The following is a 63,365-nucleotide window of genomic DNA, read 5'->3' as shown; positions in this document are numbered from 1 at the left end:
CACCATAAACCTAAATATTTTCTAATACTGAACAAAACATTTTCATTTGATTCTAATATAGTCAGAAATAATTTCAAATACATTCATCATTGACTAAATTAATTCTAAAACAGGATAATAGAATTTTCAGTCAAAGCATGTTATTAAAAACTAAGAAAAATTAAATGTTAGTGATTTAAAACATTTTATGTTATATTCAGTTTTTGCACCATGTCAGATGTTAGTTCTGGAAAACTTCTCATCCTGGTTCCGTGAACCGACCAAAGTTCCTTTTCTCACAGTAATTCAGGTGATGCTGTCCTCCACCTTCCTGCATGTGTTCATTTATGACCTGCTGTCTTTAATGATACGACCCCAGGGGTCTGAGCAGAAGCTCTCCTGCATCTATCTATCTATCTATCTATCTATCTATCTATCTATCTATCTATCTATCTATCTATCTATCTATCTATCTATCTATCTATCTATCTTAATTGCCCTGTAGGCAGCAATTTCTTCACATATATGTACATTTATTATTATTGATACTTTAATTAAAGATGAATTGTTCACGTTTATGCCATTGGGGACGGTTCCACCTTTTGTAGCTGATTAAATAAGTGCTTCAGTCAGCAAAATGAGAACTCAACATGCACACACACTCACACCTAGGGGCAATTTGGAGAGGCCAGTTAACCTGACAGTCATGTTTCTGGACTGTGGGAGGAAACCAGAGTACCTGGAGAAAACCCACCATGTACAGGGAGAACATGGAGACTCCATGCAGAAAGACCGGGAATCGAACCCAGAACCTTCTTGCTGCAAGGCAACAGCTCTACCAACTGCGCCACTGTGCAGCCTCTTGCATAACTACTTTGACCTAATTTGAACTAATATTTAGTTAAATGGCTCCTCAGTGTTAGCAACTCTGAGCGTCAATGGCTCCAAACTAAATATTTAGCTTGCTAAACATAAAGTTAGCTCAGTGTGTCTCAACCTTTTTCGGCCCAGCGCCCCCCCAGCCTTTATCCAGGCCCCTCACTGCCCCCCAGCCTTTATCCAGGCCCCTCACTGCCCCCCAGCCTTTATCCAGGCACCTCACTGCCCCCCAGCCTTTATCCAGGTCCCTCACTGCCTCCCACCAAAGAATTTGTAGGCTACTTTGCACTGACAATTATTTTATTATTAATGTTACTATCACTATTGTAGAATCGGCGCACCGATGATTTTCGCATCCACCTGAATAATGTGTAGTTGCGCTCCTGCTGCCATGGACAGAGGATCATCCCAGACATGGTGGGTTGTTCGGTCGGCTACTGTTGAGAAAGATGGACAACAAAAGGAGAAATTATGAATCACATCAGAATATGGAAATTATTAGGCAGATGGCGCTTAAGTCAATATTTAAAATGCTTTTCTAAACAGCTGTGTTGGAAGATGTCAGTGATTTTGGTGAAACCTAACAACACAGCACTGACAGACAGCGGTGTTTACGTTTCCTAACTGTGGCTAAAGCTGCTGCAGGCTGGTTTACTCTCCAATCGGAGGCTGGGTCCTTTAAATACAGCTGGAGAATGATAAACTGACAATGATTAATAACGGCCAACACTTAAATGCTGTTTTAATAAAGTTAATACAGAAAGTGAACCTCTAAACGTTACAGCACTGACAGACAGCGGTGTATATATTTTCCCATCTGTGGCTAAAGCTGCTGCTAGCTGGTTTACTCTCCGATCGGAGGCTGTTTATTACAGACACAGTTAAGAGAATGGTGGGTTGACAATGACTGATGACGGCTAACACTTAAATGCTGTTGTTATTAACCTTACCTTTTATTATATCCTTAAGATAATTAGTATCCGTGAATTTTTCAGTCAGGTTTCCCGAGGCAAAATCACACCGGAAGTAAAGATACACCTCTTCGAGTTACGGCGGCCATTGTCTGACGTCACTGTGAAAAGGGTCTCCAGAAAAACTTCCGGTTCAAAAGTAAAACGAGCTGTAGTCCAATCAGCGATTTCTTAGGTCTCCCACAGGGACCTACCTTTTCCGTTTCGTTAATGTTGTTGTGTTTTCGTTAATGTTGTAGTGATTTTGTAATTTGTAATTGTGCTTTGTTAAAGTTGTAGTGCTTTGCACCTCAGGGCCACCGTAGTTTTTAGTATGTCAGAATAATTTAAAAATGTGGGCCCATTCAAGCTCAATATTTAGCTTGCTAACTAAATATTTAGCTTGCTAACTAGTTGAAGTTAAATCTCACCAACTAAATTGAGCTTAACTTTAATCTGCAGCTAAATATTAAGCTTGTTAATTATTTAGTATTTTAGTTGAAGTCAAATATTTAGCTTTCCAACAAAATATTTAGTTTGTAAGCTACATACTTAGCATGCTAACAAAGTATGCAGCTTAGAGATGTAGGAGGAAATGGAAGCTGCTGTTCACAGTTCCTACAATCTCAGCTGAACTACATCTGTTGCTATGGTTACACCATCTGAAAGTTGTCCTCCCACTCATCAGTGAAATCTTCATCCTAGTTTCTCCTTTCACATATTAGGGGAGAAGCTTTGATATCTGAAATCGGCTCCTTATGCCACACAGAGGTGTAAAGATATGTTCAATATTCATACCGACTTCATTTAACTTCCGTATCGTATTTTCTGGACTATAAGCCGCTACTTTTTTCCCTCTTTGAACCATGCATGCGGCTTGTAGCCCGGTGCAGCTTTTCTGTGAATTTTTCTTCAACCACTAGGGGGCTCTCTAGCAGGAAGTGAATCATTGGAAGTCAAAATTGGAAATCAAAGAAGAAAGCGCTGATTTTCATTTAGAACAAGCACATGCTAGCACAGTGTTTCTCAACCTGTCGGCCCAGCGCCCCCCCCAGCCTTTATCCAGGCCCCTCACCGCCCCCCACCAAAAAATTTGTAAGCTACTTTGCACTGACAATTACTTTATTATTAATGTTATCATTATTGTAGATGTTTTGAATCGGCGCACCGATTATGTTTTCCCGGACACTTCAGCGCCTTACGCTCCTTCACCTCGCGCACATAACGGGGAAAATGTAGCGAGTTTTGCCTAAACGTATCGGCATCTGGAGGGGGGGGGGGGGGGGGGGGGGGGGGGCGTTGGGGGGCGAGTGTATGTTTCTATGCTTCTTCGTGGGGGGGCGCCGATTTATGTTTTCGCATCCACATGAATAATGTGTAGTTGCGCCCCTGCCCATGACATTTCAACAATATTATTTTACCTTTTATCTGGAAATAGTTTATTCTTGCCATACAGTCCTCTGTATTAATTATTGCTCAAAAGGTCTTGCCATACCAGTTTATTCCTCCGTATTTACTTTAGTTTCTTAGTTTATTCTTGCATTTTGTTCTTCATTCATTTCCATTTAGTTTCCTTTGATTAGTTTTATCCTCTCTTGGTTTATTGCTATGTCCACTTTAGTTTCTTTCCTGTTGCTACATTTATTTTATCGTTTATTGACCATCAGTAATCTTCACTCATCACCAGCTGCTCCTCCTAATCGTCATGTGTTTCACATCATGTGTTGATTTTTCACTGTTCAGCGTCGGATTCTCTGTTTTTATGCCATAATTCACATCTAGTTCTTCGCTCCGTTTTATGTCCCGCTACTCCTGTTTCAGAGTTTTGCGCATTGTGAACGTCTTTTTTTTTTTTTTTTTACCCCTAAGGTGCAGGGCGGTCGGGAAGCGTATCAATGGGGAAAAGGCAGACTGACATAAACCTTTTAAAACAACGGAAACAATTTCTGCATTCTGATTATTGAAATTTAAAAGTGCTGTGTTGTTCTATCACCCCGTTTCATACCGGACCACTTACAGCTCCGTGTTAACGCTATAAAATGAACGCTCTCTATCGAGGTATCACCATGGAGGGATTTCTTTATTTCTTTATTTAAATGGGTTCATTTTTCAGAGGGATACAAAGTGAGGGTATCGTGATTTTAGTAATTACATGTTTATAAGAGCGATTTTCTGTTCTTCCATGGTAACGGGCAGCTTTCAAACGGAAATAAAACACTTTTTAATATAAGTTGCTGCTTTGACATGATCACAGAACTGCCAAAACATATGTAGCTACATAAATACCAGACAAAGTGAATCACAGCAGCGTCATCAGCCGGTGTAACGCTGAACTGATGCGTAGCCATGAAGCTACAAACACTGAATAGAAGAAGAGCTGCCATCGATACAGTTGCAGCCAAGCATGATTTATTGTTACACATTACAGTTTTACCAAGTTGCTCAAAGTCTAAACTGGTATTATTGTGGATTTAAGGTGTAAAGTTTACCTTCGACCAAACGCCCCCCAAAGGCATCCCAGCGCCCCCCTTTTGGAAATATGTCCGCCAGCGCCCCCTGCCGTCCTCTGAACGCCCCCTGGGGGGCGGTACCACCCACGTTGAGAACCGCTATGCTAGCAGCAGACATGTTTTCAAACTCATGATGCAGCTTTTAAGTTGAAGGCTGTTTATCTGGCACTGCAGCTCGGCGTGAACGAATCCATGGTTCGGCGTCGGAGACGCAGGGCTGAATAGCAGATTTACTAAGTGGAAAACCGAGAGCGGCGGATACCAGCGGCTGGACGTTTCCAGGTTTTTTTCATTTTTAAACTTTGTGGGTCCGGAAAATACGGCACTCCGCATCAGTGGACCTCAATTACATAAAACAGAAACGCTTCCATGAGATGCAGCTGTACAAAGAAATATTTTATTCTTCAACTAAAGCTTTGGCTTTTTAAGGCAGTTTTAATAATTTACACCATCAGCTCCGTCTGATTCATCAGCAAAAGTTTCTGCAAACATTTCAACTGAAAAATGCTTTAAATCTAACAATGTGTAAACAATAATTCCATAACAGAAAAATAAACAATCTTACGGTTTAAAGTTGTTAGTTTCAGTAACTGAAGATCAGTTTCATTGTTTTCTCCCTGAGAGAAGCTGTGAAGTTTCACATATAAATAACTAACTAAGGCACTCAGAACCACGACCCACATCAGGCCACCACACCTTTTCGCTTCCACTCAAACCAGAAACTCAGAAACTGGAGCCGGCCCAGTAAGCAGAACATCTGCAGTAAAAATGTTTGAAGTTTTAAATGATGAATTAGTTTCATTGTTCACATCTGATCGGTCTGGTCGTCAGGATTTACGCTCTTTGGCCTCTTGGCTGTAGCCGGTCCCTTCAGGTCCAGCAGGTCCTTCAGTCTCTTCTTCAGAACTTTCACCTTCGAATCGGACAGCAAGTTCTCTCCAGAGTCCAAAGGGGCGCTGCCATGCAGCGGGGCGTTGTCTTTAGGAGGGGCCCTGCCATGCGGCGAAGGGGCCCTGCCACGCGGCGAAGGGGCCCTGCCACGCGGCGAAGGGGCCCTGCCATGCGGCGGGGGGGAGCTACCACGCGGCGAAGGGGCCCTGCCACGCGGCGAAGGGGCCCTGCCACGCGGCGAAGGGGCCCTGCCACGCGGCCGGGAGGAGCTGCCACGCGGCGGCGCCATCAGCAGTGAAGAAGGAAGCTCTGATCCCAGCGTTTCCACCAGCCTCTTCTGGAAGCTCTGCTGCAGCTCCAGTAAAGCGTTGCCCTGGAAATGGCAGAGACAGGCTGAGAACGTGATCAGACCTGCAGAACCGGACGGTCCAGTCCACGGGTTCTGCTGTCAGCATGTTTATCTGCACTAAATACAACTTTTACTTTTAAGGCTTTTTCTCTTATTTGCCTGACATCTGAGACCAAAACTCATTTTGTTGAGCATCCTTAGGACACGAAGCTTCAGCTCATCATTCGTACCTGTGAGGCGTCGCTGAACAAATCCCAGAGGTCCGAGACGACCTGCGCAGGTGTTCGATACGGAGGGGAGAGATGGTGGCTCAGACGCTCCGATACGAGCATGAGGTCAGACCAGAGGTCCAACTGAAACAACAGCAGAGACGGTGAGTCTTACAGCGCCATCTGGTGCTGACTAGAGCTGGTTCTGCAGGTCGGGCTCAGATAAACCAGAACCTCTGGCTGAAAGCAGCCCAGCTGATTTCATGCAAGGTATATTTACAACACAAACTCCTTACACTTGTTCATGTTGAATAAATGTTGGGGAATTTCAATGAAAGTAAAAAAACATTAAGAAAAAATAAATACTTTGTGTTGAACCTCAAGGCTTTTATTTTAAAACGATTTAAATTTCTGAGTTCGAATCTCATCTTTTTCTGCACCGGTTCTTTAATTGTGGTTCTTCAGGACCCAGAAAATTTTTAATTGTTATTATTTCACCAACTGGAGGTCCAGTTCAAACCGACTGGCACCAGAACTGACCTGAGAGAAATGTCTGCAGCCTTCGACCTTCAGGTGCAGCAGGAGCGTCTCACATCTCTGAAACACACAGAACCGGGTTTAAACGACCAGAACATGACCCCGCCCGCCCCGCCCCGAAGTCGACAGGTTCTGACCCGCTGGTCCTGCAGGCTGAGGGAAGAACCGTATGGACTCTTGGGTCTGTCGGAGCTGTAGGGGTCCGAAGGGTCTGACAGGTCCTGGCAGAGCGAACAGACCAGCTCTGACCTGCAAGACAGAGATCAGGGAAAACCTCTGAGAGTCCATCAACAACATGGAACGCCGCCCATCTGGACCCGACCCAGTTTACATCTATCAAGAACTTTCTGGGTCAGTGGTGGGCACATTTCACCAACCCGCTAATGAGCTAGTAGCAAAGCTAATTTTTCAGTTACTGCTTTAGCATTTTTGCTAACTTTGAAAACTCTTAGCACACTTAGTTTCCCTAAATTAATTTTCTGGATAAAGTGCCAATTATTCATTATTACCACCTCCTGAAGCAGAAACCATTCATGTAGTCAGAGTCTGACCACTGATAACTTTACCTGTGACTTATATTAAATCAGTTTTTATAAATATTTTTACATTGCTCACATCATAACTGGATTATCTGAAACCTAAGGACTGGGGACTTTTCTTACTTTTATTCTTTCCTTACTTCCAAGCTGAACCAGGCTGAGATGCTTCTGTCCAACCCCAGGACATTAGCAGTATTATACTCCAATCGGCAGAAGCAGATTAATATTCTGCAGAGGAATACGGAGACCAACCCAGATTCAACTCTACAAATGACTCAAGACGACGACCAGCTCAGTTTTATACACTGACTTTAGTCAATAGAAATGAAGACTCAACTTTTAGATAAACGCTGTTTGTGGAAATGAAACAACTCTTCCTCAAATCAGCAGACGGGAGGTGCGCTCCGCACCAAGCAGCTCACACTGCAGATCCGACTGACGGGAGAAAGAACCGCTCCCTGGACGGATCAGCGTCTGAACCAAACCACCAATCAGTCCATCTAATTTTATCTGTACAGCACATTTCAGCACCAAGGCTTTTCAAAGAGCTTTACACCATTAAACACAAACAGAGTCATGTAACACAGATTCAACAATCTAAACATCGCATTAAGTCAAGTGTCGTCACTAAATTAGTAATTTATCACGTTTCAAATAAAACTAACCAGGAGGGTTTTAGTCTGGATTTAAAGGCTCTCAGTGTTTCAGCTGTTTTACAGTTTTCTGGAAGTTTGTTCCAGATTTGTGGTGTATAGAAGCTGAATGCTGCTTCTCCTCATTTGGTTCTGGATGCAGAGCAGAACCAGAACCAGAACCTGAGGGGTCTGGAAGGTTGATACAGCAGCAGCAGATCTTTAATGTATTGTGGTGCTAAACCGTTCAGTGATTTATAAACTAACATCAGTATTTTAAAGTTTATTCTCTGAGCTACAGGGAGCCAGTGGAAGAACTGGTGCTATGAGCTCCATCCTCCTGGTTCTAGTCAGAACCCGAGCAGCAGCTTCTGGATCAGCTGCAGCTGGAGGATTGATTTGTTGGACAGACCTGTGAAGACGCTGCTGCAGGAATCAATGCGACTAAAGATAAACGCCTGGATGAGTTTCTCTAGATCGCGCCGAGACATCAGCGAGAAATAAACACGCAGCTGGAACCAAAACGGCTCCACCGACCCCAAGGACAGAGCGAAGAGCCCGAGCCTCGAAACATTCCGACTCCGTGGGAATCCCACTGAAAAACAGATTTTCTGCACTCCAGCCTCTGGGTGAAAACCCACCTTCTGGGTGGATGTGCTGGTTCAGCAATGAGGCTAAACCAACGCATCCACCGCACAAAGCTCCGAAGGACAAAGTGACCACCAGGAAAACGAAAGGCATGCAGAGTAGTTATTGTTGGAGATGAGGCAGTAAATGGAATCAGTCATGTTTGCAATCCCAGGAAAACGAGAGTGGTTTCTTTTCTTGGTGACGCTGGATCTGATTTACTCTCTCCAACCACTGATCAGCCAAACATGGAGACTTTAGTTGTGCATGTTGGAGCCAACGATCTGGCAAAGCAAAAATCCGAGATTCTGAAAAAGGACTTTAATATTCTTCTGGACACTTTGGGAAAATTAAAAACAAAGTTATTTCTCAGTGGTCCAATTCCATCGCCTCAATGAGGAGATGAAAAACTTTCCAGGCTGGACATGATAAACAAATGGCTGATTAAAACCTGCTCTGCCAGCTCAGTGACCTTCATCGATAACCTCTGGATCTACTGGCAGCGCTTTCACCTCTTTGGAAGAGGAGGACGCAATCTTAACAAACACGGAATCAAGCTGCTCACTGCAAACATCTTTCATTTTATCAACAAGAACAACAATGTGACCATCGCTTCATTAGAACAGGCTCAAGGATGTCTGACTAGGATGGAGCCCTGCGCTTATCAGGAGCACAGTGTCCCAAAACAAAGTGATAAAACATCGACTGTGAACGGAGCAGCTGGTTGCCCTCCTCCTTCCTCCCTCTCTGCTCCTACACTCACTCCCTACAGTCATAAAATACCTACGAAGAAATGTCTTCTGGACCAGAGTTTCTCAGATTTACGGATGAAATGGATCAACATGTTCTACTCTGCACTTCTCTTCTTACCAAACCTGACTTGTCTGACCTGAACCTTCAAAGCCACATAAAGACGGTTACAGTGATCCCTCGCTGTAACTCGGTTCACCTTTCGCGGTCTCGCTGCTTTGTGGATTTTTTTGTGCAGTTTTTTTCACAGTGCATTGTGTTCTGCGTCCTGATTGGCTAAACAGTCTCAGAGCTCCTTCTCTACCTGTGTGCCAATAATGATACAGTATTTAAATACAAGTAATACAGTTTGGCCGTTCAGGAGATGAAAACTGAAAACTTTGAATGCCTGAGGAAAAAACTGGCCAGAATCAGCGCAAAGCCCGACCGGAGGCTTAATGAGATCCGTCGCTCTGCCGTAGATCCAGCTGTGAGTCTCGCAGGGCAGGTTGGAGGAGACGCTTTAATGACACGACTCCGGATGACATTAAGGCCCGATTGATGAACACGCACATCCGCTGACCTGAAAACAGGTTTTGTTCTTTGGTTTCAATGCATTTAAATATGCTGTGTAATAACTGTAAAAAAATAAAGGTAACTACTTCACAGATTTCACTTATCGCAGATATTTCCAGAACGCAAACCCTAAGAAAAACAAGGGATCACTGTACAAAGTCGACCTTCTATCACCTGAAGAACATCTCCAGGATTAGAGGACTGATGTCTCAGATCTAGAGAAACTCATCCAGGCGTTTATCTTTAGCCGCATTGATTCCTGCAACAGCGTCTTCACAGGTCTGACTAATAAATCAAACAGCTGCAGCTGATCCAGAAGCTGCTGCTCGGGTTCTGACTCAAACCAGGAGGATGGAGCTCATAACACCCACTTCCACTAAGAGAACAGACTTTAAAATACTGATATAATACGGTTTAGCACCACAATACATTAAAGATCTGCTGCTGCTGTATCAACCTTCCAGACCCCTCAGGTTCTGGTTCTGCTCTGCATCCAGAACCAAACAAGGAGAAGCAGCATTCAGCTTCTATGCACCACAAATCTGGAACAAACTTCCAGAAAACTGTAAAAGAGCTGAAACACTGAGTGCCTTTAAAGCAGAGGTGCCCAAAGTGGGTCCTGGAGGCATCCTGCATGTTTTAGTTACAACCTCCTCAGCAAGTCAATGTTCCTCTTAGTCCTTCTAATGAGCATCATTTGATGCAGGTGTGTAAAACCAGGAAAGAACTAAAACATGCAGGATGCCGGGCCTCCAGGACCCACTTTGGACCCCCCTGCTTTAAATCTCCACCAAAACCAGCTGGTTAAGTTGATTCTGAATCATAATCGGTTAAGAATTGAATGATGGCACTGATTCAATGTGATGTTTCAATTCTTGATTCTGTTGCATGACTTTGTGTTTTATTATGTAAATCTATTTGAAATGCCTTGTTGCTGAAATGTGCTATACAAACAACATTTGATTGATTGATAATGACACATTTAAAGCAGATGAGGGCAACATGGTATGCTGCATCACTGACACCTGGCGGGTGTCAGCATGGCTGAATTGAGTTAATTACTGTAGCATTAGCGTCTGATAATACCTTGTTGCTGTAGACGTTTAGAGTTAGCTTTCGCTAAATGCTATGTGCACATAGCTCTTTAGCATTAGTGGAACTAACATTTATGTTTAGTGCTTTAGTGCTAGCGCTATTAGCTTTGCAGTTAGTCTTGACCATTACTGATTACATTAAATATTTAAAGATTGAGGTTTTAAGTAAGTTCTCACTCGCTGTTTTCAGGGTTCAGCATTGACCGTGGGGTCACAGATGTTGCAGAAAGCTTTATTTGGACTTATATAAATAGGATTAGCTACCACAATTATGCGGATGATGCACAGCTCTACATCACGATGTCACCAGGTGACCTTTGACCCCATCCAGTCACTGAATAGATGCTTAGAACAGATCAATGTGTGGATGAGCCAAAACTTTCTCCAGCTGAACAGAAACAAAACTGAAGTTATTATCTTTGGACCTAAAGAGGAGCGAACCCGAATCAACGCACAGCTTCAGTTATTACAACTAAAAACCAGGGATCAGGCCGAAACCTGGGAGTAGTGATGACCTCTGACCTGAACCTTCAGAGCCACATTAAGACAGTCACAAAGTCGGCCTTCTATCACCTGAAGAACATCTCCAGGATTAGAGGACTGATGTCTCAGATCTAGAGAAACTCATCCATGTGTTTATCTTTAGCCGCATTGATTCCTGCAGCAGCGTCTTCACAGGTCTGACTAATAAATCAATCAAACAGCTGCAGCTGATCCAGAAGCTGCTGCTGCAGCCGATCCGGAAGCTGCTGCAGCCGATCCAGGAGCTGCTGCAGCCGATCCGGAAGCTGCTGCAGCCGATCCGGAAGCTGCTGCAGCCGATCCGGAAGCTGCTGCAGCCGATCCGGAAGCTGCTGCAGCCGATCCGGAAGCTGCTGCAGCCGATCCGGAAGCTGCTGCAGCCGATCCGGAAGCTGCTGCAGCCGATCCGGAAGCTGCTGCAGCCGATCCGGAAGCTGCTGCAGCCGATCCAGAAGCTGCTGCTGCTGTTGTTCGGTGCTGATCGGTGGATCTAGTCATTAACTTCTTTTTATTTCTCTTTCACACCGTTTATGTAAAGCCCCCCAGAAAACGTCCCAGTTAAACGAATCTATATCTAGGGGTGTGAGAGTCCTTGTTAAATGGCATTTTAACTAAAACTCTGAGGTGTGAAACGTTTAACTGAAGTCCTACAAGGTGTTTTAATGTTTTAATCTTTTTTAACCTTTTTTTTCTTTTTCTTTTAAAATTCTATCTTTGTAACTGTTTATTCAATGTCACTTGCTGTTTTTATTTTAATTATGTAAAGCACTTTGAAATGCCTTGCTGCTGAAATGTGCTATACAAATAAAATTTGATTGATTGATTGATATGATCTCCTTTTCTTCAGCCCAGATGCTACATCTGAACCAGGCTCCAGACAGAGATCCAGTAAAAAGGTAGAGTGTCTCACTTCAGGCATGGCTGCTCAGATTTGTTTCTTAAAGTACCACCAAATAGTTTCTAGGAGTATAGAACTGCAGATGACGTCACGCCAAGTCTAAATTGCACCAAAAAACTCAAGATCAGCTCCATCAGCAGATGAAGGCAAGTCCTACCAGATGTCTGGTCCAAACGGAGGGACGTGGCAGTCTCTGTGGTACCCCCGACCACAGACAGTGCAGATCTTTGATGCACTGGATGATCCGCAAGCGGCACAGGAAATGACCTCCAGGGACAGTGGAGACTCTGAGGAGTGAAGAATGGTGAAGTCTTCGGTGACGTCAGAGTCGTGGTCAGTGACGATCTCTGAGACGTCCTCGTCGCTGGACTGTGGGAAAGCAGAACAATAAGCATAAGAGGACCCGATCTGAGCAGATGCTGTTGTTCGAGTCCATTACGGTGCAGAACCAACCTGATCGTCCTCTTCCATCTCCTGCAGGTACAGCTCGTCCTGCTTGTCTCCAAGGATGAAATGGTAGCGAGGCAGGGGCCGTCCAGGTCCAGGCAGGGCCAGAGGTAGTCTCAGCAGAGACACCGTGGGCTGCCAGCAGAGCTGACCGTAGTCCAGCAGTTCAGTCCTAATGCTCAGCAAGTCTTCATCGTCGCTGTCAGACGTTTCAGAAGAAGACAGTTTGAGTCCTAGTTCAGGTACTTCAGACAAGGCAGTGGACATCCTGTCCTCTGACTCTGCCGGTGAAGCCGGTTCATCAAAGATGTCTCTTTCTGTAAACTTTAATGTTCTCGGTTTGGTCTCGAACCCTGGAGGTTTGGTCTCAACGATATTGATTTCGACGTCTGAACCTCCAACAGTAACTGGAGGAAGAAACGACCGGACCTCCTCAACGCCGGGTTGAACCTCATACACGTCAGGCAGCGACTCGTCGTCTGACAGCACCACGATGAGGTCCTGGTCAGAGGCTCCAGTCCTGGTTGGGTCAGATGATCTGCACCCTAATGGTGGATCAATTCCAGCTGAAGAACCTTGTACCAGTCTGTTTGGTTCCTTTCGTTTGCCCGTCTGCTTTGAAGCAGGATTCTGCTGCTGGTCTTTCAAAGCGGAGGACGGAAGTCCAACCTCGGAGATGAGCCCTTCTAGGAGCTGCAGGTTGTTGGATTCAGGAAGGTTCTGGATCTCTGGACTCCACCGGACAGATGGGTCATTTCCAGGAAGAGTTTGAGGATCGGCCGAAACCGAAGAGTGGGGACCAGAACCGGAGCCAGTCACAGGATTCTGGCTGGTGTTGGTCAGCAGCAGGATGGAAGATGGGAGGTTCTGGCCGAGAACCTGCTGGTTGAGACTAGGTAACGGCTGGACCAGTGGCTGAATGTTGGCGGGTGGAGCTGCTGTGGAAACCGCCTTGGAGACCAGATCGGTGGATGGGAACGGAGGAACGGAGGGCATGGAGGGTAAAGACTCCATGCCACTAGCCTGGCGGTTCAGTTTTCGGACCGGACTGCCAGGCTGGTTCTGAATTTTCTGAGGCTGCCGTTTCCCAGAGAGTGACCTCTTTATTTTAGCAGAACTGGGTACCAAAGAGCTGCTGGACTTGGAAGACTTCTTCTTCTTCATCCACTGAAACTTGACAAACAGTTTATCTGAGCTGGACACCAGCTGGGACTTGGTCAGAACGTTGATCCTGACCGCAGAATCAAAACCTCTGGACGGCTCCGGTGACGGAGGAGGCTTTGCTCCTTCAGATCGGTCTGCCACCCTCCCAGGTCCTTTGGCGGTCGAGGTTTGAAGGCGAACGTCTGAAGTCAACGAGGAAGAGGAGCAATTGGATGAACTCTGACCACAAACCGGACCTGAAGAAGGCGGAGACGGACTGGCCGGAGACGAAGAGGACGGGGACGACTGACTGAGGAGGCTCAAGAGGAACGGGTTCCTGGCTTCAATGTCCTGAGCGACTCTGGACTTAACCACCGCAGGAACAGGAAGTGAGGCAGAACAAAGAACAGGAAATGAGGCGGAAGCAGAAACAGGAAGTGAGGTTGAAGCAGGAACAGGAAGTGAGGTTAAAGCAGGAACAGGAAGTGAGGCAGAAGCAGGAACAGGAAATGAGGTAGAAGCAGGAACAGGAAGTGAGGTTAAAGCAGGAACAGGAAATGAGGTAGAAGCAGGAACAGGAAGTGAGGTTAAGGCAGGAACAGGAAGTGAGGCGGAAACAGGAACAGGAAATGAGGTTAAAGCAGAAACAGGAAATGAGGTAAAAGCAAGAACAGGAAATGAGGTCGAAGCAGAAACAGAAAGTGAGGTCGAAGCAGAAACAGGAAGCGAGGTCGAAGCAGGAACAGGAAGCGAGGTCGAAGCAGGAACAGGAAGCGAGGTCGAAGCAGGAACAGGAAGCGAGGTCAAAGCCACAGGACGAAATGAGGCAGAATCAGGAACAGGAAATGAGGCAGAATCAGGAACAGGAAATGAGGCAGAATCAGGAACAGGAAGTGAGGTTAAAGCAGGAACAGGAAGTGAGGTTAAAGCAGGAACAGGAAGTGAGGTTGAAGCCACAGGAGGAATTGCGGTAGAAGCAGAAACAGGAAATGAGGCAGAAGCAAGAACAGGAAGTGAGGCGGAAGCAGAAACAGGAAGTGAGGCAGAAGCAGAAACAGGAAGTGAGGTAGAAGCAGGAACAGGAAGTGAGGTAGAAGCAGGAACAGGAAGTGAGGTTAAAGCAGGAACAGGAAGTGAGGCGGAAGCAGGAACAGGAAATGAGGTTAAAACAGGAACAGGAAGTGAGGCGGAAGCAGGAACAGGAAATGAGGTTAAAGCAGAAACAGGAAATGAGGTAAAAGCAAGAACAGGAAATGAGGTTGAAGCAGAAACAGGAAATGAGGTTGAAGCAGGAACAGGAAGTGAGGTCGAAGCAGGAACAGGAAGTGAGGTCGAAGCAGGAACAGGAAGTGAGGTCGAAGCAGGAACAGGAAGTGAGGTCAAAGCCACAGGACGAAATGAGGCAGAATCAGGAAATGAGGCAGAATCAGGAACAGGAAATGAGGTTAAACCAGGAACAGGAAGTGAGTTTGAACCAGGAACAGGAAGTGAGTTGTGGGAAGAGGGAACCCTGCGTATCTGGGCTGAAGGTCCCCAGGAACCACAGCTTGGGTCCAGCTTACTGGTGGAGGAAGACTTGGGATGAAGAACTGTCTTATTGTTCTCTATGAAGTCTGTCATGGCGTCCACAGACGAGGAAGGGTAGGAAGAGGAAGAGGAGGGTGGAGGAGTAGAGCAGCTAATCCTGACGGGTGGAGCAGAGGAAGCAGCGGTACCAGACCGAGAGAAAGGACCGGTTCTGATGAAGGTGCTGGTAGAGCCAGCTGGAGCAGCAGCAGCATCAACAGAACTGCTGTTGTTCGTGGCAGTGCTGCAGGTGAGGGGTCGGCAGGTGGAGGTGGGCGGAGCAGGAAGCAGGGAGGAAGAGGATGGTGGAGGTTCAACCCGCCGAGTGGAGAAGGGGATCCAGGAGACGTGCACTTTACCTGGAATCAGAAACAACGGGTCACAGTCTCTAAACAAAACCGGGTCCAACCCACTGGTGAACGGTTCTCTGGGCTGCTGCAGTGCAGTTCCTGAACCCGGCAAATCAGAACCTGTGATGAAATGAAACTCGCCTTTCAGCTCGCCATCTGGATCAGAACTTCAGGTGGCTTAAGGAGTTCTGTGAAAGTTTTTACTTCATTTGGACCTCAGGATCTCAAAGTCTGGAGGAGTGGAGTGTATCAGAACCAGAACCCACGCTGTTGAAGGATCTGGGTCGCCCTGTCAGCTGGTTCTGGTCCACTGGGTTTCTGAAGCCAATAACCAACGCAGCGTCTACCAGAACATTTTACAGCTTCATGGAGAATCTGGTTTCATTTTTCAGCAGGATGTGGTACCGACCCAAAGTGCAAACAGTACCAGAAACTGGCCAATAACCCTGAGGATATTGGGCTTTATGGGTCAGCAAATGGGCCAGATCAGAACCTCTGTGCTTCGCCGCATTGATGCAGTAAATCATGCAGAAGGAGTCCAGACCAGAACAGAGACACAAACATTTCTGTCCAAAATCTTTTCATTGATCTGATTGAATATTTTTCTGTGTGAACCAGAACCAGAACCATCAGAACTACAACCGCTGAAGGCTTGAATGAATCCAGACGCCATGTTTGATTTTTATACAGGTCCTTCTACAACAATTAGCATATTGTGATAAAGTTCATTATTTTCCATAATGTAATGGTAAAAACTGTCGTATATTTTAGATTCATTGCTCACCAACTGAAATATTTCAGGTCTTTTATTGTTTTAATACTGATGATTTTGGCAAACAGCTCATGAAAAACCAAAATCACTGTCTCAAAAAATTAGCATATTTCATCTGACCAATAAAAGAAAAGTCTTTTAATACCAAAAAAGTCAAACTTCAAATAATTATGTTCAGTTATGCATCAATACTTGGTCAGGAATCATTTTGCAGCCTTCAATGCGGCATGGAGGCCATCAGCCTGTGGCTCTGCTGAGGTGTCATGGAGCCCAGGATGCTTCGATGGCCTTAAGCTCATCCAGAGTTTTGGGTCTTGGTCTCTCAACGTTCTCTTCACAATATCCCACAGATTCTCTATGGGGTTCAGGTCAGGAGAGTTGGCAGGCCAACAGTAGCACCATGGTGAGTATACCAGTGGTTTTGGCTCTGTGAGCAGGTTGTGCTGAAAAATGAAATCTTCATCTCCATAAAGCTTTTCAGCAGATGGAAGCATGAAGTGCTCCAAAACCTCCTGATAGCTGCTGCATTGACCTGCCCTTGATAAAACCCAGTGGACCAACACCAGCAGCTGACATGGCTCCCCAGACCATCACTGACTGTGGGTACTGGACACTGGACTTCTGGCCTTTTGGCATTTCCTTCTCTCCAGTCTTCCTCCAGACTCTGGCACCTTGATTTCTGAATGACATGAAAAATTAGCTTTCATCTGAAAAAAGTACTTTGGACCACTGAGCAACAGTCCAGTGCTGCTTCTCTGTAGCCCAGGTCAGGCGCTTCTGCCGCTGTTTCTGGTTCAACAGTGGCTTGACCTTTGACCTGGGGAATGCAGCACCTGCAGCCCATTTCCTGCACGGTGGCTCTGGATGTTTCTACTCCAGACTCAGTCCACTGCTTCCCCCAATGTCTGGAATAGGCCCTTTTCCACCATCTTCCTCAGGATCCGGTCACCTCGTCTCATTGTGCAGATTTTCCTGCCACCTTTTCCTTCCCACTGAGGAGCCTTGATACTCTGGGAACAGCCTATTGGTTCAGAAATGTCTGTGTCTTACCCTCTTGCTTGAGGGCGTCAGTGATGACCTTCTGGACAGCAGTCAGGTCAGCAGTCTGACCCATGATTGCGGTTTTGAGTAATGAACCAGGCTGGGAGTTTTTAAAAGCCTCAGGAATCTTTTGCAGGTGTTTAGAGTTACTTTGTTGATTCAGATGATGGTTAACGGCTCGTTCAGAGAACCTTTTCATGATATGCTAATTGTTTGGGTTTTCATGAGCTGTATGCCAACATCATCAGTATTAAAACAATAAAAGACCTGAAATATTTCAGCTGGTGTGCAATGAATCTAAAATATGACAGTTTAATTTTTATCATTACATTATGGAAAATAATTAACTTTATCACAATATGCTAATTTTTTGAGAAGGACCTGTAACCTCCCGATCAGAACATCAAACAGAACTGAATCCACTGAATCTCTGCTGCTGGTTTTAAAATATTCATCCATTTTCTTTCTGCTTCTCATCAGACTAAAACCAAAGATCCAGACGAGCCAAATGAATCAGAACTGAACCCAGCAATCAACCAGATCCGATCCGAATCTTACTAAAATTCATGATTCCCTCCACGGAGTTTCTGTCGGTGATGACCTTCACGTCGATCATCTTGGAAGGAGGACGCGAGTCCTCGTCTACCAGATCCTTCATCTGGGAGGTGATCTACCAGGACAGGAAACACGCCTGGTTACAGCGCTCATGTTTGAGTTTAATGGCTCATCTGACTTATTAATGAACTCATTAATATCATCAACATCTCAGGTATTGAAAACAAATTAACGAAGGAAAAAGGAAGACCGTTCATCTGGGAATTCCCGCAGCTAATGGTGGGAAAACTTCTGCTAATGTGCTAATTAGCATAGCTACATTTTAGCTTAGCACTTTTGCTAACATTGACAACTTTTAGCGCACTTAGCTTCCCCTAAATTAAAAAAAAATACGGAAGAGAAAACAGAACTACTATGTAAACAGACTTCAAAATAAGAGCATGAATATAAACATCTAAACATTTCACAAATTTTTAACAGTCAATAACCAAAAGTTCAACACAGACATTGACCTTTAATCAACTGGAAGTAAATTAGAGTGTCGGTATTTATTTAGGGCATTGCTTCTCATCTCCAGTCCTCTGCCCCCCCCTGCTTGTTTTAGACGTGCCTGTATTTCACAACAGCTGATCTAAATGATTGCATTACCTCTTCTGCAGGCATCAAGTGCTGCAGAAGCTTGTTAATCACCCAGATTCAATCCAGGTGTGTGGCAGTAGGGAAACACCTACTGAATTGAGAAGCTCTGATTTAGGGGAAGCTAAGTGTGCTAAACATTTTAAAAGTTAACAAAAGCACTAAGCTAAAGATCAGCTCTGCTACTGGTGAAAGGTGCTTACTAATGGTTCATAATAGATTTGAATTTTATAATATTCTATGTTGTAGTACATGTTACGTTATTGGCACATGGCAGGTATCAATATGATTGTAGTTAGCAATTTAGCATTAGCTTCCACTAAATGCAACATGTCAGTAATAGCAAAACTAATGTTTACGATTAGTACTTTAGGGTTAGCAAAGCTAACTTCACAGTTAGCGGTGCTCCGTAGCAAATATCAACATCCTGGTCTCTATTCCAACCATCAGACTACCTGATGCTGAGGGCCAGGAAAAAGCATTTCCTGTCCTTCTGTCACAAAGCTAATCAACTAACTGAGGCTTTAACTGGGCAGTTGGACCTCAGGCTTTGACTGGGCCGTTGGGTTGGTCTGCGTGGCTCGATGGGGGCAGGGAGGCGATGAGGGCAGGTCGTACCTGGGATATGCAGCCCACCAGGGTGGGCAGGTTGGTGGTGCTTCTGGCCTTTTCTGCTGCTTCAGTCAGAGGGACGTGGCTCTGCTGCAGCTGCTTCACCTTCTCCATCTTCCTGCTGATCAGGTTGCGCTCCACGTTGTAGACAACCTGCACACAGGAACAAAACCATGAGGTCCAGAATGAAGCAGCCGATTAATGGAGGTAGAACCAGTAGAACAAGTTTACCCAGTCTGGTTGGAGTTACCTGGATCTGCTTGATGATCTCCTCAAACCTTTTCTTCAGCAGCTCCATCAGCAAGTCGACGTTTTTCTGCAGCTTGGAGATTATGAAGGACTCGGAGCGGGCCAGAACCTGCAGCCTGGACACAACAGCAGGGGTTAGAGCTGGATCGGGTCAGACCGGGTCAGGACCTGGAGACCTGCTGGCTCTCCAGAAGAGGACTTTATAGAATCTATTTAATGACATTGACCCAGGCCTGCCAGCCTGCAGCGCCCCCTGGAGATGGAACATCCTAACAGCAGCAGCTGCTCTGGACAGCAGGAGACGAGGAGGCTCGTCTTCATCCTGGGGACGGTCTCCATGGTGACCCTACCTGGTCTCCATGTCCTGCAGGCTCCTCCTGGACGCCTCCATCTGCGCTCTGAATGGCTGCATGCAGGCGTCCAGCTGCTTCTTCACACTTGCCACCGCTTTGCTGACAAAGTCGAACCTGGAAAGGCCAGGGAGAGGTCAAAGGTCATGACACACACAGCTTTTTTTTTTTTTTTTTTGAAAGACTGAGCATTGAAAACAGCTCAGGCCTTTCTGATTGACTTAACAGCCGTACAGTGAAAGGCTGATCTGGGGATTATTTTTGGATCAACTCATTAACTAATGGATAGAAAAAGGAGCTCGATGGGAAGTTTTTCTTTTTCTGTTTCCAGAATTGGAACCAGATGAAGCTAAAACAGGTCTTTGTAGAATATATAAGTTTTTTTTAAATGTTTTGTAGTTTGTAGATGAATGGTTTCAGCCCTCAGAGGAGCATCATGCAGATCCTTCCTCCCAGCAGCTGATAAGCATTACTGCTCCCATCAAACCAGATATTCACTCCCTGCTGGTTCTGCATAGTTTTTATTGTCACTAATTGTAAATAATTTGTTTTAATTATCTAATCAGTTGCCCATTTCTTTGGACTGTTTAAATAACAGCTGATGAAATGTTGCCCTTACTGTACAGTATTTAGTTGCTTATTCTGTTTTTACCTATTCTGCAGATTCCCATCACTTTGCTGCTGTGAGACATTAATGGATATTTTTATGTATCGTTTGTCAGGCTGGACAATGTGGCAGAAAAAGTAGCATAATATAAGCATTCCATATCAGTCAATATTAATAATTATTGATTACATTTTCGTTTGAAATATCTGAAATCCTGAGAAACTGGTGGCCTGATTTTCCTGTTTCATCCTCAGTTTTCACTCCATGCAGTTGTTTTAATTTTTAAGCAGTTTTGAGGCAAAACATGAAACTGCTGCTGTGCAAGTTACTCAGCAGGTTGTTGCTATGCAACCAGAGAGCGAGTTAGCTGATGCTACCATGCTCAGCTAGCCATGAGAGGCTGAGCAACTGCAGTATTTCCTCTGCCTACATCTCCCAGAATGCTGTGCAGTTCTGGACCAAACACAACAGACCACTCGTCTGTTGTGTTTTGCACAGAGAGGTGAGTCCTAGTAAGCTACTGACTGCTAGAGGCTCTCCTGACAACCCAGCCTGCTCCTTAGTGTCCCAGTTTGATGGAGGGTGGAGGAGCACCTGTGGTTCTGGTGGTCCGCCAGCTGGCAGTCCCTGCAGGTGAGCTGGCAGCAGCTGAAGCAGAACAGCTTCAGCTCCTCAGACGGGTGGATTCTGCAGAACTTGGTGGGAAAAACCAAACTGGGTCCTGGGGAGGAAATAGAAACATCAGCAAGTCTGGAGTGAACTAGCCATAAACCAGGAGGAACCGGGCCGGCGGACCTTCAGGCTGCCGGTTCAGAACTCGGTGGCATCGGGTCAGGGTGACCCGGCGGTGAGCCGCCAGACAGGCGTCACACAGAGCTTCACTGCAGTCCACACACCAGCAGGAGGCCGAGGCGCCGTCACAGGTCCCGCACTGAGGAAGAGGAGGAGGAAGAGCGTCAGGTCTGGAGCCACTTCCTGTCTCTGACCCACTTGAACAGCAGAGATCTGAGCTTTACCTGCCGGGCCTGGACGTCTCCTGGGTCTCCAGCTGTCGCCATGACGACCGGAGAGGTCTTCACCTGAGACACACCAAACATCAGTACAATGAGCTCTGAGGCTGCATTCACAGCAGAAGAACCCGACCCAATCTGGGCTGCCACCAGAGCCGGCCCAAGACAACGAGAGCCAAGCGGCTGCTTAGGGCCCCAACAGCACCAGGGGGTAAATCATTTTGGAGTATTGGAAAGAAGTACTGAAATATTCAGTTTTCCAACAAAATAACGTCTTTGCCACTTCGGCACAAGCACAGTGACAAACGTTCAGAGGATGAAAACACTGGACTTTCCACCAGCATTTAAACGCACCGCATACACACCAATCTGAGGCTGTCTGAAGCATGAAATGAGTCTCCAAAATCCTCACGCATCGTAACCGGATCTGTGCGTAAAATCAAGTTCTGTCTGTCAGGCGAGGTTTGAATTCGTACTTATCAGATTTGTGAGGTTGAAGTAAAAAAAAATTGTGTATAAATTTAATGTTTGTAGAAATTGTAATTGTGTGTGTGTGTACTTTTATTTTGTATTCGTAATTTCTTCGTATTTGTGTATGCATTTGACCTCATATTTACAAGTACCCGGAGTTACACACAAATCTTCTTTTTACAGTTTACTAATCATGTGTCACAGATATAACTATTCAAAGTTACACACAGAGATGCTTACACAGATTACAAATCCAGTATTACACACTCACATGCATTTTGAGACTATTTTCACTCCATATTGCTGGGTTTCAGATGACGTAGCACCGACGTCACCCAATGCACATGGAGGGCAGGAAGTAAATTCAGCCCGTTTATTTCTGTTGATCCAGCATCAAAATGTCTAAAGTCTGAGTCCTGTTGCTCCAACTGTTCTAATGGAGAGAAAGATAAACGTTATTTTCTCGTGTTTCGCAGGTAGTTGGTCACGAGGGAGTTCATTTTAAAAAACTGAGTGAAAAAAGAGAAGTGGATCAACCAGCTCAGAGCAGGAGGTGCAGAAACTAACAGCAGAGTTTGCAGCCACTTTCTAACATCGTTTAAACTATTTTCAGATGTTTTATTGGACAGTTATTTGAAAGATAAGCTTTCATATGTAAGGAAAGATGTATTATTTTATTCCCTAGCATGGTTGTTCTCAGAGTGCTAATGTCGTTAGCAGCTAGCTCAGTGCCGAGTCACGGACAGAAAATATGTTTATTCATGCTGAAAAAAAAAAGAAAGCTAAATAAATTAGCTGGTAGGTTATGAATATAATCTATCCAGCCATACAGTCACCGTGAGCTGTTACTGTCCCTCACAGGCTTCATGTCTGGACACCAACAGACGCGAACTCAGGGTTTCTGCAGATCGGAGCCAATCGTTGACCTGCATTGGACCCGAATCCAGCAGCGACTCAACATGAACGTACAAATCCAGCATGAATTTGGTTTACAGAAGCTAAATAAATTATTTATCTGGAGATTCAAGCTCATAGAAATAACACGGTTAGCTCGTTGTTAGCGATAGCTTGTGCCATTTGATATCAGACCAAAAACTATATGATCTCTACAGAGGAAAACTGGTGGTAATGGAAAATTACTGTTAAACCATGTCTGCAAATAGATCTTAAGTTCTTATTAAGACGCAACACATACCCGTTATTACAAATTATTGTTGAGATCAGAGAAAAATTATGTATATTTATTATTTTCCAATACAGCAATATTTGTTTATGGAACTCTGACAATGCCGCAGGAAGCTTATTTACTTCAAAACCTGAGATGAGCATCAGGTTCAAACCGCATAGCTGGCTAAGGAGGAAGCTATGGATACAACAGCAGAATGGACTATGATGGTCATCAACAACTTCACAATCCGGCGGCGGCCATCTTTACCGTCATAAACAGACCGCTGCTGCTCATGCGGGTTGCAATCAGAGTAAAACATGATTCCAGATTCGTCCAGTAACTGAAAATAGGTCCAGACTGTGTCAACAGAACCGAGCAGGTCTGGACCTCTCCAGCAGGGGGCGCTGCTCAGTCTGAAGAGCATCAGTTGTGTCTGTTGCAACTCCTTGTGGTGACTCTCCTCTAACGGCAAGACGAGGAGATAATTCTGGTCCCCAGAGCTACAGAACCAACCCAAAAGAACCTGCTGGGTGCTTCTGCTCTTCATCGTCAACAAACCTTCCACTAGATAGCAGCGGGTTCACCGTTTCCCGAGCTTACAGGAGACTTCCGGTGGAAATCTCCCCCTTTGGCGTTAATAAACATGGAGACCATTAGCAGTTTGGCTTCTAACGGGCTCACCTCCTGCTACTGCCGCCTCTCCGCTCCGTTCCTCCCCGCTCCTCTGTCCACCATCAGCCGCCCCTTCCTCCCTCTGCTCTTCTCGGATCGATTCAACTCCCACAGCTTCACGTTTAAAGTTCTGGCTCGGTTCTGATCTGACATCAGGAGCTAAAACAATTCCACACCGACTGCCGACTGCGCATGCTCAGTTTTGGAGTGAGAAACTGTGAAACCAGTCCGGTCCCCAATTTCCGGTTCTGTTCTGTTCCACTGCATTTAACAGCTACAGAAAAAAAGCACCTATGTGGATGAAGTTAAACATTTATTTGGGCTTATTAGTATCCAAAAACGAAATAAGTGGACTTGTTAAAGTCTCAGGCTGTTTAGTAAAAATAAAGTTTCAGCCATTCATTGACATGAAATCTGACTATTTGAGAAATTTGTTAAAGCAGATAGTATTCCCAAGGTTATTTTTCCGCGTTGTTCTATCATCTCAAATTATATGGGGTGCTGCTTGTTAGGAATAAATAATTCTGTGTTTTCCTCTGTATCCTAACTGATTGCATGCTTGTGTACACAGGTGTTGGCGTGGTCATCTTGAGGGCAAGGAAAAGTTGGGCAAATGCCACACTTCTGCTTCAGCTGGTCAGAAGGAGTCACCACTTTATTACAAACAATCGGATCAAGCAGCACATCTGACTGGAAGGTGGCGGGTCTTCAGGTGGTGGAGGAGCTTCTCTTGTTAAACCCAGACCCAAACCAATTATTTATGCTACTTCTGACGGCAAAACTCTTGTAGAAGATGAGTTTTTAAACTTTCTGGTTGTCAAAATGAAGACATTAAACCACGATGACATCATTTTATTGGCTGTGAATCATTTGGATGGCCTCTAAGAAAGTCCTCTTTGAATTATGTCCAAGTTCCAGCCTGTGCAGGTCGCAGCTGCCGCGTAAGGTGCCACAGGCTGCCACGACCTTCACAGGCTGCCACGACCTTCACAGGCTGCCACGACCTTCACAGGCTGCCGCGTAAGGTGCCACAGGCTGCCACGACCTTCACAGGCTGCCACGACCTTCACAGGCTGCCACGACCTTCACAGGCTGCCGCGTAAGGTGCCACAGGCTGCCACAACCTTCACAGGCTGCCGCGTAAGGTGCCACAGGCTGCCACGACCTTCACAGGCTGCCACGACCTTCACAGGCTGCCACGACCTTCACAGGCTGCCGCGTAAGGTGCCACAGGCTGCCACGACCTTCACAGGCTGCCGCGTAAGGTGCCACAGGCTGCCACGACCTTCACAGACTACCACAACCTTCACAGGCTGCCACGACCTTCACAGGCTGCCACGACCTTCACAGGCTGCCGCGTAAGGTGCCACAGGCTGCCACGACCTTCACAGGCTGCCACGACCTTCACAGGCTGCCACGACCTTCACAGGCTGCCGCGTAAGGTGCCACAGGCTGCCACGACCTTCACAGGCTGCCACGACCTTCACAGGCTGCCACGACCTTCACAGGCTGCCGCGTAAGGTGCCACAGGCTGCCACGACCTTCACAGGCTGCCGCGTAAGGTGCCACAGGCTGCCACGACCTTCACAGACTACCACAACCTTCACAGGCTGCCACGACCTTCACAGGCTGCCACGACCTTCACAGACTACCACAACCTTCACAGGCTGCCACGACCTTCACAGGCTGCCACGACCTTCACAGACTACCACAACCTTCACAGGCTGCCACGACCTTCACAGGCTGCCACGACCTTCACAGGCTGCCACGACCTTCACAGCCTCCCGCGTAAGGTGCCACAGGCTGCCGTGACCCAGCAGCACAGGGTGCCACAACCAGCCACCGCTCAATAAGAGCAGCTTCTAGGTTCTGCTACGTATGCCACGGCTTCTGTGTCAGACTGAATATGAATTTCTGTATTTTAAACCAAAATAAATAAATAAAAACGGAATACATAACGCACACATTGAATCTGTGACATTTGCAATGGCTTCTGGTTCAGATAGAATCTAGAATATGACTAATTTGATTTCAAATAAATAGAAATAAAAGTATATTTTAATAAAATCATAATCCTCATACATATTTAAACATACAGACAGCAATGAATACATGTCAGCTTTTGTGATCCGGTTCTCAAGAACTACCACCAAACCCGAGACCAACACAAGGCCAAACCGGTCTCAAGAACTACCACCAAACCCGAGACCAACACAAGGCCAAGACCGGTTCTCAAGAACTACCACCAAACCCGAGACCAACACAAGGCCAAGACCGGTTCTCAAGAACTACCACCAAACCCGAGACCAACACAAGGCCAAGACCGGTCTCAAGAACTACCACCAAACCCGAGACCAACACAAGGCCAAGACCGGTCTCAAGAACTACCACCAAACCCGAGACCAACACAAGGCCAAGACCGGTTCTCAAGAACTACCACCAAACCCGAGACCAACACAAGGCCAAGACCGGTTCTCAAGAACTACCACCAAACCCGAGACCAACACAAGGCCAAGACCGGTTCTCAAGAACTACCACCAAACCCGAGACCAACACAAGGCCAAGACCGGTTCTCAAGAACTACCACCAAACCCGAGACCAACACAAGGCCAAGACCGGTTCTCAAGAACTACCACCAAACCCGAGACCAACACAAGGCCAAGACCGGTTCTCAAGAACTACCACCAAACCCGAGACCAACACAAGGCCAAGACCGGTCTCAAGAACTACCACCAAACCCGAGACCAACACAAGGCCAAGACCGGTTCTCAAGAACTACAACACTGCCAGCCACTACAGCTTCCAGATTTTGTAGATGACGATGCATAATTCTCAGAAAATTCAAGGATTTCTAGGACACAGGATAATTTACCTACTACTGTTTGCGAATACTGTTCATACTAAAATCAAATAAAATTTAAATTTGCATAGCACATTTCAGGAGCAAGGCATTTACATCATAAACACTAAAACACAAAGTCACGCACCATAGAATAAACAATAAAAACATTAAGTCGTTAAATTCCTAATTGATCACATTTCAAATCCACTCTAACCAGGTGGGTTTTAGTTGAGATTTAAAGGCTCTCAGTGTTTCAGCTGTTTTACAGTTTTCTGGAAGTTTGTTCCAGATTTGTGGTGCATAGAAGCTGAATGCTGCTTCTCCTCGTTTGGTTCTGGTTCTGGGGATGCAGAGCAGAACCAGAACCAGGCCCTGAGGTGATAGGTATTTTCTGAACCTGCATAAGAAGAAAGAACCACAGACAACTTCTGTGAGTTTTTACCAAGCTTTCATGAAAGGAGAAGACGCAGCGGCCCCCTCCAGCGAGCTGCCAACACTTCTAACTGAAAATCACAATAATCTATAGTAATATAAGACTGCCATGGTAAGATCAATAATCTATACACATTGTCGAGAAATCTGGTATAAGCATGTGAGATCTGTCCAGGTACACACAGAAAATGGATTAAAAGCCAGAGAAATAACAGTAAACCTTGTATAATGATTTAACAATGATTATGGTTTGTAACAGGTTAAAATAACCATACATATGCCAATGAAGGAATGTCTGTAATATGTAATCAAAAATATATGTTCTGTACCTTTAATCAACTGAGTGTTATAATGCATTGTGGAAAATAAGGGTTGAGTAACTCAATCGCGGCATGTTAATCAATGCTTATTAAAGATTAATAATAAATGTGTGAAGAAGAGAGATCATGAAGTAAAATGTTGATTATGTTTTGTGAGGAGAATAAAACTCAAGATGAATCACTGTGCTGAGCGAGGGTGCGGAAAAATCAGAAACAGATGGTCAACGGCAAAACAAGGGAGTTGTCTTGATGAAGTAATAAGGCAGAAATGAGTCATCGGAGAGTCGGGGAAGATCGGGGCTTTCCACGAACCATGAGATACGCTGGGAGGGCTCTGAAGTAATGCAGCCCTGCCCAATAGACCGCCCTGAATTGAGAGCTTAAAAACTGGAACCCAGGAGAATGATAACAACACACAATATTTCCAACATGAGGGTCTAGACGGTTGGTACAGCAACAACAGATCTTTAATGTATTGTGGTGCTAAACCGTTCAGTGATTTATAAACTAACGTCAGTATTTTAAAGTCTATTCTCTGAGCTACAGGGAGCCAGAGGAGGGACTTTAAACCTGGTGTTATGTCTCCATCTTCCTGGTTTTAGTCAGAACAGCAGCAGCAGCTCCTGGATCAGCAGCAGCAGCTTCTGGATCAGCTGCAGCAGCTTCTGGATCAGCTGCAGCAGCTTCTGGATCAGCTGCAGCAGCTTCTGGATCAGCTGCAGCAGCTTCTGGATCAGCTGCAGCAGCTTCTGGATCAGCTGCAGCAGCTTCTGGATCAGCTGCAGCAGCTTCTGGATCAGCTGCAGCTGTTTGATTGATTTATTAGTCAGACCTGTGAAGACGCTGTTGCAGGAATCAATGCAGCTAAAGATAAACGCCTGGATGAGTTTCTCTAGATCGCGCTGAGACATCAGTCCTCTAATCCTGGAGATGTTCTTCAGATAGTAGAAGGCCGACTTTGTGACTGTCTTAATGTGGCTCTGAAGGTTCAGGTCAGAGGTCATCACTACTCCAAGGCAGGGGTGAAAGTAGGCTGTACGGCAGGGTACGGCGTACTCCTAAAAGATTTAGTGGGGGTACGCAGTACCTGCAACAGAGAGGAGCGGCTGTCTGCTGTAAAGAATCAACGGGTTCACTGATCAGCCGTGACTGATTGGTTTTTAAAGAACAATCTAAAACACGACTTAATCAGTTAATAAATACCTTTTTTCTCATTTCATATTGTTTCTGAACTCTTTGTTAGAGCAGCGGAGCGACATGTTGATCTCAGAAGGTTTTGAGTCTCGGCATCAGGAGACAAACTGAACGCAGCAGGAGGCTGAGAGCAGCAGGTCCTCCTCTGATTGGCTGAGAGCAGCAGGTCCTCTGATTGGCTGAGAGCAGCAGATCCTCCTCTGATTGGCTGAGAGCAGCAGGTCCTCCTCTGATTGGCTGAGAGCAGCAGGTCCTCCTCTGATTGGCTGAGAGCAGCAGGTCCTCCTCTGATTGGCTGAGAGCAGCAGGTCCTCCTCTGATTAGCTGAGAGCAGCAGGTCCTCCTCTGATTAGCTGAGAGCAGCAGGTCCTCCTCTGATTGGCTGAGAGCAGCAGGTCGTCCTCTGATTGGCTGAGAGCAGCAGGTCGTCCTCTGATTGGCTGAGAGCAGCAGGTCGTCCTCTGATTGGCTGAGAGCAGCAGGTCCTCCTCTGATTTGCTGAGAGCAGCAGGTCGTCCTCTGATTGGCTGAGAGCAGCAGGTCCTCCTCTGATTTGCTGAGAGCAGCAGGTCGTCCTCTGATTTGCTGAGAGCAGCAGGTCCTCTGATTGGCTGAGAGCAGCAGGTCCTCTGATTGGCTGAGAGCAGCAGGTCATCCTCTGATTGGCTGAGAGCAGCAGGACCTTTGCTGTGGCTCCTTACAGCTGCTGTAGTTTCTGAACGTTCAATAAACGACAAACTTGGACTAATTACCTCGTTCATCTGTGAGTTTACGTCATTTACAACAAACATCAAACACGGTAAATATGTTTAATTAAGTATTTAACAAACAAATGGCTTCTACCGCGATAATTATGTGAAATTAAATTAATTAATGCTAGGCTACTGATTATCCCTCTGTCTGGACACAGGATCAAAAGAACCAGTTTAAAAGCTAAAATGAATGGTTTTATGGCACATGTCACAAAGATCTGCAGCGATTCTACTTGGCGGTCAGTCTCCTCAGTCAAAGATGAAATCAGATGAGACTCCAGCTGTGAGAGAGATCTCTCAGGACGAGCCAAAGAAACACCGTCCCTTCTGTCATACGGAGCTTCATTATTGGAACCAGTGCAGCAACTTCAAAATCCTGTCAGTAGAGCAGAGGACAGAGTGGATTAAAGCAAACAGTCGATGCTGGCGCTGCGGTCGGGAACGTCAGGCTGCCAGGTGTAATCTCAAAGCCAAGGGCAAACAGTGTGAGACGAAGCATCTGGATATCCTGCACGAGTAGGGTTGACACCCGTCCCTTAAAATGTGGAACCGTCCCGTATTTGGCTGTTAAATGTGGTGTCCCATGTTGAACCGTTACGGGATGCGATTTGATCCATACAGGTCCCTGAGTACTTTATATAGTAGTTTTATTGATGATACTCTGATGTCCCATTCTCCTGAAGGCAGCACAGAGCTGCACCACCAGGAACAGAAACACTGAAGAGAAGAAGAGCTATAATTAATGTAGTTACAGTTCTATCCATGTTTTAATGCTGCAGCTCAGTCGTTTGCAAATAGTTCAAAGTTTAAACTGGCATGTTGAACATCTTATATCTGGTCATTTTGTGGAATATTTAACAACTAGAAAATGGCAAAAATAAGAATATATTTTCCACTCTGATTGGATGCTGTTAGGCCTACCTTTGCATTTTTCTTAGACGCCGGTGAAAATAATTTCTATTCCCATGACTTTTTTGTTCTCTGGGAAATTATCTTGATGATAAATACAGAAACAAGCATAAAAATCAAAACATCTACAATAGTGATAGTTATATTAATGATAAAATAATGGTCAGTGCATATTAAATGTTTTTTCAGTGATTCTTCAGAAGAGGGACAAAACAGGTTCTATGGATAAAGCACAAAATAAAATATACACAAAATATAATTTTTTCAAAGATCTGACTAAACTTGGGCAATGTGAGCTCAACAATGTATGTTTTCCTGGTGTTTGCTGAATATTTTTCATTTTAAACATTGTAGTCAGTGGCTGGTGTCTGTAAAATTTCTTGTCCTGGAGCAGAACTCAACACATTATAATAGTTTTAAACAATTAAAGAAATACATCTAACGTTGCATTTTGAATCTGTTTTGTAGATTTCCCTGTGTTCACTTAATCGGTTTTGCAAAAACAGCATTCATACGAGTACATTAGAGATAATAAATGCAGTTACAGGTTTTTGAAGCAGTATTCAATAAATTGCATGCACCCAGGAAGAACAAAAAGCAAAGTTCTCTTACAAATCTTTGATTAATGTATGGTAGTCAAAATTAGGACAAATTATTAGAAATTTCCAATTCCTCCTAAATATAAAAAATTACTTTTTAAAATAATAAATACCTTATAGCCTTCAAATGAGAGATTTAATCTTAATGTTGAGAAATGTATTTTTTTATACAACTCAATTGCAAACAACTAAAAACTTGTTTTACGAATGTAAAGAAGGATCAGACTTATGGGATCAACTTTGTAACTTTGTCTTCTAAAACATTAAATGTGGATCTTTTTTCCTTACAATACATTCATTTTGGCTTATGCATAAAAAAAATTGAATTTTTAGTCAATGTCCTGATTATTTAAACCAAATATTCTATCCATAGGCTGCACAGTGGCGCAGTTGGTAGAGCTGTTGCCTTGCAGCAAGAAGGTTCTGGGTTCGATTCCCGGCCTGGGGTCTTTCTGCATGGAGTCTCCATGTTCTCCCTGTGCATGGTGGGTTTTCTCCGGGTACTCCGGTTTCCTCCCACAGTCCAAAAACATGACTGTCAGGTTAATTGGCCTCTCCAAATTGCCCCTAGGTGTGAGTGTGTGTGTGCATGGTTGTGTGTCTCTGTGTGTCTCTGTGTTGCCCTGCGACAGACTGGCGACCTGTCCAGGGTGACCCCGCCTCTTGCCCGAAACGTTGGCTGGAGATGGGCACCAGCACCCCTCCCGACCCCACTGAGGGAAAAAGGGTGCAAGAAAATGGATGGATGGATTCTATCCATAAATGTTGATATACAAAATGCTCCCTCTCATTCACTGCTCTAAGTAAACTCTTATTAAAAGATTTCTGAAAAAAATTTAGAATTTAAACGCAGTAAAATTGTATGAGTTAATGGAAGATTTTTAAATATTAGCCCAATAACATGTTTCTTATTAATTTAACTTTTTTATTTTAATATTTAATTACTTTTGCCCTTTTTGTTGTCTAGATTGTCGTCTGGAGGCGCTCTTGGGGTCTGATGAGCAGGAGCTGGTGGAGTTGCTGGCTGGTCCTCTTCATCCGCCGACACCTCATCAAGTTTTTGTTGGGACTCTTGGGCGTACTTGAAGGAGGCCTTCTTCATCCTCCGCAGCATAACATCGTGCATAATCCCAACATACGCTGACCTAATTAGCAGTGAGGGGCTGGCAAGCAGCCAGTGTTGCACAGGAAGGTGATATTAATATATTAGCCCATTCACTCATAGTTGCCTTTACCTTCAATGTGACGCGGTCTTCCAGGCGTTGGGCCCACTCCGCTGGGATCTGGTACTCCTTCTGGCCGACTTCTGGAACGTAGGTACGTCGTCCATCTTTGGCGTGGACAGGTCCCCAGGTTATGTTGCGCGCCATCCTCTCTGAAGCCCTCTCGATGTTGAAGATCTCGGTTCCTTTCTTCTGCCCCCGACGCTGTCCCATCCGCAGCGACTTGTATTCCCCAACAGGTTGCACAGGGCCGGAAAAGGCCCCGTCCTCTTCATCCTCCGGGTCGCTGATGTCCTCATACTGCGGCTGTCGGAGAGGCTCCCCCTCCAGGGGGTTCAGCGGTGGAATCCTAACTGGCTTCATCGCTGCTGTTCCTTCTCCGGGCGATGTTTTAATCCTTATTTCCTCAGGACCTGGTTCCTCTTGCTCGTCATCATATGGCTCGCACACAACCCGTTTGATATATCCTTCTGTCCCTGGCCCCGATCCAAGTTGGGGTTCTTTCAGTTTTATCCTGGTCAGGGGAAGAATCGACGGCTCAGCTTCTCCAGCCGTCGGGGAATGCTTCTCAATCTCTGGTTTTGGGCGGCCATCGCGTAGATTCTCCTCCAGTACGGCCGCCATCCGGACTACTCCGTCTCTCTGAATGTGGTGCTTTTTGGGGTCAATCACTACTACTAGCTCCTGGAACCCAAAACCGTAGTTCTTAGCCAGGTCCACTACTCCTCCCTCAGCCATGGCTTGGGCTGTTTCCCACGGCAAATCTGCAGATCTCAGTCCTTGCACACTCACCATCACTCGCCTCATCTCTTGGCTGTTAGCCGCCATGAGCCCTCTTTTTAATCCACTCCACATCTCTCGCCGATAAGCTTCCAACGTGTGAATCCTCCTGTCGTAGGGGACGATCGGGACGAGGATCACCACGCAGTAGGGCAGATTGCGACCATTTAGCATCACAATCTCTCCTTCGCTCCCTTCACCGTTGGCATTTTGTATTACATGTTCGTCCAGATGGTAACCTGGCCCTGCTCTGGTCCTCAGCTGCTCTCTGAACCAGCGGTTATGGATCCTGTATTGATGGTTGGTGAAAACTACGAGGCCATCTCCCTCGAGGTCCCAAGGTTCCCCCACCACTTGGTAGACACTGGGTGCCGCCAGCATTCCAATGTGGGAGGTCTCCTGAGGCAGCGGGGCCAGCTCCAGGGCCATCTGCCGGAGGCCGGATTTTTGAGTAAATTTTCTGGGCCGTTGATCCTCCTCCTGTGCTCCTTCCATGTTCTCGCTGCCCTTATCGTTACTGTTCCACTCTGCACTCTCCTCAGGTGCCAACGTCTTCCTCTCGGTACTGCAGGCTCCTGGTTGAAAGGCCAGTGCCCTCGATCTTGGTGGGGAGAACTCTGTTGCTGCTTCTTTCAGGGGTGTCTCTGGCAGGGGATGGTCCTCCTCCCCCCTTTTCTCTTGATCCTCTGAGCGCGAGTATGTTGAGGACCCTTGAGGCACTGATGCCCCTGGTGGTAATTCCTCCCTATCGGAGTCCGAAGACAGAACCATCGTGTACCTGGTCGGTGGACCCCCTTGCATCCCTGGAGATCCGGTCCTGCTAGGGAGCCGTGAAGGGGCCTCGGCCTCGCTGTCCTCCTCCTCCCTGTCCGTGGCCGGTCCTCTGGCTTCTTCTTCCTTCCTAGCTTCCCTGTAGACTCTCAGTCTCTTCACAACATCTGCACATTCCTGGTAGTTGTAAGTCCCCCTGACTTGCGGGTCCACTAGGATTCCTGTGGCCCACCCAGGGACACCATCTTGTTATTACACAGTAATCAGCCACGCCCATAACACCTCCCAACTCTAACGGACAACACCTAGTGCAGATATAGCCTAAAAATCTCACTTCCTCTCTTCTCTCTGCTTAACTGTTCTTTCACCCCTCCAGCCTATATTTGTAACACAGCATCAGACACTTTTTATCTCTCTGGTCTTTTCATTTCTACCCTCCAACCTGTAACCTTTAAAGAAAGGGTTAAATGTATTTTACTCATCTTTAAAACATAATAAATTTATATTGCATTTAAAAACAAAGATTACATGAGTTTCAGTCATCATTAAATCATAATACAAGATTACTAGTAGCTCCAGGCTTTTGTGACCCGTTTTCTGTGTGTCCTGGAAAGATCTCAACCAGGTCCAGCCAGGTTTCACGACAAGATTTATTAATTATTATTTAATATTTTAGTCTTTTCTTGAGCCTTTATAACAAGATTGATTTGTAAACAGTAGGAGCAATGATTTTTTTGTTTTTTTAATGTTTGTTTTTGACATGTTGTGACTTTGTCATTTTCATTCAGTCAATAAAAAAAGCGTAGATTTACCTAACCACTCTCATGCTCCACCCAAATCACGGTACTGTTTGTTACTCCCCAGTAATAAGTCCCGCCTACATCTCCCAACTCCTCGGACTCACTACTGCCCAGTTCTCTGTCCAACAGGTCAGGAAAATCCCCAAAACTTGGGTCTTACCCTAGAGGTAGTTTATGGAGGATTATCTAGTTAAACTGGGGACGGAAGGGACTCGTCTAGCTCTGACTACCTTCGATCCAGAAGTTATGACCCTTTTCAGTTGAGGAACAATCAGCTGAGTAGCCCTCACAGCTGCATAACCCCTACAACCACTCCTGTTAACGGTAGCTCCTCTCCTGTTAACGGTAGCTCCTCTCCTGTTAACGGTAGCTCCTCTCCTGTTAACGGTAGCTCCTCTCCTAACGGTAGCTCCTCTCCTGTTAACGGTAGCTCCTCTCCTAACGGTAGCTCCTCTCCTGTTAACGGTAGCTCCTCTCCTGTTAACGGTAGCTCCTCTCCTAAAATAACGCCACTTGTTAACGGCTAGATTAAGTTCAGTGACTTAGATTTAAGTCCCAGGGTCATTATTTTAACACTCACCAGAGGAAAACACAAAGCCACCCTGTCACTAGAATCATTTATGTTAACTTTACCATCTTTAGGAGAACCAACAATAATTAAGACTGACACAATTAAACTCACTGTTCACAATTCTCATTGATATTTTAGAATATAACTTTATTAAGCAAGCTTTAGCAGGGGCATATGACAAGCAGGTTAAATTCCCAAAGGTTATGAAAATAGGTAATAATATAATAAAATCAATTTAAAATCAATCACATCCTATCCTGATTCCTATCCCTAACCTGTGTCACTAAGTTCACTGAGCGAGGCTTTGGGGGAAGCAGGTCAACTCATACCCGATGGTTCTTGGTCTCGGCAGCTGTAATCCTTAGATGTCCTTGGTCAGAGTCTCTGTCCAGCCGGAGCAAAGTCCTCTTTTCTGAAGAGAAGCGGAGCAAAACCGTACGTTGTCCTTCTATCGTGCAGAATCTTTGTCATTAAATGATCCTCGTCTCTTCTCCAAGTCGGCTGCAGTAGAGTGGAGAGCGTTGGGTAGAGGCAGAGGAGTTGGTTGGATCTGGAACCAGGGCCGGTGGCGGGTGGAACTCGTCCCTTCTTGGCGGCGTGAAGTCTTTGAGCTTCCCTTGGTCCCGGGGTTTAGTCCTCTGCTGGTCTTTAGCCTGCTTCCTCCAGTTGGCTCCCCTTCTCTCCCCTGTGCTCTAGTTTTTATGCCTACTCAACTCAGGGCGGTCTACGGGGCAGGGCTGCGTTACTGTAGAACCTTCCCACTGCGTCTCACTGTCTGCGGAAAGTCCCGACTTTCCCCAACTCCCTTGTGACACATTCCTTCCTTATTACTCGCTTGCCGTTGACCATCTGCTTCTAATTAAGCCTCACCCATCGCCTTCGCTCAGTCCAAACATGTTCAGACATGTCCAATGCTGAAAAAACATGTTCAAACATGTTCAATGCTTAACTTTGTCATCATTTTACCTCAGTATGTTCCTTCCTCACTCATTATTTTTATTCCTTAATAATCAATGAATATTATACAACAATCAAGTTGTCTAAACCTCAATTCCATTATTACCTTCAACTGATCAAAAGTACAGAGCATACATTATAACATTCTCTGATTAAAAGTACAGAATATTTTGATCATACATTACAGACATTTCTTCATTGGCGTGTATAATCACTTATCACTTATAATCATCATTTAATCATTATACAGGGTATACTGTTATTCCTCAGGCCTTTATTCCGTTTTTCTGCGTGCACCTGGACAGATCTCACATACTCATACCAGATTTCATGACACCCCTGTGCTCTAGTTTTTATGCCTTCTCAACTCAGGGCGGTCTACGGGGCAGGGCTGCGTTACTGTAGAACCTTCCCACTGCGTCTCACTGTCTGCGGAAAGTCCCGACTTTCCCCAACTCCCTTGTGACACATTCCTTCCTTATTACTTGTTTACCGTTGACCATCTGTTTCTAATTCTGCCGCTCCCATCGCCCCCGCTCAGTTCACACAGTTCTCCTTCTTACAAAACATAATCAATGTTTTACTTTGTCGACATTTTACCTCAGTATGTTCCTTCCTCACTCATTATCTTTAATCTTTAATAATCAATGATTATTATACAACAATCAAGTTGTTCAAACCTCAATTTCCATAATGTATTATAACATTCAGCTGATTAAAAATACAGAACATATATTTTCGATTATGCATTACAGACATTCCTTTATTGGCATGTGTATTATTATTATTTTAAACTTGTTATAAACCATAATCATCATTAGATCATTATACAAGGTTTACTGTTATTTCTCAGGCCTTTATTCCATTTTCTGCGTGTACCTGGACAGATCTCACATGCTTATACCAGGTTTCACGACAATATGAAAGATTTTACAGAAATGCATTCTGAGCTTGACATGCTACAAAAGTGACATGGATATTATTTCCATTACGTTATAAAATATGTCTCCCTGTAAAAGTAGCCATTCGCTGCTAATTCTCCTCTTAATGTCTGTGACAGATTGTCAAAATGTAAAATCTGAAAACATCTTTTTGCAGATTGTTGATATGGTTTAAAGATGTGCTGTGTCATTTACTAAATTTACATTTGTTCTATTAACAGTCCTGAAGAAATGCAAGAATTACTGCGTCAAATGCACCGAACAGCAGCTCTGATGCTGGACAGGATGGGGAAATTTCAGTCTCCTGCACAACATTCCAGCCCTGCACCTGAAAGACGTTCTGTCTCTTCTGTCCCCACCGCTGTCCAACCCTGTGTCTCCAACAGCTGCACCGCGTACACACAACCTGCCAGAAATTCCCATTTCCAACCTGCTACAAGTTTCCACTTCCAGACTGTTCCACCTCGCCACACTTTTTATCAGCCCCGACCTGACCAGGTGCATTTGTCAAGGTTGTTTCGGTCCCAGCAAGGAGGATCAACCAGTGGGGGTAGAGAAAGGAAGCGGGAGACCCCCATGGACTCATGCTGTCATTTGTCCGCCTGAGGTCCAATCCACTCTCATGCCCACAATAGAGGAGGCTCACTATTACTCAGTTTGTGGTTTGGGACAAAAGACTGTGTGGTTCCCACACAATGAAGGAGACCATGCATTCTTCAGCGAGCATCTCCTGTCTGCCTTCCCCCTCTTAGGGATGCTGGTGGGTTTGTCTTGGCCCGTGGCAGCAGAGGAAAGGAAGAGCTGCCGATGCCACCAGAGGGATGCAGCCTGAGCTGTGTTCGCTCAGCCTCTACAAGGCTCCTTATATGTAGTCCGTCTCCACAAAGCCTCTCCTTGAGGCCCCCACCAGCTGATGAGGTTAGCTTTGACCTTTTTAGAAATGTGCATGTGCTTTATGTTGTATGGACATTCAAGCTGTTATTGTTTTGTTGCAATGTGTGTCGATCCCATAAGAGACGGAGAAGTGTCTCGTCTGCCAGGGTTAGGGTTAAGAAATAAAGCTCATCAGATTGATCATAAGAGGTAAATATGCTCTTTATGTATTAGTTGAAGATAATACATAAAGAAAGTAACATTAAACTTTTCTCTTCTTATTATTTCCACAGTAGACAGGAAACATCAAGGAACAACGAGTAAGCCCCATGTCTCCATAAATACATTGAAAAAATTAACATAATAAATTGTTCTTATGTTAAAATAATCTATATTGTTTGTTTTTTCACAGACATGGATGAGGAGATAGCCACGGCTGCACAGCAGTCTTTACATGTCAGCTTGTCTTTGTCCAAAACATTATGAGAAAGCACCGTTCTGTTAACCACAATACTTTTACAAGCATTTAACTCAGGGGCCCCCAAACTTTTTCCTCTGAGGGCCACATAACTTTTCCCTTCTCTGGTCGGGGGCCGGAGTCAGTTTGTAACAGAAAAAGTGTTACACGTTTATCACCTGGGCTGCCGGAAATTGTTGACGGGAGGGGGGGAGGGGGGGGTTACTCGATTGATTTTTACCCAGAAAGCACATGGGCAAAAACCGTTAGTGAAACGGTCACTGGGACTGACTAGTATATATTCCATTGAGGGAAAGTAATTTTAACATATGAATTCCTCATATGTTAACATAAAGGCTCGTTTTGAAGCATAAGCTGCAGGTATTGCTTCGAAAATGCAGCGTTCATAACAGACACGTGTTCATCTGCTCTACCGCTAGCAAACAACCGAACTGATTACATAGCATAACAGTCAAGCAGTTCCCTGAAAGTCCAACAGATGGCAGCAATGCGCCATGCAAAACAAAACACCCACAGTTTATAGGACACACTTCCTGCTACAGAGCCCCCTGGTGGTTGAAGAAAAATCCACATATAAACCGGAAAATACAATATATGAAAAGAAATCTGAATGCTCTCTGGTATTGTTCAGGGGGCTGGACCAAATGTGGAGGCGGGCCGGATCCGGCCCGCGGGCCGTAACTTGGGTACCACTGATTTAAAGCTTTATTCCATCCACCAGCAGGAGATGACCCCTGTGCAACATTTTATTCTCTTCATCTTTATGAAAACCTGTTTTTTGTTTTTGCAAAAACAAAAAACTATGTATGTTTTGTTTTCGTCCTTTTTTGAAGTATTTTAATACTTTTCTCATTACTTGCTGTTTGACAGTGAGGGTCCAAGAACAGCTGTTGTTGCACCTGAGGCCGTTCTAAGCTATGTTTTTAATTTAAACAATATCATTTCTCTTAGTTTTACAATTTTATTTTTCTCCTTCAAATTAATAATAACCTTTTGGTGTCTCAGTGCTCAAAGCCACATCTGGGAGCAAGAGGACACAGTTGAACTTGGCATGGAGAATGAAGGGAATCAGGTGAGTTTTATGCACAGTTGTATTTTTTTTATATCTGGCATTGCTTAAAGTCTTTTTACCATCTGTTTCCACTGTGAGATGAGTAATGTCTATTCTCAAGAACTCAAAAAAGCAGTTCTGTTTTTGTTTGTGTTTTTACAGGTCCCCCGATTCAGATTGTCCTGGAAGACCTGCGAAAAGGTGTTCAGAGTGGTTCTGCCCCGATCCACAATTGTCTGAATGTGTGCCGAGAGTTCCAAGGTTCTTTTAGGGCTTTTCGACGTCCCGCTTCAACCCCCTTCATCGACTGACAGTTACATTTGTGGATGCCGAGGACAAAGCGAGGGGGCTGTACACGACGGTGGTCCCAGCCGTGAATCCCTGCGGCTCCTTGTAGCAGCGCTGCGAGACAGTCGATACTCCGAAGGGTCAGAGGGCAGCAAAAATCTTTCCCTTGTATCCCGGGGCATGTAGTTCAAACATGTAGTTATTACATGAAATAGAAACCATCCTTTCTTCAGTGAGCATTGCTCCTGTAATTGGAGGTTATTATTATTAACTTTATGTTGCAGGTCTACAGTTTGGGGACTATAAAATAATTGTTGAAACGCTGGCCTTGGCCCTCCTCCAAGGAGGAGTGCAGTTGTGTGGTCAACAAACAGGCCCAGTGTCATTGGAGGAAGTTGGTGACCGGGAACTGCGCCAGGAGAAAGTAGGTAGCACAATTATTTTCCTGGACATTTATTTTGTCAAACATGCTCACATAGTTTCCATTGTCACAGATCAAAGCTGCAGAGAGCTTGGAGGAAGCCCAGCTGTGCTGCGTCCCCTGGGCTCTGTGACGTTTCTCCCTGACATGCAGACTCTCGCCGAGCAGCCAGGCAGCGAGGGCCCATGTTGAAGGTCGCATTAAACCGGCACCGGACCAGAAAGTTCAATCATCTGCACTGACTGCAGCAGGTCCACTGTGAACGAAATATTGGCTCCTTCTTCAATATGATTTGCCAAGATTTGTTATTTTGGTAGATGTTTACGTTATGTCCTCAGCTGCTGCTGGCTGTGAATGTGATGCAAACAGTTACACTAATGCTGAGATGCAGACACAACACCCCCGTTATTTTGGCAATATCTGATCATTTTAATCATGCTTCACTCTGAAACAATGTTTCACTGGTTGTCAGCTGAGAAAACAAGACATGATGCGTCTCAAAGACCTGATTAAATGACATCACAACCTGTTCCTCTACGCTCAGAATATAAACCCCTTGTTCAGAAACTGTCTGCCATTAAAAGGACTTTTAGGAAATAGTCACAGTGTCATATGTTGGGTTTTTCGGTGTGGATTTTTATGTGTTCTTCGTTGAGTTTGGGTTGATTTCTAGGTTTCAAGTGTCTAGTTTTGATTACTACGGTTTTTCCTTTGTCCACTAATTGATGATCTGATTCACCTGATTGTTCAGCTATTTATGTTTGACGCGCCGCCGCAGTCTCGTCTAAGTTTCCAGTCCGAGGATCCCTGATCGCTCCGGTGAGTTCTGACAACTTGAACTGTGATGAAAAGTAAAAGTCTAAATATGACAAGACGTCGAAGGCCTCGTGGTTCCTGACACACAGGAAGTCAAAGAAGACCTACAGGGTTTCTCTTCATTGGACGACTCTGCCAGCCACATCAGATGACCGATCAGCACCATGACTGAATGTCCCCTTGCATAAGCTTCTGTGTAAATGCTACTTTCTCCACCAGAAGAGTGAGATGCTTCCTGAATGACAAATCCTTAATTACCAGAGGCACAAAGATGCGTCCAAAAAATAGATCCCTTAGGAATAAGACTTACTTATTGTCTTTGGGTCACTTCCTGAATACTTATACTGTTGATCTTTAATATCTGAGACCCGATCCTGTCGGGTGATATTGAGTTTGTATTGCAGTGAATCCAGGGTATATTCAGTTTGCAGTGAACATTGTAGCAGGTTGTCTGCCTGAAGTGGCGTTTAAATTCGGGTTGAACAGGATCAGACTGACAACAAATGGATAACGTTAAAGGGAAACCCTCTTATTTAACAATAGAAATTGTTAATTAACTTAATCTTGGTTGTTTATTGCCCTTCGGCTGGACAGAGTCGTAACAAATGGCATTATACAGTTTGCTGTTGTTTTGCTGTTCTCTTAGTTTGTATTTATTTTTTAAAAATCACCATTTTTGATAGAAATGAGCTAGAGACTCGCTTATTTTTTTTGACATACTCAGAAATTTATGCCGGGCCGGATTAAATCATCCAACGGGCTGGGTCCGGCCCGCGGGCCGTATGTTTGACATGCCTGTCTTAGAGGGACCGGATTGCCTGAAGGTGCCAGAGACGATGAGGACCCATCCTGAGATCCTCTTTGTCTCTGGACACAACCAGCTCACCGTCCAGAACATGATGAGTCTTTCTGACGCCGTCTTCCCCCTCCTGGCAGCAATGCCCGACGAGATGAAATCTGACATGTTTTGGAGGGCCTGGCTTGTTGAAGTAGGCGTGTTACGACTGGCTCAATGTCATAACAAAAACGGGAGACCATGCAGGGGTTAAAGTGTAGAAAAATGAATATTTATTAACAAAAACGACAATGGATTGTGGATATCAGTGGTGTAATGCAAATGCTTGGATGTGTTGTATGAGTGCATATGGAAGTGTTGAAGTGCCAAAACAAAGACAAACGCAAATGTGCAAAAAGGAGGGGAGCTGCTGCCTGGCAACAAAACACCACAAGCGGCAGAGTGGACGCTGAAGGCGACCAAGAAGATGGAGACAGCCAGGTTTAAGTACTCTGCATTCCCAATCAACCTGATCAGCAGCACCTGTAAAGGGGAGGAGCACAAGGACAGACAAAAGCAACACCTGCAGCCCAGCCCTTAAGGCCCAGGGCCGTAACAAGGCGGTATGAACGTTTGTAATGCACAAGATTACTAGGTAATATTTACAAACTTTTGACAAAAGTAATAAAGTGTTTTATTGTTGTTTTTCCTTTAGATGGTTCACGACCAATCAGCCTACAAAATGTCTGGACCAAATCCCTCCACTGGGCCTCAGATTGAGTTCCTTCACGCCCCACTTGAAATGGATCCCGCCGGCGCCATCCTGAGGCCAACACATGCAGTGAGACTCCAATTCATGAAACATTTGAAGAGTTTCAGGAGTATATGGAGTCTGGCATTATTCAGTCAACAACTTTTGGTTTTAATTTTTGTTGTTTTCTGTTTTGCTATTAGCATTAGTGTTAGGATACCGTTTTTGAAAATATGTTAAAACTATGTTATAGTTCATCAGATTGTAAAATATTTTTCTTGTCTGTACTTTTTTGTCAACAGAAAACTGCATTTTTGGCACTTTTTTTCTTGAACAAAGGTCTTAATGAAAGTATGTTAGAATTATGTTTGTTAATCAGAAACATGTTCTTCATGAAAGTTGTTACTGTGGCCTATAATGAGAGATGAGGACAAAATATACTCAACATCAGTTTTCAGTAGAATAAGTGAATTGTTGACTGGAGGAGGAATATTTTCTGCTCAATTTATGTAAAGAATACATGAGTTTTCTAGTTTTTATTCATTTTGGCTGTACAGATAACTGTACTCGCTGAAAATATACCTGGGGTTTTAAAGAAGATTCCAATTAATTTTAATTTGCACAGGCACATCATTATTATTATTATCCTAATGCCAGAATTAATAATAAATACTTTGTGGCATTTTGATTCAGTAATGTAATTATATTAGTTGTGTTGCCACCCCACGCCACTAGAGGCAGTAGAAGACCCAAAAAGATGCGACTAAGGAGCAGATTTAGAAGTACGCAGAAAACTACAGAATTTGTTTTAAACTGAGCTGCGCTGAAGTTAATAAAAGAGATAAGTTAAAGTACGGTGAAAATTCTTCTTAAAAATGAAGATATCACAGATTTAAAAAGAGATTTAGCGCCCCCTTCACTGGGCCAGGACCCCTCGACCTCGTTAGCTGCCCTGACTAATGCCTAAAGAAAATACGAGGTAGAAATCTAAGCATTTTGAAAACAATTTTATTGAAACCACTGATATTGAAAAAACAACATTTTTGTAATATCTAATAAACAATTTGTTCAGACATGACCTACTTCAAGACTTTTTGACAGGCAATAGCAACACGGACCAACGACATGAACACATGCAGCGAACGCATATGCAACATAGACATATGCAACATAGACCAACAACATCTACACATATGGCTTCTACTTATTTTTGACACAAATGGAACCCCATACATTTAGGGCATTACTGAAATGGCAAAGTTATGTACAGCCATTTCTTAGTCCAATTAAATGTCATAAATTGAATTTATGAGATTCTAAATTAAAAAGGTCGTGTATTTGCGTTTGATCTGGACTATAAAAACAAGTCGTAAAGTTTTATGTCTCGATGAATGACTTATACAACCTATTTCTTTTTTTTTTAACATGCTTAACTGTTTGGCTATCTACAACAGGTTTTAGAAAATGACGGTAGGATTAGTATGGAATGGATTGTTGGACTTCATCCATTTCTGTCTCTGTGCTCCACCAGTTTCAGAACCCGACCAGAACCCGACCAGAACCCCTCACTGTAAATGACAGCTGGTTATTTATAAAAACAGGCCTTAATGCCGGAAAATGATGAGGTGTTAGAAGCCATCCATGTCGTACAAACGGATCAGATACCAAACGGATCAGATACCAAACGGATCAGATACGGAGCTACATCCACCGTCCAGGCTGGACCGCTGAGCTCCCAGTGAGGCGCAGATTGTAACGAGTTTAGCTTTTACTGTCCTCTGCAATCTGGTGCCTCCATAACAAGCAGTAATCAGTTTCAGGCTCTTCACATGTGACTGGCTGCAGTCACATGAAAACATGGTTATGTAAGCTGCAGCGTGTGTGTGTGTGTGTGTGTGCGTGTAAGCAGGTAGAAGAGAGAGGAAAACACAGAATCCATAACAGATTATTATTATTTACAAAATACTCATAACTTAGAGTGATGCTACATCCTGGATGATTATTTTCCTGTGTGACCGGTGGATTCCCGCGTTGTGTGGTGATCAGACATCAAGTCTGGGTTTGGAGGGTCTCCGTTTATTTAATCTGTCAATCAGGAGATATTAGCATTAGCACCTAGCATGTGCTCCTGCATGTTTTATTCTCTGCCTGGTCTAACACACCTGGACCCAGTGAGGCTCATAGAGGCCTGAGCAGAACACTGACCTGCTCAGGATGGTGCTGCCACCAAGGAGAGACTAAAACCTGCAGGAGCCTCCGGACCCGCTGTGGGGACACAGACACATCATGTGTCCTATAGCGTTTGTGTCTTTACAGGTTGGAAATACCAATTTCAACTTTGATTACAGAACATTTTATATTAAAATTGCAGTTTTGGTTTGACTTTTCAAAGATCCATCATTTCCAGTTGTGTGTTAGAAAGTCCCGTCACTTCCAAGAGGAAAAATCAAGATCCCAGAAGACGAGGATAACCTGGAGCTTAAGCACATACAGAAACTTCCAGACTGATCAGGGATGTGCATTTCACTGAAAACACCCCGATGATTTGTGTGAACAGATGGACTCATGTCCACAGTCCTGCTGTCCCTGTGGTGAAGTCCACAAACACGGACTGAGTTGGAACGATGCAAACAGCATGATGATGACCAGAGACTCCTACCCTGTGGTTCAGGTTCAACAATGTTACGCTGCCATTGTGTGAGCTGCTGCTACCGTGTTTCCCCGATAGTAAGACGTATCGGGGGCTTCAGGGGGGTCGGCTAATATAAGCCGTACCCCGAAAGTAAACACGGGGGTACTGCCGCCTCCCCCTCTCTAGCTGCGCGCCGCCTCCTGCCCACGTCCGCACCGTCCCCCTCTCCATACGCCACCGTCCCCCTCTCCATACGCCACCGTCCCCCTCTCCACACGTCACCGTCCCCCTCTCCACACGTCACCGTCCCCCTCTCCACACGTCACCACACCGTCTCCCTCTCCACACGTCACCGTCCCCCTCTCCATACGCCACCGTCCCCCTCTCCACACGTCACCGTCCCCCTCTCCATACGTCACCGTCTCCCTCTCCACACCACACCGTCCCCCTCTCCACACGTCACCACGCCGTCCCCCTCTCCACACGTCACCGCGCCGTCCCCCTCTCCACACGTCACCGCGCCGTCCCCCTCTCCACACGTCACCACGCCGTCCCCCTCTCCATACGTCACCGCGCCGTCCCCCTCTCCATACACCACCGCGCCGTCCCCCTCTCCATAGTCACCGCACCGTCCCCCTCTCCATAGTCACCGTCCCCCTCTCCATAGTCACCATGCCGTCCCCTGCACTTGTCACTGCCGCCTCCTGCTTAAAATACGGTAATACAATACTGTTCAGGTCGTTAATAAATGTTAATTTTATGGTTAAAACAAAAAAATCTACAATTTTTTTCCAATATAAGACATACTCCGAAAGTAAGACATAGTGGGGCTTTTGGGGATAAAAAGAAAGTAAGACACTGTCTTACTTTCGGGGAAACACGGTATCTGATGGAGACATTTTCCTTCTGTAACCACAGAAACCATCACCAGACGGTTAGAAAGGCATTTCACCATTTCCTCCACTGACGGACTTCAGGTCTGAGTTCTCGTGTTCCGGTTCCCAGAACCTGTGATGGTAGCGGATGCCAACTGGATCAGACATTATCCATTATCGTTTACAAGACAGACACACATTTTAACAGTTCAATTGTTTTGCCAAAATAAGGATTTTGAACTTCAGAACAATATGTGTACTGTGATGTTTTTTGGAGTTTTGTTTTAATTTTAATGTGACTTTTGTTTTAGTGAGCTACATTGTTTAGTGCATAATGAGTGTCATTGTCTGTCATGATCCGGGTTTTTGGTCCCGTTAATCTCAGCCACCTGGACGTTAATTGGCGCAGCTGATTGTTTCCTCTGGATGTCTCTGGTTTTTTCTGGCTCTCATGTCGGCATCGTTTGTGAGAAAACTACCAGTTAAAGAGGTAAAGTATCTGATTACTGCTGGAGTTTCTTCTTAAAAACGACGACCAGACCTGACATTAAAGCCCAGATCCAGATGACGTGTCTGGCGGGCTGACGTCGTTAAGCCGTGGTCCGATTGGGTCAAACCACTCACAGCAGAGGCCTTCATGTCGGGTTTTTATCTTCGGTGTAGAATTTCAGCAAAGTGACGTCAGCCTGATGAAAGACAACACGAGCAACAAGCCATGTTACAGAAGTGAGTAATTGTTTCTGCTACACATCTTTCTTAAAGGAACAACTGCGGCTGACCCCACAGCACATCGACTCACCTGGATGGGGGAGCACACCTGGAACGGCGTTGAAAAACACGACGCATCCAACAACACGGAGAAATGAAGACCCACGTCACAGATTTCACTTTCAGCACATTACTAACAAAACTATTTGTTTTTATTGATATTATCCAGCACAGGAGATGGATCTTCCAGATGCTCACCTTTTACCTGGGTTCCCTGGGTGTTTGCTGTCCTCATGAAAACTAACGACATTGCTGTGAAATCCACATTGTTTCAACCCGAGTTCTACATATTGGTTACATCACCTGGAGAAATGATGAGACTTTGTTAAAAATAAAACAGGTTTTAATGCAGAAAATGATCAAGTGTAACAGGTACAGAGTGACGTTCACCGTCCAGCGCTGGGCTCCTCTCGCTCACCTTACAGGTGACACCAGGGAGCAAAGCCTGCAGCGAGAGTCCAGCTTCATTTTCTCCTCATTCAGCCTGTTGGCCTTCATCCACCTGTCCTCTTGTGACCGTCGTCAGCCTCAAGCGTTCAGGTGATCTAGGCGTGTGAGCAGAGAAAGACAAAGAGTCTTTGTCCGTAACAGAGTGTTCCTCAGGAATTCATTGTAACATCTGTGGCCTAGAAAGTTACAACATTCATCGTTTATTTTAAGGTCATTTCAGCTCCTTTAGTCTTTTTGTTTTTCACAATGTAGCATCAGGGATATTTTCCTGTTTTTATTCGCTGATGAACACGTAGACGCCTCATGGAGCAGGTCAAAGGTCATGGAGCGGGTCAGAGGTCATGGAGCGGGTCAGAGGTCATAGAGCGGGTCAGAGGTCATGGAGCGGGTCAAAGGTCATGGAGCGGGTCAGAGGTGATGGAGCGGGTCAGAGGTCATGGAGCGGGTCAAAGGTCATAGAGCGGGTCAGAGGTCATGGAGCGGGTCAAAGGTCATGGAGCGGGTCAGAGGTGATGGAGCGGGTCAGAGGTCATGGAGCGGGTCAGAGGTCATGGAGCGGGTCAGAGGTCATGGAGCGGGTCAGAGGTCATGGAGCGGGTCAGAGGTCATGGAGCGGGTCAGAGGTCATGGAGCGGGTCAGAGGTCATGGAGCGGGTCAGAGGTCATGGAGCGGGTCAGAGGTCATGGAGCGGGTCAGAGGTCATGGAGCGGGTCAGAGGTCATGGAGCGGGTCAGAGGTCATGGAGCGGGTCAGAGGTCATGGAGCGGGTCAGAGGTCATGGAGCGGGTGAAAGGTCATGGAGCGGGTCATAGGTCATGGAGCGGGTCAGAGGTCATGGAGCGGGTCAGAGGTCATGGAGCGGGTCAGAGGTCATGGAGCGGGTCAGAGGTCATGGAGCGGGTGAAAGGTCATGGAGCGGGTCAGAGGTCATGGAGCGGGTCAGAGGTCATGGAGCGGGTCAGAGGTCATGGAGCGGGTCAGAGGTCATGGAGCGGGTCAGAGGTCATGTAGCGGGTCGGCCCGTTGCTGCGATATGTAACAGCGTCGGCCATCTTGAATGTGGCATCTCTGCCAGTAGCTAATGCAGGTAAATGGACTGAACTTTATAAAGTGCCGTTCTACAGAGTATTTTAAGTTAATAAATTTTCTCACACATTAATATATTTGGCAATCAGAGAAATGACTAAAGACAGTTTCTAACTTTTGATGTGATTATTTAATATTTTCTGAATAAAGAGCTCAATGTTTGATTTGATAGATTCTGATCATTTTTATGATGATATTAATGAACAGACACTTTTACAGTTTTATTAAAGAACATATTTACATAATTTAATGTACATTTAACATTTCAAGACAAACTATTTTCCTGTTTTTATTTTTATACGTTATTGAGAAATATATACTCAAGAAGTTCTAAATACACACACTTATAAAGATGAGATAAACTATATACATTTATTCCAACATTCAGCCTGTTGGCCTTCATCCACCTGTCCTCATGCGACCGTCGTCAGCCTCAAGCGTTCAGGTGATCTAGGCGTGTGAGCAGAGAAAGACAAAGAGTCTTTGTCCGTAACAGAGTGTTCCTCAGGAATTCATTGTAACATCTGTGGCCTATAAAGTTACAACATTCACAGTTTATTTTAAGGTCATTTCAGCTCCTTTAGTCTTTTTGTTTTTCACAATGTAGCATCAGGGATATTTTCCTGTTTTTATTCGCTGATGAACACGTAGACGCCTCATGGAGCAGGTCAAAGGTCATGGAGCAGGTCAAAGGTCATGGAGCGGGTGAAAGGTCATGGAGCGGGTCAGATGTCATGGAGCGGGTCAGAGGTCATGGAGCGGGTCAGAGGTCATGTAGCGGGTCGGCCCGTTGCTGCGATACGTAACAGCGTCGGCCATCTTGAATGTGGCATCTCTGCCAGTAGCTAATGCAGGTAAATGGACTGAACTTTATAAAGTGCCGTTCTACAGAGTATTTTAAGTTAATAAATTTTCTCACACATTAATATATTTGGCAATCAGAGAAATGACTAAAGACAGTTTCTAACTTTTGATGTGATTATTTAATATTTTCTGAATAAAGAGCTCAATGTGTGATTTGATAGATTCTGATCATTTTTATGATGATATTAATGAACAGACACTTTTACAGTTTTATTAAAGAACATATTTACATCATTTAATGTACATTTAACATTTCAAGACAAACTATTTTCCTGTTTTTATTTTTATACGTTATTGAGAAATATATACTCAAGAAGTTCTAAATACACACACTTATAAAGATGAGATAAGTTATATACATTTATTCCAACATTCAGCCTGTTGGCCTTCATCCACCTGTCCTCATGCGACCGTCGTCAGCCTCAAGCGTTCAGGTGATCTAGGCGTGTGAGCAGAGAAAGACAAAGAGTCTTTGTCCGTAACAGAGTGTTCCTCAGGAATTCATTGTAACATCTGTGGCCTAGAAAGTTACAACATTCATCGTTTATTTTAAGGTCATTTCAGCTCCTTTAGTCTTTTTGTTTTTCACAATGTAGCATCAGGGATATTTTCCTACCTTCTGCATTTATGCTTGTCCTTAACTTTCTGTTTGTTAGCACGTTAGCTCCACTTGGTGACGTTGAGCAACAGAAACGATGTTTTTCTCTGAGCAGCGGATGAACCGCGTCTCTGATTGGTCCCATCACAGACTGGTCCTCGTCGGCTCGTCTTGTTGCTCCACATCCTCTTCCTGGTTTGGATCATTTTTGTTCCTTGGACTTTGCTGTTTCTTTGTACGTTTTCTTTTTAATTAAATCTACTTTTACATCTGCTTCCTGCTGCGTTGGGGTCCACGCTTCACCCACACGCATCATGACAGACGGTGGTAACGCAGAGGAAAGCCACTCTGTCCATCATGGTCAGTTTGACGGACATATGCATTGCAAACATTTAAATATCAATAAAAAGTGATTTTTAAGAGCCTAAACTTGCTACAAAATAAAATGGCAACAATCTTCAAGTTAAGAACTAAAATATTAAAATGTTTTTGCAGCCAAAGTTTTTGCTGGAAATGGTGAATATTGTAGCTTCGTAGTCAATGATATCAATAAATACCTGTGAAAATGTGCCACTGACGCATGACGTCCACTTCAGTGGACAGGGGATCATTTGTAGTTTCTCCAAATACAAAGTTGCTATTTATTCAGTAGTTTTAGTCTTTAGGAGTTGCTTGATGTCACAATATGTATTTTTACTTTCCTGCAGCAGAAGGAGGGACTGGATTCTCCTGAGTTGGTCCTTTTTCATCAGTCGGCCATATTGGATTTAACTGCATTTCCTTGCACTTGCAGTGGGTGGCCAGTAGTTGGCGGTGTCCTGATGCACTAGTGACCACTTCAGTGGTCTGTCTGTATTTACACCATAAACATCCTGTGTTTAAATCACATGTTCAGGGTTATGTTAATATAAAGCTAAATGCATAAAATGGCTGCATGGACATGTAAGTATCTGCTCCACCAACGCTGCACGACCCTAAATCAGCAGCTGTTTCAGTTCACGCAGAGCTTTGACGATAAAGTCCTGTTCCTAACTTAGAAACGGCTGGAACCTTTTCTGACCTGGGATAGTATAAAGTATATCTGCTGTCTGTCATAACTTTATCCAGAGCCAAGTCTGCTAGAGTTTTGGCGTCTTGTTGAGTTTTAGCAAAGCGTTCATCAGTCTGGCAGCAGGTGAATCATCCTCAGGTGGAGTTTACTCAATGTTTTCATAATTTATTTCATATACCGGTAACTCTGCCATGTTTCATCCTTTCAATCGGCCGAATTTAAAGGAATCCTGCAAATCCTCAGCTCACGTTGTCATGGAAACCTTTGGACTGAAACTGACAGACTGAGCAGCCAGCAAGACAAACAGAGGAGCTGGGGGCGGCGCCGCCACCGGGCCGAGACGGTGCATCGCTGATCAGAGCCGTCCTGTGGTTGGACAGGTCAGAGCCGTCCTGTGGTTGGACAGGTCAGAGCCGTCCTGCAATTGGACAGGTCAGAGCCGTCCTGTGATTGGACAGGTCAGAGCCGTCCTGTGGTTGGACAGGTCAGAGCCGTCCTGTGATTGGACAGGTCAGAGCCGTCCTGTGATTGGACAGGTCAGTGTCTTGGTGGCTTCCTGTCCAACAGGAAGTTGTGAACAGAGTTTAAAAGCTGCTGCAGGACTGCAGACCTTCACAGGAAGTTGGACCAGCAATGGCTCTGCTGAAGGTTCTTCTGCTGCTGGGGCTGGGTGAGTTGGACACACTGGACACACTGGACACACTGGACATACTGGACACACTGGACACACTGGACACACTGGACATACTGGACACACTGGACACACTGGACACACTGGACACACTGGACACACTGGACACACTGGACATACTGGACACACTGGACACACTGGACACACTGGACACACTGGACACACTGGACACACTGGACACGCTGGAGACACTGGACACTCTGGACACACTGGAGACTCTGGAGACACTGGACACACTGGAGACTCTGGAGACACTGGACACACTGGAGACACTGCACACACTGGAGACTCTGGACACACTGGACACACTGGAGACACTGGACACACTGGAGACTCTGGACATACTGGACACACTGGAGACAGTGGACACTCTGGACACACTGGAGACTCTGGACACACTGGAGACAGTGGACACTCTGGAGACAGTGGACACACTGGACACACTGGAGACAGTGGACACTCTGGAGACAGTGGACACACTGGACACGCTGGAGACACTGGACACTCTGGACACTCTGGAGACTCTGGACACACTGGAGACTCTGGAGACACTGGAGACTCTGGAGACACTGGACACACTGGAGACTCTGGACACACTGGACACACTGGAGACTGGACACTCTGGACACTCTGGACACTCTGGAGACTCTGGACACACTGGAGACACTGGACACACTGGAGACACTGGACACTCTGGACACGCTGGACACACTTCCACCGGCTCTGAATGCTCTGAATTGTGTTGATCTGTGTTTTATTCTCTCTACATCCTCATTTCTGCTGAGTGGATTTAATCTGCCTCTTTCCTCTGCAGCTGCCGCTGGAGCCTCAGCGTCTCTGCAGAAGAGAATCATCGGAGGTCAGAAATGCAGAGACGATGAGCGTCGGTATCACGTGAAGATCGTCGGCTATAACAAGGCGCAGGACTATATCTGTGGCGGGTCTCTGATCGCTGATCGGTGGGTCCTGACGGCAGCTCACTGCTGGGAATCGGATCCCGGATGGTGAGTCGCCCAGCGTGTTGCGTCAACATCTGGTCGTTTTTCTATTGACTGTGCTTCATTTGCTCAGGGTTATCAAGGCCCAGGTCGGAGTTCATCCACCATGGCGAAAGCCAGACGAGCATATAATCACCAAACATGAGATCTACAGAGACGGCAACGGCCGTAAACATGACATCATGCTCCTCAAGCTGCCAAGGAAAACCACCGTCCAACCAATCAGACTGGCTCTGTGTCCAGACTCTCTCCTACTGTAAGCTCATCTAATGTCAGGAAACGTTTCAGCTCCTGGAGTCGGTTGTTTAGTTTTCCTGTGTTTCAGCGGCACCAAGGTTCAGATCGCAGGTTATGGAGCAGCGCAGGTCGGCCCGTTTAACAAAAGAGGTGAGATGTGTGTTCATGTTGTCACCTCAAAATGATTCTAATCATTTTTTACACTCTGGGGAAGTTGAGCGTAGCAACGTGTTGACGTTTTGATCAAACTGAGTCACAGAGGAGACACAGTCTGTTGTTTCCAAGATGGCCAAACACGCACATTATATGCTAAATATTCAATTTAACATTCTGTCATTGGACAAATTAGAATATTAGATCTTCAGCTGAGGCTGCACAGTGGCGCAGTGGGTAGAGCTGTTGCCTTGCAGCAAGAAGGTTCTGGGTTCGATTCCCGGTCTTTCTGCGTGGAGTCTCCATGTTCTCCCTGTGCATGGTGGGTTTTCTCCAGGTACTCCGGTTTCCTCCCACAGTCCAAAAACATGACTGTCAGGTTAATTGGCCTGTCTAAATTGCCCCTAGGTGTGAGTGTGTGTGTGCATGGTTGTGTGTCCTGTGTGTCTCTGTGTTGCCCTGTGACAGACTGGTGACCTGTCCAGGTGACCCCGCCTCTCGCCGGTACGCCATCTGGAGAGGCAGCAGCTCCTCCTGACCCCACTGAGGGACAAGAGTGAAAGAAAATGGATGGATGGAGATAAACGGCTTAAAGCTGAAAGAGGAAAACTGAGCTTAGCCTGAAAATGTGACAGCAACGTTACGGGTCCCTCCCCTGTGAAGTGAGCAGGGTGTACATGAGCACTGATTGACAGCGCTAAGCCCCTCCTCTTGGCTCTGATTGGTTGTTTTTGATCTGGAGTGGTGCATTTCTGCAGCCAGCCAGGACAGCGGGGAGAAGATCAATATCATATTTACCATGAAGACATAAAATACATTTTATACAAGTAACATGCTGCAGTTTACTAACCACAGACAAGGTGTCAGCACTGACACTCACATGTTTAGGCTGCTTTTCCTCCACAGTCCATCATCGTTCAGTTGATCTCCAGTGTGCAGAGATTAAGATTGACAAACACCACAAGATGGAGCTGCTCATGTCCAAACACGAGTTCTTTGAGTACAGTTTCCAGAAGTGGTACAGTGCGAGCAGCTCCAAGAAGGACATAGCTGAAGTACGTCAGTCTCTACACCATTTTCTGCACGAAAACGTGGGATTTATTTCACTGAAAGCTTTGTGTGTGTCAACAGGGAGACAACGGTGGAGGATGGGTGTTCCAGGACAGGCTGTATGGCGTCTGCGCCTTCTCGGGACATCCAGAGTATGCACTCAGTGCACCAAGTGCTTTCATTGACATCTGTGGCTACAAGGATTGGATAGACAAGATATTGACTGAACCACAAGAAATCTTTGTCTGAACTGTGGCTAAATGTTTCCAGCATCATGAAATCTTTACATTTAAATTTTCAGTTGATTCATTTTGTGATTTGCAGCTGAATTATTTGGGGACTAATGTTGATCATAACGCTGCTGATTGTAATGATCACTAATGACATCCACTGTCAGATGACTGGAAGGTAAATGGCTGTTATCTGATCAGATTGTCTCTCTGGTGCTTATTTCTGATTATTAGTGAAGAAAATAGATTTTAAATTACTGAACACATTTTAAGCTTTAAAGGCTGTTAAACTTGTCATTAAAGGGACCAAAACTAAAAACCTGCAGGCTTTCATCAAGCAGTTCAGAGGACAACGCTATCAGTTTCACTCCATCGGATGTGTTCTGGTAAATCCTGATGGTTTCCAACTAAATATTTTTAAATAATGAATTTCGGAAACCTTCCAAGAACAGGCATGAAAACCTTTTCAGACTTTTGGGGTCTGGATAATAAAACGGCGGTTGATATATTTTATGACAATTAGATATTAAAAAGACATTGACTGTGCTAAAAACATGGAATATAAGTTGCATAGCTTAAGTCGTATGTTGCATAAACTGACAGTAAACCTGCAGCGTGAAGCCACCATGGAGGCTAGCAGGAGGTTAGCATGGAGGCTAGCAGGAGGTTAGCATGGAGGCTAACATGGAGTCTAGCAGGTTAGCATGGAGGCTAGCAGGAGGTCAGCATGGAGGTTAGCATGTAGGCTAGAAGGTTAGCATGGAAGTTAATATGGAGGCAAGCAGGAGGTTAGCATGGAGGCTAGCAGGAGGTTAGCATGGAGGCTAGCAGGAGGTTAGCATCGAGGCTAGCAGGAGGTTAGCATGGAGGTTAGGATGGAGGCTAGCAGAAGGTTAGCATGGAGTCTAGCAGGAGGTTAGCATGGAGGCTAGCAGGAGGTTAGCATGGAGGCTAGCAGGTTAGCATGGAGGCAAGCAGGAGGTTAGCATGGAGGCTAGCAGTAGGTTAGCAGGAGATTAATATGGAGGCTAGCAGGAAGTTAGCATGGAGGCTAGCAGGAGGTTAATATGGAGGCTAGCAGGAGGTTAGCATGTAGGTTAATATGGAGGCTAGCAGGAGGTTAGCATGGAGGCTAGCAGGAGGTTAGCATGGAGGCTAGCATGGAGATTAATATGGAGGCTAGCAGGAGGTTAGCATGGAGGCTAGTAGGAGGTTAGCATGGAGGCTAGCTGGAGGTTAGCATGGAGGCTAGCAGGAGGCTAGCATGGAGGCTAGCAGGTTAGCATGGAGGTTAATATGGAGGCTAGCAGGAGGTTAGCATGGAGGCTCGCAGGAGGTTAGCATGGAGGCTAGCAGGAGGTTAATATGGAGGTTAGCATGGAGGCTAGCATGGAGGCTAGCAGGAGGTTAGCATGGAGGCTAGCAGGAGGTTAATATGGAGGTTAGCATGGAGGCTAGCATGGAGGCTAGCAGGAGGTTAGCATGGAGGCTAGCATAGTATGGAGGCTGTGGAGAATGAGCCTTTTTCCATTTAGGTAATCTGGTAACACTTTATTTGAAGGGATGAGCATAAGACTGACATAACACTGTCATGAACATAAAGTCTTTATGAATGTTTATTGTCATAAAGTGTCATTCCGTAAATAATGACACTTTTAATGCAAAGTTGCTCTAAAAGATGCATTGAAAGTCAATTAAAAATGCGAACTTTGCATTAAATTATCATAATTTACAAAATCATGCAAAGCCTATCATCTGGTTATCAAAGCCTAACCATCCAAACCCAAACCTAACCCTGCCCCCCCCCCCCGCCCCCCCTCTGCACGTGCCTGATAATAAACATTTCCACATATCATCTTCGATGTCCAGCTGTTTGGGATTCCCCTCCTTTCTGACGTCACCGCGCTTTCTGATTGGCTGTCACATTCAGCAGGTTTTATTCTCGTTCCCAGTCAGTGAAAAACCCCACAGGCTGCGGTAAAAAGGCCAAGACGACCCAAATAGGACATATTCAGGCTTTAGTGGGACCCCAACACGCAGAAGCCTCATCTGACGGTTCCCCCTCCTTCACGGGCTTTGACCGGTCCGATCAGATTCACTGGTGGTTTTTAGTTGAGGTGTGAATATTTTTATCCAGGTTTTTCTGCTGAGAAGGAGAAAATGAAAAATCCTCGTTGGAGACGGAAAATGTGGATTTGTTCAAGTCGCGGCTCTGATTTACATATAAAATGTTCCTGCAGGTTTTCCCCAGTAATGGCAGCATTATGCAAATTATTGGGAGCTGCTGGTGCAGATCGCTGGTACTGTTTCCATGCAAACGCAGGAACTTCATGCAAAACCACTCAGGAGGCTGGAGGTCAGGAGAGGAACGAGACGCTTTAACAAATGATGGAGGAAAAAAACCTCACATTCAAATTTAACTCATTTCTTCCAAACACAAGAGAGAAAACCAGGATCTTCAGCTCACATTTAGATTTCAGGCTGAACCGATTTTCACTCATTTAGCTGAAATTCAACCAGATTCAATCCGATTCCATCTGGTTCCTATTGGCCCCTCTTGGTTCCTACTGGTTTCTGTTGGTTCCTGCTGGTTCCTGTTGGTTCCTGTTGGTTCCTGCTGGTTCCTGTTGGTTCCTGTTGGTTCCTGCTGGTTCCTGTTGGTTCCTGTTGGTTCCTGTTGGTTCCTGCTGGTTCCTGCTGGTTCCTGCTGGTTCCTGTTGGTTCCTGCTGGTTCCTGTTGGTTCCTGCTGGTTCCTGCTGGTTCCTGCTGGTTCCTGCTGGTTCCTGTTGGTTCCTGCTGGTTCCTGTTGGTTCCTGCTGGTTCCTGTTGGTTCCTGTTGGTTCCTGTTGGTTCCTGCTGGTTCCTGTTGGTTCCTGTTGGTTCCTGCTGGTTCCTGTTGGTTCCTGCTGGTTCCTGCTGGTTCCTGCTGGTTCCTGCTGGTTCCTGTTGGTTCCTGCTGGTTCCTGTTGGTTCCTGCTGGTTCCTGTTGGTTCCTGTTGGTTCCTGCTGGTTCCTGTTGGTTCCTGCTGGTTCCTGTTGGTTCCTGCTGGTTCCTGTTGGTTCCTGCTGGTTCCTGTTGGTTCCTGTTGGTTCCTGCTGGTTCCTGTTGGTTCCTGCTGGTTCCTGTTGGTTCCTGTTGGTTCCTGCTGGTTCCTGTTGGTTCCTGTTGGTTCCTGTGGTTCCTGCTGGTTCCTGTGGTTCCTGTGGTTCCTGTTGGTTCCTGTTGGTTCCTGCTGGTTCCTGCTGGTTCTGCTGGTTCCTGTTGGTTCCTGCTGGGTCCTGCTGGTTCTGTTGGTTCCTGTTGGTTCCTGCTGGTTTCTGTTGGTTCCTGTTGCTTCCTGCTGGTTCCTGTTGCTTTGGTTCCTGCTGGTTCCTGTTGGTTCCTGCTGGTTCCTGTTGGTTCCTGCTGGTTCCTGTTGGTTCCTGTTGGTTCCTGTTGGTTCCTGTTGGTTCCTGTTGGTTCCTGTTGGTTCCTGCTGGTTCCTGTTGGTTCCTGTTGCTTCCTGCTGGTTCCTGTTGGTTCCTGCTGGTTCCTGTTGGTTCCTGCTGGTTCCTGTTGGTTCCTGCTGGTTCCTGTTGGTTCCTGTTGGTTCCTGCTGGTTCCTGTTGGTTCCTGCTGGTTCCTGCTGGTTCCTGTTGGTTCCTGCTGGGTCCTGCTGGTTTCTGTTGGTTCCTGTTGGTTCCTGCTGGTTTCTGTTGGTTCCTGTTGCTTCCTGCTGGTTCCTGTTGCTGGTACAAGTTGGTTCCTGCTGGTTCCTGTTGGTTCCTGCTGGTTCCTGTTGGTTCCTGCTGGTTCCTGTTGGTTCCTGTTGGTTCCTGTTGGTTCCTGCTGGTTCCTGTTGGTTCCTGTTGGTTCCTGTTGGTTCCTGTTGGTTCCTGTTGGTTCCTGCTGGTTCCTGTTGGTTCCTGTTGCTTCCTACTGGTTCCTGTTGGTTCCTGCTGGGTCCTGCTGGTTTCTGTTGGTTCCTGTTGCTTCCTGCTGGTTCCTGTTGCTGGTACAAGTTGGTTCCTGCTGGTTCCTGTTGTTGGTTCCTGCTGGTTCCTGTTGGTTCCTGTTGGTTCCTGTTGGTTCCTGTTGGTTCCTGCTGGTTCCTGTTGTTGGTTCCTGTTGGTTCCTGTTGGTTCCTCATCTCTTCGTCTCTTAGCTGAATTTGAATGAATCGTTAGTATTTTCTCTCTTTGCATCCAGGATCGACTGTCAGCATCTTTTAACCAAATGTTCTCTGATTAATGTCTGTTTTTACATGAACGCATCAGATGGAAGAGGACAGGGTGGACAGGCGTGGACAGGCGTGGACAGGGTGGACAGGCGTGGACAGGGTGGACAGACGTGGACAGGCGTGGACAGGGTGGACAGGCGTGGACAGGGTGGACAGGCGTGGGACGATTTAAAAAGGACTGATCGTGTCGATGCTTCATTCTTCAGGATTCTTCCTTGTTCAGGTTTGTATGTTTTTTTATTCTATTACTATAAATTTTGTTTATTGTCATACATGTTTAAAAAGGTTTATTCAACAGTATTTATACGAAATTATGTTGATTTTCATATGAAAATAAAAAATAAAAAAATTTTTCACAGAATTACAGAAATTTTAACACCAAGCAAAACTTTTAAGCTTCATTTCCAGAAACATTTAGAATGTTTTATTACATCTACTGATAATCTATTTTGTAGCATCTGATTGATAAATGGTTATGATGTAAATTGGTTATATTTCATCTTTTTGTGTCTTTATTGAGCCGTTTGCAGAATTTGCTGGATTTTGTTATTTGATGCAACAAATGTATTGAGAAACAGAAAAAAGTTTTCAGGATTTCAGCAGCGAAACGTTTAGTTTGATATTTTTTAATCTGATTCCAGCAGATTTTCATACGGATAAATTTCTTCAGCTTCTTGTTTTCCTGTTTTTTCCTGTCAATATTTGTCATAGTTTCCATCTGCAGGTCTCAGTCATGATGGACGTTGGACTCTCACTCCTGATGATCGCAGGTCTGTTATTTTATGCTCAATATTTTCTATTAATGTTAACAAACATTAAACTTTCTGCAGATGAATTAAAAACAGATCAGTTTATGTTACATCAAATAAGCTGGGAAATTATTTCCTGATACAATATTCATTAAGCCATTTATTTATTTATTTGTTTCTATGATTATTGTCACTTCTTGCCCTCCTTATGTTTACATCTCCTGACAGTTTTGGACAAAAAAAAAAGAACAATAAACAAAGAAACAGCAGAAAAACGTTTCTGTTTAGTTTTCCTGCTGCAGAACTAAAACATGCAGATTGTTTCCGGTTCTGTCTCATCTGTTAATCTCCACCGGACCTGATTTCAGTGTTTGTGGGACCCATACGGGTTCTGATCAGGCTGGTCGGACCCCATCAGCTGCATCGCCTCCTTTCTGTGCCTCTAATTTAAACTGAATTTTATAAAACGTTTTGGAAAAGTTGAGTTCCTGAAAAACTTTCCAGAGTTTCAGGAACTGCTGATCATCCATGAAACCAGAGTGATGTCGCCCCCCTCCCCCCCCCCCCGCCCCCCCCACCACCACCTCCTTCAAATCAGACAAAATGGGTGTCAAACGTTTGCGCAGGAAAAATTTTCGTTTCTCCTGCTTTGGCTTTGCAGATATCAATGAAAGTGTAAAGGTCAAAAGGTCAACCAAAGGTCAATGAAATCAAACAAAATGGGTGCCAATCAACTCGGCTCGTTTGCGCCGCTATCATTAAATGTGAGCAGGACCAGGCAGTGGTTGACCTCTGATGATGCATGGAGAACATTTTTAAAGCTATAAAGAAACATTTTTCTTTCCGTCTTTAAAATGATTGCGGCACAGATGGAAATATTTGCTGCACAAACGTTTGACCCCCATTTTGTCTGATTTGGTCACCACTCGGGGTCACCACTTTATGGAGGAATTCAAAGGTGCTAAACTCATGAATTAAGAGACGATACACAAAACTCCATTCTCTCCGGCTCACCGACAACCAGGAAGACATTTAATGCACATCTGCGGAATCACATATTACATTTTCATCATCTCATTTTCATCGTCTCAGAATCCAAAATGTCTTGTCTTCTGCTTCTGGCTTTGAGCATTTATACCGCTTTCAGTCTGCTGTTGTGTATTGGAAACCGTCTGACCAATGGCGTTCTGAATCTGGCTTCTGGCTCTGTTTTACATTGAGTGTGTGTTGGAAGTTCAGAGAATTCTGGGTTTGACCTCGTGGAAGTTAAATCTGCTCCCTCAGAGGACCATTAGTCAGATTGTTAGTTCTTATCTGTCCAAACAGAGACTCTGGCTGAGTCCCTTGCCTGCCAGGATGTCTCGTACAAAACCTTATTTGGTGTTGAACCAGCACAACATAACACATTCCTTTTCAGTAAAACACATCTTAATGTGAATTAACACAACTTTTAACTATTAACATAATTATATTCCTCAACAGTGGGGGGCGACTTCACTCTGGTTTCATGGAGTCTGTAGAAATGTGGGCGCTGACATTAGCATTAGCATTAGCTGCTACATGTTTAGCATAGAGAAGCAGCTTCTCATCCGTTCACAGTCAGATTCTCATCCGTTCACAGTCAGATTCTCATCCGTTCACAGTCAGATTCTCATCCGTTCACAGTCAGATTCTCATCCGTTCACAGTCAGATTCTCATCCGTTCACAGTCAGATTCTCATCCGTTCACAGTCAGATTCCTGGCGGAGTTGAACCAAAAGCTTTAAAAAGCTGCCGAGTTAAATTAATCTAAATAAACGTGTTTATGAATCCCGGCCATGGATCCCTGATCCAAACCGACCCTGGTTCTGTTCAGTCTCTCCTGAAGCTGCTGCAGTTTCCGCCTTCCTCCCTCAGGCCTCCTGGACGTCTCTGATCTCCAGTCGGATCAAACCATCCGGCAGTTCCGCTACGTCGGCCTGGCGAAGAACTGGAGCGACGCCCAGACCTACTGCCGGGAGAGGTTCTCCGACCTGGCCGCCATCCTGAACGCCGCCAACGGCACCGAGGCCCGGCAGGCGGCGGGGACCTCCCGGGTCTGGATCGGACTCTCGAACGGCACCTGGAAGTGGTCCTGGGATGAGAACCAGCTTTCCCCCGGCAGCTCCATGTTCACCATGTGGAGCTTCAACGAGCCGCAGGACCGGAAGTGCACGTTGTTCAGTAAAACCGGGTTTTGGTCCGCCAAGGCCTGCGGAGACCTGAACGACTTTTTATGTTATGACGGTGAGTCCTGATGAAGATTTGTTCTCATCTGTGCGTAGCGACGGGTTCCTGTAAAATCAGCAGTTTGTCGTTCTGAGGAAATCTGGATGATCGGTTTAAACCTCTTCTCTCTGAGAGAACATGAAGAGTCTGCTTGGTGACATGTGAACGTTTGTCGTTCACCACCAGTTGAACATTAATATGCTTTAATTCTTCTATTTACCTAAAAGTTGATTATGACACATAAAAAATACCTTTATCTCATTTACCACCTAGAGAAGTCGCCATTTTTTCACTTCTGCAGTGCATGCTGGGCTGATGACGCAGGGAGGTTATGGTGGACTGGGAACTAAAAACAAAACAGAAATAAACAAATAAATGAAATAAAAGCAAACACAAGTTGTAAAGGTAGTTCAGGTGGACGAGGTCAGTCCACAAAGTGAGTTTCATGCAACGTTAAACACAAGAAAACAAGCTAAAGAGATCAGCTGGTGATTTACTGTTTACAATATGAAACAGCTACAACCGTTAGCATGCATTTAGCTCCATATTAGAGCTAAAACCATTAGCATAGAGCTAAAACCATTAGCATGCATTTAGCTCCATATTAGAGCTAAAACCATTAGCATAGAGCTAAAACCGTTAGCATGCATTTAGCTCCATATTAGAGCTAAAACCATTAGCATAGAGCTAAAACCGTTAGCATGCATTTAGCTCCATATTAGAGCTAAAACCATTAGCATAGAGCTAAAACCATTAGCATGCATTTAGCTCCATATTAGAGCTAAAACCATTAGCATAGAGCTAAAACCATTAGCATGCATTTAGCTCCATATTAGAGCTAAAACCATTAGCAAAGAGCTAAAACCATTAGCATGCATTTAGCTCCATATTAGAGCTAAAACCATTAGCATAGAGCTAAAACCATTAGCATGCATTTAGCTCCATATTAGAGCTAAAACCATTAGCATAGAGCTAAAACCATTAGCAAAGAGCTAAAACCATTAGCATGCATTTAGCTCCATATTAGAGCTAAAACCATTAGCCTCTTCCTCTGTTTGGTCCTCCTCTTCTTCATTTCCCCTCTAATGAAGAGACGGTAGCCGTTCTGGCTGGACAGTGGGGCCTAGCATACACCATCTACCCAGAATGCATTGCAGCATAAACAACATGGCGACGTCCGTGTGACAATGTTTGGTAAAAACTAAACAGCATTTTTTACATCTGACATAAATATTTCTCTTATGAAGTGAATATTGTATTTAATCCAGAACATTTTGTCAGCAGTTTTAAAGTTTTCTTTCTGTTCTGATATGAACTTTATAAAGGAATCCCTTCAGTCTCTCCTGATTTCCTGATCGTCGCTCTGACTGCAGGGAAAATACTGACTACTTACATTTACTCAGTTACATTTACTTCTATTTCTTGAGTAAAATGTTTGGATTCTTAACCCACTGAATAAAAAACAAACACGTTTTAACCAAAAATGTTACTTTTACTGCAGGACAGGTTTTTGGATAGATGCTCCTGAATGAAAGAAAATAAAAACGTGTTTAGTTGTGGTTTTGTTGTTTCAGGTTCCTCTAACAGTGACGTCCTGGTGAAGCAGAAGATGAGCTGGTTTGATGCTCAGACTTACTGCAGGGAAACGCACACAGACCTGACCACCATCAGAGATATCACCAAGAACTACAGGGTGACCTCCCTCCTGCCTGACTCCACTTTCAGCTTCCAGACCTTCAGCATGACCCCCGCAGCGGTGGCCTGGATCGGGCTGCACCGGTCCGACTGGGTGTGGTCCGACGGCAGCAGCGCCTCCTACTGGCCCTGGGCCACCCAGGCCACCACGGAGCAGGCCGACTGTGTGATGATGGACTCCTCCAGCGGCAGCTGGTTCCAGCAGTCCTGCAGCGACAGCTTCAGCTTCCTCTGCAGCGAAGGTGAGTTTCCCCAGCAGCTCTGCAGGATCCCAGCCTGCAGGGCTGATCGGGTGTTTCTGCGTTTCTCTGCAGACGTCGTTCCGACGGCGACCAGGGCGCTGAAGATTCGTCTGGAGGCCGGATCTGCTGACCTGAACGACGCCGCGGTGCAGGAATCCATCCTGCAGCAGGTCAGGCCACCAGGGGTTCAAAACGGTTCCAAAGAAATGTCAACTTTAAAACGTTTTCATTCACTATTCAATCATTACGACGTCCGTTTAGCATCAATGCTGCCTCAGATCTGACTGCAGAAGGCCATGAGTTAAAAAAACAACTAATTACTGCCAGATAAAACATTTTCATCACAACCCATGTTTTGATAAGAAAATATGTAATATTTTATATTAATTAATATGCCTGTTGCAATAAGCAAC

The 63,365-nt window shown here is 45.2% G+C and overlaps 3 protein-coding genes and 2 long non-coding RNA genes across 7 annotated transcripts in view; 4 read left to right on the top strand and 1 right to left on the bottom strand.

Moving 5' to 3' along the window:
- Positions 1 to 4,693: 4,693 nt before the first annotated feature.
- trim33l (tripartite motif containing 33, like) lies at positions 4,694 to 35,818 on the bottom strand. 2 transcript variants are annotated; one of them, XM_081617074.1, is made up of 15 exons: positions 35,093 to 35,818; positions 31,854 to 33,613; positions 21,266 to 21,328; positions 21,045 to 21,180; positions 20,844 to 20,970; positions 19,643 to 19,759; positions 19,294 to 19,408; positions 19,050 to 19,196; positions 17,799 to 17,910; positions 12,375 to 15,547; positions 12,079 to 12,290; positions 6,442 to 6,553; positions 6,308 to 6,364; positions 5,789 to 5,911; positions 4,694 to 5,582 (listed from the first exon to the last, which is right to left on the bottom strand). In XM_081617074.1, the coding sequence occupies exons 2-15, from the start codon at positions 33,420 to 33,422 to the stop codon at positions 5,124 to 5,126; spliced, it is 6,522 nt and encodes a 2,173-aa protein (XP_081473200.1). In that variant the 5' UTR covers positions 33,423 to 33,613; positions 35,093 to 35,818; the 3' UTR covers positions 4,694 to 5,123. The 2 variants fall into 2 exon arrangements, with proteins under 2 accessions (XP_081473200.1, XP_081473201.1); XM_081617075.1 differs by lacking the exon at positions 35,093 to 35,818 and having other exon boundaries at positions 12,375 to 15,436; positions 31,854 to 34,628.
- Positions 23,327 to 24,420, top strand: LOC145555336 (uncharacterized). The gene is made up of 2 exons (XR_014091493.1): positions 23,327 to 23,815; positions 24,142 to 24,420. It is a non-coding gene; the product is annotated as an uncharacterized LOC145555336 (long non-coding RNA).
- A 3,070-nt stretch (positions 35,819 to 38,888) lies between the features above and the next one.
- On the top strand, positions 38,889 to 41,080 carry LOC145547718 (uncharacterized). Its single transcript, XR_014084019.1, has 3 exons — positions 38,889 to 39,084; positions 39,226 to 39,775; positions 39,846 to 41,080. It is a non-coding gene; the product is annotated as an uncharacterized LOC145547718 (long non-coding RNA).
- Positions 41,081 to 51,003: 9,923 nt separating this feature from the next.
- On the top strand, positions 51,004 to 53,995 carry LOC103460799 (kallikrein-8-like). Its single transcript, XM_081597690.1, has 6 exons — positions 51,004 to 51,109; positions 51,945 to 52,134; positions 52,202 to 52,384; positions 52,454 to 52,515; positions 53,425 to 53,573; positions 53,650 to 53,995. Exons 1-6 carry the CDS (start codon positions 51,073 to 51,075, stop codon positions 53,815 to 53,817), a joined length of 789 nt encoding a protein of 262 aa, XP_081453816.1. The 5' UTR covers positions 51,004 to 51,072; the 3' UTR covers positions 53,818 to 53,995.
- Positions 53,996 to 58,128: 4,133 nt separating this feature from the next.
- The window catches only part of LOC103460794 (macrophage mannose receptor 1-like), a 6,320-nt gene continuing 1,083 nt past the window's right edge, over positions 58,129 to 63,365 (top strand). The window contains exons 1-5 of one of the 2 annotated variants that reach the window (XM_008403100.3): positions 58,129 to 58,242; positions 58,744 to 58,789; positions 60,665 to 61,033; positions 62,590 to 62,952; positions 63,025 to 63,122. In XM_008403100.3, coding sequence (XP_008401322.3) covers positions 58,210 to 58,242; positions 58,744 to 58,789; positions 60,665 to 61,033; positions 62,590 to 62,952; positions 63,025 to 63,122 — 909 coding nt within the window. In that variant the 5' untranslated portion in view covers positions 58,129 to 58,209. Of the gene's footprint in view, positions 58,243 to 58,730; positions 58,790 to 60,664; positions 61,034 to 62,589; positions 62,953 to 63,024; positions 63,123 to 63,365 lie in introns of both variants that reach the window. The other variant, XM_081597195.1, reaches the window with a different exon arrangement.

This window comes from Poecilia reticulata, chromosome 16 (assembly GCF_904066995.2).
Source record: "Poecilia reticulata chromosome 16, P_reticulata-male-v2, whole genome shotgun sequence".
NCBI lineage: Eukaryota > Metazoa > Chordata > Actinopteri > Cyprinodontiformes > Poeciliidae > Poecilia > Poecilia reticulata.
The sequence above is the reverse complement of the archived record's forward strand: the minus strand, read 5'-3'. Positions and strand labels throughout refer to the sequence as shown.

Excerpts from the sequence above, each read along its gene's own strand:
- trim33l (XM_081617074.1), bottom strand. The coding sequence starts at position 33,422 with ATGCAAGGGGGTCCACCGACCAGGTACACGATGGTTCTGTCTTCGGAC. Across the intron at positions 19,760-20,843 it reads GCGGACCACCAGAACCACAG|GTTCGACTTTGTCAGCAAAG; the intron begins GTGCTCCTCCAC and ends TGGCCTTTCCAG. Across the intron at positions 19,197-19,293 it reads AGATCATCAAGCAGATCCAG|GTTGTCTACAACGTGGAGCG; the intron begins GTAACTCCAACC and ends TCCTGTGTGCAG.
- LOC103460799 (XM_081597690.1), top strand. The coding sequence starts at position 51,073 with ATGGCTCTGCTGAAGGTTCTTCTGCTGCTGGGGCTGG. Across the intron at positions 52,385-52,453 it reads TGTCCAGACTCTCTCCTACT|CGGCACCAAGGTTCAGATCG; the intron begins GTAAGCTCATCT and ends CCTGTGTTTCAG. Across the intron at positions 53,574-53,649 it reads CCAAGAAGGACATAGCTGAA|GGAGACAACGGTGGAGGATG; the intron begins GTACGTCAGTCT and ends GTGTGTCAACAG.